This window comes from Coregonus lavaretus, assembly GCF_964263955.1.
Source record: "Coregonus lavaretus genome assembly, contig: HAP1_SCAFFOLD_1463, whole genome shotgun sequence".
Classification (NCBI taxonomy): Eukaryota; Metazoa; Chordata; class Actinopteri; order Salmoniformes; family Salmonidae; genus Coregonus; species Coregonus lavaretus.
Window position 1 is genome coordinate 1881 of NW_028165324.1, and position 60948 is coordinate 62828.

The 60948-nt window shown below is 43.3% G+C and overlaps 1 protein-coding gene across 1 annotated transcript; it reads right to left on the reverse strand.

Moving 5' to 3' along the window:
• Positions 1-24699: 24699 nt before the first annotated feature.
• On the reverse strand, positions 24700-56735 carry LOC311115983 (uncharacterized protein; the record flags this gene model as incomplete). The annotated part of the gene is made up of 6 exons (XM_084191099.1): positions 56521-56735; positions 56152-56319; positions 55587-55693; positions 55279-55453; positions 46866-47118; positions 24700-24847 (listed from the first exon to the last, which is right to left on the reverse strand). Exons 1-6 carry the CDS (start codon positions 56645-56647, stop codon positions 24700-24702), a joined length of 978 nt encoding a protein of 325 aa, XP_084047225.1. The 5' UTR covers positions 56648-56735.
• Positions 56736-60948: the final 4213 nt, after the last annotated feature.

The window sequence follows — 60948 nt, forward strand, 5'->3', positions numbered from 1 at the left end:
CACAAACAAAACAAACAATTAAAATCTCCACCTCCATCCCTATATTGTCACAAAAATCACAATATAAATCCAGCTCCACTGCTACCTCTGGATCCCACAGCACACACCTGCAGTGGAACCAGTGCTGGCAGAAGTCACAGCACACCCATGGCACCTCGGATCTACACTCCTGAGGGGAGCTTGCAGGCGGATCATGCTCCCCGCAGCGGGTGGTTTCTTCTTTTATAAAAAATAAAATAATAATAAAAATGGATTATATATGGTTTTACAAAATGTAGAAGTTCTTCAACAACAATAGTAATTGATATAACTGAGAGAGAGAGAAAAACTGATGAAGTACCTGAGAGTGGTGCCATGGGTGGCGTGACAGAGGTGACCGGTGGAGCTTTTCTCTTCCTTTTCTGTGCTGCAGTTTGAGAAAAAAAACCGCTGACGATGGCTTGGAGGAACTGGAGTTTGTAATGGTGGGGTTGAGGGGCCAACGATGGTGTGGCCGGGAGAGTAGGCACGTGGCCTTCTTCTGCAGCTGGGGACTCCGGCGGCTCCTACAGGTGTTGCACACTGGGAGGCACTGGCAGTGGTGATACAGCTGTCAGGAGCAGGGGGTCCAGCAGAGGCGATGGCGTCAATGGTCTCATCCATGGCAGCCCTCTCCTGTGCCCACTGTGATCTGAGGGCTGCCCGACGCTCTTTCTCCTCTGCCTCTGGTCGCTGGGGAGGAAGTTCTGATGGACGGCACAGTGCTGCTGATTCCAGGAGATGCGGTGGTGGGACCCGGTAGGGACCGAGACGGCATTAAACGGGACCCTTCAATGGCTGAAGGGTCAAAAGGGAAGAGGCCACACTTCTTAAACCCTTCCACCACATAGCGCATGTCCTTGCATCACTGGTACGGGTACATTTACATTTACGTCATTATCCAGAGCGACTTACAAATTGGTGCATTCACCTTATAGCCAGTGGGACAACCACTTTACAATTATTATTATTATTATTTAAAAAAATTTAGTGGGGTAAGGGGGGTGGGGGTAGAAGGATTACTTATCCTATCCCAGGTGTTCCTTAAAGAGGTGGGGGTAGCGGAATACTCTGGCAAATTCTGATTTGTTTACCATGTAGGAGTGGTCAAAATGGCTAAGGTCTCCAGCTACCTTGGAGAACTCAGCCTTTAAAAGGGCCAAAGTATGCCACGTCCAGCGGCTGCAGGACACGGGTGCAGTTTGGTGGAAGACAAAGAAGTATAACCCATGTGGCTCTTGTGCCCATCGAAGAGGAGAAGGAGAGGGCGCTCCTTCACTGCATGCTTAATGAAGTGCAGAAACCACTTCCTGAACAGGTCCCCGTCAATGTAGCCACTGCTAGCCAAGGCTTGGGAGGGGCCTCCCAGTGTGTAGTGGCCACCGGGGAAACACTTGGGGTAGATGATAAACGGGGGGGACGTCCTCCCCAGCTGCGTTGAAGCAGGCCAGCACTGTGATGTGCTCCTTGGTCCCCGGAGCCTGCTGGTACACGTGTTTTCGCAGCCCCGGGGAGCCAGCACTTTGTGCCTGCTCTGGTCGCTACGAAACCCAGACTCATCGCAGTTATAGATTTGTCTGGGTTTCTCCCTCAACCCACTCTCCTCCAAGTGCTTCTCATAAGAAGTGAAGAAGGTGTCCATCGTCGGACGTGTGGCACACTCAGCTCTCCCCCTGTCCAGGGTGTCCGGCCTCCTCATGCTCAGGTTCTTGTGCCTCCTCCAGAACATTTCCCACCACCTCTTCCCCAGTGGTGGGATTGTTTCCCCTGGGTGCCGAAACCTACAATAGAATAGAATATATAATTGTCCATCCAGGATGAAAATGTTTGTTTTGGCATCACCATACACATCCACATTTACATCACACACATTGAGAACAGTCAGTCCACCAATCTACAGTGGGGAGAACAAGTATTTGATACACTGCTGATTTTGCAGGTTTTCCTACTTACAAAGCATGTAGAGGTCTGTAATTTCTATCATAGGTACACTTCAACTGTGAGAGACGGAATCTAAAACAAAAATCCAGAAAATCACATTGTATGATTTTTAAGTAATTAATTTGCATTTTATTGCATGACATAAGTATTTGATACATCAGAAAAGCAGAACTTAATATTTGGTACAGAAACCTTTGTTTGCAATTACATTTACATTTTTAGTCATTTAGCAGACGCTCTTATCCAGCGCGACTTACATGAGCAATTAGGGTTAAGTGCCTTGCTTAAGGGCACATCGACAGATTTTTCACCTAGTCGGCTCGGGGATTAGAACCAGCGACCTTTCGGTTACTGGCACAACGCTCTTACCCACTAAGCTACCTGCCGCCCTACAGTGATCATACGGATTTTGGCCCACTCCTCCATACAGACCTTCTCCAGATCCTTCAGGTTTCGGGGCTGTCGCTGGGCAGTATGGACTTTCAGCTCCCTCCAAAGATTTTCTATTGGGTTCAGGTCTGGAGACTGGCTAGGCCACTCCAGGACCTTGAGATACTTCTTACGGAGCCACTCCTTAGTTGCCCTGGCTGTGTGTTTCGGGTCGTTGTCATGCTGGAAGGCCCAGCCACGACCCATCTTCAATGTTCTAAACTGAGGGAAGGAGGTTGTTGGCCAAGATCTCGCGATACATGGCCCCATCCATCCTCCCCTCAATGCGGTGCAGTCGTCCTGTCCCCTTTGCAGAAAAGCATCCCCAAAGAATGATGTTTTCACCTCCATGCTTCACGGTTGGGATGGTGTTCTTGGGGTTGTACTCATCCTTCTTCTTCCTCCAAACACGGCGAGTGGAGTTTAGACCAAAAAGCTCTATTTTTGTCTCATCAGACCACATGACCTTCTCCCATTCCTCCTCTGGATCATCCAGATGGTCATTGGCAAACTTCAGACGGGCCTGGACATGCGCTGGCTTGAGCAGGGGGATCTTGCGTGTGCTGCAGGATTTTAATCCATGACGGCGTAGTGTGTTACTAATGGTTGTCTTTGAGACTGTGGTCCCAGCTCTCTTCAGGTCATTGACCAGGTCCTGCCGTGTAGTTCTGGGCTGATCCCTCACCTTCCTCATGATCATTGATGCCCCACGAGGTGAGATCTTGCATGGAGCCCCAGACCGAGGGTGATTGACCGTCATCTTGAACTTCTTCCATTTTCTAATAATTGCGCCAACAGTTGATGCCTTCTCACCAAGCTGCTTGCCTATTGTCCTGTAGCCCATCCCAACCTTGTGCAGGTCTACAATTTTATCCCTGATGTCTTTACACAGCTCTCTGGTCTTGGCCATTGTGAAGAGGTTGGAGTCTGTTTGATTGAGTGTGTGGACAGGTGTCTTTTATACAGGTAACGAGTTCAAACAGGTGCAGTTAATACAGGTAATGAGTGGAGAACAGGAGGGCTTCTTAAAGAAAAACTAACAGGTCTGTGAGAGCCGGAATTCTTACTGGTTGGTAGGTGATCAAATACTTATGTCATGCAATAAAATCCAAATTAATTACTTAAAAATCATACAATGTGATTTTCTGGATTTTTGTTTTAGATTCCGTCTCTCACAGTTGAAGTGTACCTATCATACAAATTACAGACCTCTACATGCTTTGTAAGTAGGAAAACCTGCAAAATCGGCAGTGTATCAAATACTTGTTCTCATCACTGTACATAAACACATAGAACACCAAATACCTGCTTATTTTGTCAACGTATTTCATCAGCCTCTGTCTGGTGAAGGTGAACCCATGGCTGGAACAGTAGATGCAGTACTGCACCAGAGAATTTTCAACCATTGGTCACGCGGCCGCTCAGCCTGTCCGCCAGGGTCTGCCGAGGTACACCATGCACCTTGGTAGATAAGAAAATAAAACTGTTACTAGCAGATAAAATTCACATACACGTGGTAATCTCCTAAAAACAAAAGATGCCTAACCTTGGCAGCCTGGCGGATAGCCATCCCTGCCCCGCAGTCCTCCATGGCATGGAACATGTCCACCTCACTCCACTGCTTCCTCTTGACTTTCTCCATGCTGTGGTGTTAATACATGTAGCTAAATAACTTGGCATACTATACACATTTTAGACAGATAACTCAATCTGAATATGTATAAACATTTACATTTCAGAGCTAAGGCATTGAAAGGTGATGAAAGTTTTCACATTAACTGAAAGTGTACCCACGTTTTTTGTTTGATGTTATCTGTAATGAAAATGAGTGTCCCAATTAGTTTAATATTGATGCATACATTGTAAAATTTGACTAAATACTGCCTCTATGTAGCTGTTGTAAGATGAAACATAGCCAACAGTGATAGGTGTCAAAAGGTTCATGGTTCAAAGTTCCAAATACATTTTTGCAGATTGTGCAAAACGCCTCCGTCAGAGGACTCCAATTTTGATACGATAAAGCTTGACAACATTCAGCTGTTTTCGTGATATGTATTATCTAACGCACACAATTTCTTTCCTTTTTGCTGTCTTAGCAGTTCTATCAACATTTAGCAACTAAGCTAGTAACATTAGAAAATCCGTTAGCTATATTTCAGAGGTAAAAAGCTCTCAATGAAAATCGGTGGTCAGCTAGCTAGAAGGGTGTCGTTAGTCGCAAAACTTACCGTTCTTTTCCAGTCCGTTTAAATGTCGAGCTCGAGGTGATTTAGTCCTCCAACCGCTAGAGTGTGCGAAGTTAGGGGGTGTCCGATGTTGGGGGACAATTAGCTAATGTTTTTAGGAAATGTTTTTGTAAAACATGCACCTTATATTGGATCATCTTGAGAGCAAACAAAGGGACATATTTGTTTCTGACCATCTGTTAAATACACACCACTTATTGTGGTATAGTGAGTGTCTGGCTCTAGCACTCTGACTAGTAGCACAACTTTCAGCATTAGATCACATTAATATTCATCCTCTCACTGGCCACAACACATCTCATTTTAGATATTAGATAGTCATGTTGGCAATAGAATAAGATTTTCCAAATGATGCCCACTTGATCCAGATCTAGGTTTGTAATAAACAACAACAGTAATTGTGTGATGGTGGGGACACAGGAAAGGTCAACCTGAACATGTGTAACGGTGAAAAGAACGTGCCGTAAGCTCGCTCCACAGCTAGCTTGAAACGTCACAGATGGAGCTATCCAACTGGTACCTTTAGCTTGAAACGTCACACATGGAGCTATCCAACTGGTACCTTTAGCTTGAAACGTCACACATGGAGCTATCCAACTGGTACCTTTAGCTTGAAACGTCACACATGGAGCTATCCAACTGGTACCTTTAGCTTGAAATGCCACAGATGGAGCTATCCAACTGGTACCTTTAGCTTGAAACGTCACAGATGGAGCTATCCAACTGGTACCTTTAGCTTGAAACGTCACAGATGGAGCTATCCAACTGGTACCTTTAGCTTGAAACGTCACAGATGGAGCTATCCAACTGGTACCTTTAGCTTGAAACGTCACACATGGAGCTATCCAACTGGTACCTTTAGCTTGAAACGTCACACATGGAGCTATCCAACTGGTACCTTTAGCTTGAAACGTCACACATGGAGCTATCCAACTGGTACCTTTAGCTTGAAACGTCACACATGGAGCTATCCAACTGGTACCTTTAGCTTGAAACGTCACAGATGGAGCTATCCAACTGGTACCTTTAGCTTGAAACGTCACAGATGGAGCTATCCAACTGGTACCTTTAGCTTGAAACGTCACACATGGAGCTATCCAACTGGTACCTTTAGCTTGAAACGTCACACATGGAGCTATCCAACTGGTACCTTTTGTATAGCTCAATCGGTTCATTGTCAAGGAGAGCGGTCACGTGTGTTGAGAAGCAGAGGATCACTGGTTTGAGCCCGGTATGGGGACAGGAACAGAGGAGGAAACTAAACTGTTAGGACCACACTGACATCAGTCACACATGAACAAATAAAGTTAGGCATTTCCAAATTAAACCACGTTTAAGGTCCATATGTTGGAGTTCAGGTTTTATTTGACCTGTTAAAGTAGGAAATTGCATGAATTTTGTCCATTACAGAGAAGGAGGCCAAGTGTCACAAAAAATGCTTTTCATTCAATCATATTTCATTACTTTTAGAAAAGGCTTACGGACCTTGTTTTGAAAATATACAGTGGGGAAACAAAGTATTTAGTCAGCCACCAATTGTGCAAGTTCTCCCACTTAAAAAGATGAGAGGACTGTCATTTTCATCATAGGTACACGTCAACTATGACAGACAAATTGAGGGGAAAAAAATCCAGAAAATCACATTGTAGGATTTTTTATGAATTTATTTGCAAAATATGGTGGAAAATAAGTATTTGGTCACCTACAAACAAGCAAGATTTCTGGCTCTCACAGACCTGTAACTTCTTCTTTAAGAGGCTCCTCTGTCCTCCACTCGTTACCTGTATTAATGGCACCTGTTTGAACATGTTATCAGTATAAAAGACACCTGTCCACAACCTCAAACAGTCACACTCCAAACTCCACCATGGCCAAGACCAAAGAGCTGTCAAAGGACACCAGAAACAAAATTGTAGACCTGCACCAGGCTGGGAAGACTGAATCTGCAATAGGTAAGCAGCTTGGTTTGAAGAAATCAACTGTGGGAGCAATTATTAGGAAATGGAAGACATACAAGACCACTGATAATCTCCCTCGATCTGGGGCTCCACGCAAGATCTCACCCCGTGGGGTCAAAATGATCACAAGAACGGTGAGCAAAAATCCCAGAACCACACAGGGGGACCTAGTGAATGACCTGCAGAGAGCTGGGACCAAAGTAACAAAGCCTACCATCAGTAATACACTACGCCGCCAGGGACTCAAATCCTGCAGTGCCAGACGTATCCCCCTGCTTAAGCCAGTACATATCCAGGCCCGTCTGAAGTTTGCTAGAGTGCATTTGGATGATCCAGAAGAGGATTGGGAGAATGTCATATGGTCCGATGAAACCAAAATAGAACTTTTTGGTAAAAACTCAACTCGTCGTGTTTGGAGGACAAAGAATGCTGAGTTGCATCCAAAGAACACCATACCTACTGTGAAGCATGGGGGTGGAAACATCATGCTTTGGGGCTGTTTTTCTGCAAAGGGACCAGGACGACTGATCCGTGTAAAGGAAAGAATGAATGGGGCCATGTATCGTGAGATTTTGAGTGAAAACCTCCTTCCATCAGCAAGGGCATTGAAGATGAAACGTGGCTGGGTCTTTCAGCATGACAATGATCCCAAACACACTGCCCGGGCAACGAAGGAGTGGCTTCGTAAGAAGCATTTCAAGGTCCTGGAGTGGCCTAGCCAGTGTCCAGATCTCAACCCCATAGAAAATCTTCGGAGGGAGTTGAAAGTCCGTGTTGCCCAGCGACAGCCCCAAAACATCACTGCTCTAGAGGAGATCTGCATGGAGGAATGGGCCAAAATACCAGCAACAGTGTGTGAAAACCTTGTGAAGACTTACAGAAAACGTTTGACCTGTGTCATTGCCAACAAAGGGTATATAACAAAGTATTGAGAAACTTTTGTTATTGACCAAATACTTATTTTCCACCATAATTTGCAAATAAATTCATTAAAAATCCTACAATGTGGATTTTCTAGAATTTTTTTTCTCATTTTGTCTGTCATAGTTGACGTGTACCTATGATGAAAATTACAGGCCTCTCTCATCTTTTTAAGTGGGAGAACATGAACAGTTGGTGGCTGACTAAATACTTTTTTCCCCCACTGTATATATTTACAATTTTGAACCAATTCTGTAGATCAGATGTTAATGAAGCAATACAGACCATATTGAAGTGTCTTGAGTTTGGTTTTGCCTGTTCTACAGTATTGTAAAGTTAGTGGGGGGTGACTGGGACAGGCAATGTAACATCCATAATGTTTTTAGGAAATGTTTTTGTAAAACATGCACCTTATATTGGATCATCTTGAAACTTTCTCTCTAAATCTAACTTTCATCAAGGTTTTATATAGTCTATTAGTTTCTCTCTTTTCATTGGCAGAATCCTTTTTCAGTGTTAAGATACTCATAACATCCATATCCACCAGTCTATCTTCATGTCAACTAACAGAACTCTGCTGGTTGTCCTGGTAACAGATACCAGTCTATCTTCATGTCAACTAACAGAACTCTGCTGGTTGTCCTGGTAACAGATACCAGTCTATCTTCATGTCAACTAACAGAACTCTGCTGGTTGTCCTGGTAACAGATACCAGTGGGCAGATCTATTTTATTTGTTCAAACTAAACTACAGCACTTACTTTGATGAGTCAAATCTGCTCCTTTCTTCTCTTCTCCTCCTCTCACAGTTCCACTCAGCCCCGTTGTTTTCCTGCAGTCCACCAGCCGCACAGACAACCTCTTCAGACCCAGCAGTAAGGTGCTACTGGGAGAGGTACGACACGGGGACTCTGGGAGGGCGGAAGGGCTAGCGTTGTCCTGGTAACCATATAGAGGGGACACAGACACATATCATTATGGATGCTGATGTCACTGTTGTCATAAAGTGCTTTACAGAAACCCAGACCCCGACAGAGCAAGCTGTATGCTAGACCAGACCAAGCTGTACCATCTGGTGTTCTGATCTGGAGAGACTCTTCTCTGCCTCGTCAGCATCAGGATGTTGTTGAGGCTCTCCAGAGGATCCATGATAGTCATGTCTCTCTCCTGTGTGAACGAGAACATCAAACAGATGGTAAACTTATGATCTATTACAATCATAGAGTCTTACAAGAGACATGAATATGTCTAAAAAGGGCCTAAAATGGCCACTTTCATCATGATTTTATAAAATATTGTTTGATGCAAATGTAAAAGGGTTGTTCCACGAAAGGGGTGCCTTTTGCGTCCATTTGATATTTTAAGTAGAAATTATGCACAAACATTTTATTTTAAAAGCCTGTTATATTAGATGAAGTGCACTTTAATGTAGACCACATGGAGAATTCAATAAATCTAATTTAAAAGTCCAAAAAATATATGTACCAATGGCAGATTGCCCCTTAAACAATACCTACAGTACTGAACAACATATTCAAGTGTAGAACTTCAGTAGAAAGACCATTTAAAAACATACATTAGTTCAAGAACTGCATAGTTTGTGCCCATTTTTTAAAGACAGTACTCACTGGTGTTAATCGTCTCTTCAGTCTCCTCCTCCTTTTTCACTCCCAAAACGTCTTCCTCCTCTTTTATTTCCTCTTCTTCTACTACTACTACTACTACAAAAGGTTCTTCCTCTTCTTTCACTACATTCTCTTCTTCTTTCCATGTTATGGCATCTTCCTCCTTTTTGATTCTGAAAGCTTTTACCTCCTCCTCTTCCACTCTGACAACCTCTTCCCCATCTTCCTCTTTCACTGTAATATCATCCTCTTCTTCTTTCAAAGTGATAGCCTCCTCTTCCTCCTTTATCATTATTAAAGCTTCTTCCTCTCCTTTCACTGTAACATCCTCTTCTTTCAATGTGATAGCCTCCTCTTCCTCCTTTTTCATTCTGAAAGCTTCTTCCTCTCCTTTCACCAGAGCTTCTTTCTCCGTCTAGTTTAGTGAGCTCAAGCTCCGGGCGATTAACCTAGTGCAGTATCAATTTAACACATTTGATAATTTAACAAGCAAATTACGTTTAAATGAACTAGTAGACACGTAAACATAATTATGTGCTAAACACTAAGATTAAATACACAAGATTGGTCTAAAGAGCTTCAATGTTTCGGCTTTATGTTCGCTAGCAAGCTACCGAGGTTGTTCAAAACACTAAAATGAATATACACAAGACTGGTCTAAAGAGCGTCAATGTTTGTTATGTTTGCTAGCAAGCTACGGTTAGCTAGCAAGCTACGGTTAAATCAGTAGCCTTTTGTCGCTGTTGAAGAAGACTCTGGTCCCGTCCACTAGATTATACGCAAGAAGCATCACCAGAAAGACGCACATCGCCATCTGTTGACTGGAGTGGGTAACGCAGATTGGAAAAATATCCATTACATTAACATTACATTTTAGTCATTTAGCAGACGCTCTTATCCAGAGCGACTAGGTTTAAGTGCCTTGCTTAAGGGCACATCGACAGATTTTTCACCTAATCGGCTCGGGGATTAGAACCAGCGACCTTTCGGTTATTGGCACAACGCTCTTGCCCACTAAGCTACCAGCCGCCCATTACATTGTGTATTCTGGCCAACAATGTCATAAGAAATAATTTAAAAACAACCAGATGTTATGTTCTCTTACTTCTTACAGCCAATACTTTCTTCCAGGGCTGACCTGCCCATTAGACAGGATTAGGTGACAGATTGACTAGGCTGGCATATTCCGAGCTAAATTGACCAAGGCTCATCGTTAACAACACATAACACCTCACATGATTCTGCCCAAAAACGATGAAAACGTATCTCACCCAGTGGCATACGGGCTATTTAGGTGAGTGTTGATGTTGCCACATGAAGCAATGCCCACTTACCCAAAGGTAACGTGGACAGATCAATCAATCAATCAAATTTGATTTATAAAGCCCTTTTTACATCAGCAGATGTCACAAAGTGCTATACAGAAACCCAGCCTCAAACCCCAAACAGCAAGCAATGCAGATGTAGAAGCATGGTGGCTAGGAAAAACTCCCTAGAAAGGCAGAAACCTAGGAAGAAACCTAGAGAGGAACCAGGCTCTGAGGGGTGTAACAGTACATTTACATTTTAGTCATTTAGCAGACGCTCTTATCCAGAGCGACTTACAGTTAGTGAGTGCATACATTTTTCATACTGGCCCCCCGTGGGAATCGAACCCACAACCCTGGCATTGCAAGCGCCATGCTCTACCAACTGAGCTATAGGAGGGACCAGTACATGGCCATTAAGGCCAGATTTTTCTCCAAGATGTTCAAACATTCATAAATGACCAGCAGGGTCAAATAATAATCACAGTGGTTGTAGAGGTTGCAACAGGTCAGTACATCAGGAGTAAATGTCAATTGGCTTTTCATAGCCGGGCATTTAGAGGTTGAAATAGCAGGTGCGGTAGAGAGAGAGAGAGTTGAAAACAGCAGGTCTGGGACAAGGTAGCACGTCCGGTGAACAGGTCAGGGTTCCATAGCCGCAGGCAGAAGAGTGGAAACTGGAGCAGCAGCACGACCAGGTGGACTGGGGACAGCCAGGAGTCATCAGGCCAGGTAGTCCTGAGGCATGGTCCTAGGGCTCAGGTCCTCTGGGAGGGGAGGGAGAGAGGGACTCTCCCTGTGTAGAGCACATGCCCCTTAGCCCTTCCAGTCTCTATAGTGACCTTTTCAGTGGTGGTATCATTTGTATTTGTTTTTTGTCTTAGTTGTTCTGAACCCACTGCAAGTGTTTGTTAAATCTGCCTAAGTGATTTGTATTTTCCTTCAACTTCCTGAAGAGGAAACAGCGCTGAAATGCCCCTGTCTGAGTGTGAGCGTGTATCTACCACTATGTGTAGCCGTTAGCGATGATGCTAATGACAACCATTCTCTGATTGATGGAAAGGGTTTCCCAAAAACCTTGTTAACTACAGAGTAGTCTGTGCTTACCTGGCAGAATGATGTCATGATTATTTGCATCAATCCAGTTGTGATTTGTTCAGCAAACTCTGCAATCACATGTGTGCAACAGAGACACCACTAACCAAGCAAGGCTTTTGCTGGTGCCTCTTGAATTAAAGGGTATCTACACCCAAAAATGAAAATGTCAAAAGTGGTCTCCTGATGTGGTTTAAGTATTGTTGTGGACTCAGAATTTTGTTGTTTTTCTATTAACAGTGTGATTTTGAGTGCGAAAAACAGAAAAACAGGGACAAATCAGAAACCTGGAAAAACTACACAAAGAAAACGTCAAAAAAACCCAAATGTAATTAGTTAAAACATTTTACAGATTTGATAAGGGCCTAAATATTCTATACATTTTCTCTCATTCCTGGATTATCTAGGGATAGTGTAGAGTAACAGCTGTATCCCTGCAGTGACCTTTAACCTCCCTGCCCCTCAATACTTCTTCCACTGGATCAAAGCTTCAGCCAGGTAGGATACATGATAGTGGCAACACATGGAGTTGGGTTGGATATAGTCATGGTAGGATACATGATAGTGGCAACACATGGAGCTGGGTTGGATATAGTCATGGTAGGATACATGATAGTGGCAACACATGGAGTTGGGTTGGATATAGTCATGGTAGGATACATGATAGTGGCAACACATGGAGCTGGGTTGGATATAGTCATGGTAGGATACATGATAGTGTCAACACATGGAGTTGGGTTGGATATAGTCATGGTAGGATACATGATAGTGGCAACACATGGAGCTGGGTTGGATATAGTCATGGTAGGATACATGATAGTGGCAACACATGGAGCTGGGTTGGATATAGTCATGGTAGGATACATGATAGTGGCAACACATGGAGTTGGGTTGGATATAGTCATGGTAGGATACATGATAGTGGCAACACATGGAGCTGGGTTGGATATAGTCATGGTAGGATACATGATAGTGGCAACACATGGAGCTGGGTTGGATATAGTCATGGTAGGATACATGATAGTGGCAACACATGGTGCTGGGTTGGATATAGTCATGGTAGGATACATGATAGTGGCAACACATGGAGCTGGGTTGGATATAGTCATGGTAGGATACATGATGGTGGCAACACATGGAGTAGGGTTGGATATAGTCTATATAGTCATGGTAGGATACATGATAGTGGCAACACATGGAGCTGGGTTGGATATAGTCATGGTAGGATACATGATAGTGGCAACACATGGAGTAGGGTTGGATATAGTCATGGTAGGATACATGATAATGGCAACACATGGAGTTGGGTTGGATATAGTCATGGTAGGATACATGATAGTGGCAACACATGGAGCTGGGTTGGATATAGTCATGGTAGGATACATGATAGTGGCAACACATGGAGCTGGGTTGGATATAGTCATGGTAGGATACATGATAGTGGCAACACATGGAGTAGGGTTGGATATAGTCATGGTAGGATACATGATAGTGGCAACACATGGAGTTGGGTTGGATATAGTCATGGTAGGATACATGATAGTGGCAACACATGGAGTTGGGTTGGATATAGTCATGGTAGGATACATGATAGTGTCAACACATGGAGCTGGGTTGGATATAGTCATGGTAGGATACATGATAGTGGCAACACATGGAGCTGGGTTGTATATAGTCATGGTAGGATACATGATAGTGGCAACACATGGAGTTGGGTTGGATATAGTCATGGTAGGATACATGATAGTGGAAACACATGGAGCTGGGTTGGATATAGTCATGGTAGGATACATGATAGTGTCAACACATGGAGTTGGGATGGATATAGTCATGGTAGGATACATGATAGTGGCAACACATGGAGTTGGGTTGGATATAGTCATGGTAGGATACATGATAGTGGCAACACATGGAGTTGGGATGGATATAGACATGGTAGGATACATGATAGTGGCAACACATGGAGCTGGGTTGGATATAGTCATGAGTCATGGTAGGATACATGATAGTGTCAACACATGGAGTTGGGTTGGATATAGTCATGGTAGGATACATGATAGTGGCAACACATGGAGTTGGGTTGGAGATAGTCATGGTAGGATACATGATAGTGGCAACACATGGAGTTGGGTTGGATATAGTCATGGTAGGATACATGATAGTGGCAACACATGGAGCTGGGTTGGATATAGTCATGGTAGGATACATGATAGTGGCAACACATGGAGTTGGGTTGGATATAGTCATGGTAGGATACATGATAGTGGCAACACATGGAGTTGGGTTGGATATAGTCATGGTAGGATACATGATAGTGGCAACACATGGAGTTGGGTTGGATATAGTCATGGTAGGATACATGATAGTGGCAACACATGGAGTAGGGTTGGATATAGTCATGGTAGGATACATGATAGTGTCAACACATGGAGCTGGGTTGGATATAGTCATGGTAGAATACATGATAGTGTCAACACATGGAGCTGGGTTGGATATAGTCATGGTAGGATACATGATAGTGTCAACACATGGAGCTGGGTTGGATATAGTCATGGTAGGATACATGATAGTGGAAACACATGGAGCTGGGTTGGATATAGTCATGGTAGGATACATGATAGTGTCAACACATGGAGTTGGGATGGATATAGTCATGGTAGGATACATGATAGTGGCAACACATGGAGTTGGGTTGGATATAGTCATGGTAGGATACATGATAGTGGCAACACATGGAGTTGGGATGGATATAGACATGGTAGGATACATGATAGTGGCAACACATGGAGCTGGGTTGGATATAGTCATGAGTCATGGTAGGATACATGATAGTGTCAACACATGGAGTTGGGTTGGATATAGTCATGGTAGGATACATGATAGTGGCAACACATGGAGCTGGGTTGGATATAGTCATGAGTCATGGTAGGATACATGATAGTGTCAACACATGGAGTTGGGTTGGATATAGTCATGGTAGGATACATGATAGTGGCAACACATGGAGTTGGGTTGGAGATAGTCATGGTAGGATACATGATAGTGGCAACACATGGAGTTGGGTTGGATATAGTCATGGTAGGATACATGATAGTGGCAACACATGGAGCTGGGTTGGATATAGTCATGGTAGGATACATGATAGTGGCAACACATGGAGTTGGGTTGGATATAGTCATGGTAGGATACATGATAGTGGCAACACATGGAGTTGGGTTGGATATAGTCATGGTAGGATACATGATAGTGGCAACACATGGAGTTGGGTTGGATATAGTCATGGTAGGATACATGATAGTGGCAACACATGGAGTAGGGTTGGATATAGTCATGGTAGGATACATGATAGTGTCAACACATGGAGCTGGGTTGGATATAGTCATGGTAGAATACATGATAGTGTCAACACATGGAGCTGGGTTGGATATAGTCATGGTAGGATACATGATAGTGTCAACACATGGAGCTGGGTTGGATATAGTCATGGTAGGATACATGATAGTGGCAACACATGGAGTAGGGTTGGATATAGTCATGGTAGGATACATGATAGTGTCAACACATGGAGCTGGGTTGGATATAATAATAAATAATAATAATAATAATAATGTGTTGACACTATCATGTATCCTACCATGACTATATCCAACCCAGCTCCATGTGTTTCCACTATCATGTATCCTACCATGACTATATCCAACCCAACTCCATGTGTTGCCACTATCATGTATCCTACCATGACTATATCCAACCCAGCTCCATGTGTTGCCACTATCATGTATCCTACCATGACTATATATAGTCATGAGTCATGGTAGGATACATGATAGTGGCAACACATGGAGCTGGGATGGATATAGTCATGAGTCATGGTAGGATACATGATAGTGGCAACACATGGAGCTGGGATGGATATAGTCATGAGTCATGGTAGGATACATGATAGTGGCAACACATGGAGTTGGGTTGGATATAGTCATGAGTCATGGTAGGATACATGATAGTGGCAACACATGGAGTTGGGTTGGATATAGTCATGGTAGGATACATGATAGTGGCAACACATGGAGTTGGGTTGGATATAGTCATGGTAGGATACATGATAGTGGCAACACATGGAGCTGGGTTGGATATAGTCATGGTAGGATACATGATAGTGGCAACACATGGAGTTGGGTTGGATATAGTCATGGTAGGATACATGATAGTGTCAACACATGGAGCTGGGTTGGATATAGTCATGGTAGGATACATGATAGTGGCAACACATGGAGCTGGGTTGGATATAGTCATGGTAGGATACATGATAGTGGCAACACATGGAGTTGGGTTGGATATAGTCATGGTAGGATACATGATAGTGGAAACACATGGAGCTGGGTTGGATATAGTCATGGTAGGATACATGATAGTGTCAACACATGAAGCTGGGTTGGATATAGTCATGGTAGGATACATGATAGTGGCAACACATGGAGTTGGGTTGGATATAGTCATGGTAGGATACATGATAGTGTCAACACATGGAGTTGGGTTGGATATAGTCATGGTAGGATACATGATAGTGTCAACACATGGAGTTGGGTTGGATATAGTCATGGTAGGATACATGATAGTGGCAACACATGGAGCTGGGTTGGATATAGTCATGGTAGGATACATGATAGTGGCAACACATGGAGCTGGGTTGGATATAGTCATGGTAGGATACATGATAGTGGCAACACATGGAGCTGGGTTGGATATAGTCATGGTAGGATACATGATAGTGGCAACACATGGAGTTGGGTTGGATATAGTCATGGTAGGATACATGATAGTGGCAACACATGGAGCTGGGTTGGATATAGTCATGGTAGGATACATGATAGTGGCAACACATGGAGCTGGGTTGGATATAGTCATGGTAAGCTATAGTATTTCATATTCTATTTTGACTGTTTGTGCTGTTCTGTGAAGGGAGTAGTACACAGCGTTGTACGAGATCTTCAGTTTCTTGGCATTTACTCGCATGGAATAGCCTTCATTTCTCAGAACAAGAATAAACTGACGAGTTTCAGAAGAAAGTTATTTGTTTCTGGCCATTTTGAGCCTGTAATCGAACCCACATTTGCTGATGCTCCAGATACTCAACTGGTCTCAAGAAGGCCAGTTTTATTGCTTCTTTAATCAGCACAACAGTTTTCAGCTGTGCTAACATAATTGCAAAAGGGTTTTCTCTTTAAATGATGAACTTGTATTAGCAAACATAAAAAATCAGCCGTTTCCAGCTACAATAGCCATTTACAATATGAACAATGTCTACACTGTATTTCTGATCAATTTGACGTTATTTTAATGGACAAACATTTTGCTTTTCTTTAAAAAACAAGGACATTTGTAAGTGACCCCAAACTTTTGAACGGTAGTGTAAGTACTAGAGATTGAGCTCAGGTGCATCCTGCTTCCATTGATCATCCTTGAGATGTTTCTACAACTTGATTGGAGTCCACCTGTGGTAAGTTCAATTGATTTGACATGATTTGGAAAGGCACACACCTGTCTATATAAGGTCCCACAGTTAACAGTGCATGTCAGAGCAAAACCCAAGCCATGAGGTTGAAGGAATTGTCCATAGAGCTCCGAGACAGGATTGTGTCGAGTTACAGATCTGGGAAAGGGTACCAAAACATTTCTGCAGCATTGAAGGTCCCCAAGAACATCATCCTTAAATGGAAGAAGTTTGGAACAACCAAGGTTCTTCCTAGAGCTGGCTGCGTGGCCAAACTGAGCAATCGGGGGAGAAGGGCCTTGGTCAGGGAGGTGACCATGAACCCGATGGTCATTCTGAAAGAGATATAGAGTTCCTCTAGGGGAGAAACTTCCAGAAGGACAACCATCTCTGCAGCACTCCACCAATCAGGCCTTTATGGTGGAGTGGCCAGACTGAAGCCACTCCTCAGTAAAAGGCACATGACAGCCAACTTGGAGTTTGCCAAAAGGCACCTAAAGACTCTCAGACCATGAGAAACAAGATTCTCTGGTCTGATGAAACCAAGATTGAACTCTTTGGCCTGAATGCCAAGCGTCACGTCAGGAGGAAACCTGGCACCATCCCTACGGTGAAGCATGGTGGTGGCAGCATCATGCTGTGGGGATGTTTTTCAGCGGCAGGGACTCGGAGACTAGTCAGGATCGAGGCAAAGATGAACGGAGCAAAGTACAGAGTGATCCTTGATGAAAACCTGCTCAACAGCACTCAGGACTTCAGACTGGGGCGAAGGTTCCCCTTCCAACAGGACAACGACCCTAAGCACACAGCAAAGAAAACGCAGGAGTGGCTTCAGGACAAGTCTCTGAATGTCCTTGAGTGGCCCAGCCAGAGCCCGGACTTGAACCCGATCTAACATCTCTGGAGAGACCTGAAAATAGCTCTGCAGCAAAGCTTCCCATCCAACCTGAGAGGATCTGCAGAGAAGAATGGGAGAAACTCCCCAAATACAGGTGTGACAAGCTTGTAGTATCATACCCAAGAAGACTCGAGGCTGTAATCGCTGCCAATGGTGCTTCAACAAAGTACTGAGTAAAGGGCCTGAATACTTATGTAAATATGTTTTTTATTTTTAATAAATTAGCTACAATTTCTAAAAAAACAGTTTTTTCTTTGTCATTATGGGGATTGATGAGGATGAAAAAAAACAAAAAACTTTTTAGAATAAGGATGTAACCTAACAAAATGTGGAAATAGTCAAGGGTTCTGAATACTTTCTGAAGGCCACTGTGTTCTTGGGGACCTTCAATGCTGCAGAAATGTTTTGGTACCCTTCCCCAGATCTGTGCCTCGACACAATCCTGTCTTGGAGCTTTAAGGACAATTCCTTTGACCTCATGGCTTGGTTTCTGCTCTGACATGAACTGTCAACTGTGGGACCTTATATAGACAGGTGTGTGCCTTTCCAAATCATGTCCAATCAATTGCATTTACCACAGGTGGACTCTAATCAAGTTGTAGAAACATCTCAAGGATGATCAATGGAAGCAGGATGCACCTGAGCTCAATTTCGAGTCTCATAGCAAAGGGTCTGAATACTTATGTAAATAAGGTATTTCTGTTTTTTATTTTTAATGAATTTGCAAAAATTTCTAAAAGCCTGTTTTAGCTTTGTCATTATGGGGTATTGTGTGTAGATTGTGTGTAGATTGCTGAGGAAATTGTTTTATTTAATCTATTTTAGAATAAGGCTGTAAGGTAACAAAATGTGGAAAAAGTCAAGGGGTCTGAATACTTTCCGAAGGCACTGTTAGTGATTGAGGAGAGAGCATAATTGCTATATTCTAATTAAAATAATTGACCCTTAAGAGAACACATGACCAAAGCAAGGCGTGACCCATATAGAATTAAAACAACATTATTCTTAATGAGAAATATAAGCTAATAAACAAATGTTTTTATAACCAAAGACATGAAAACTGGCGCACACATTGTATTTAGCTTTCATATGGCCAGGAAGGTCATTGAGAATAACAATAGACAATAGTTATTGTTGCTAGTTTAGGGATGAAGAAGGTGAAGGTTCATGAATGTTAAAGATGTGTTCACAATGGGGATTTGGAAAGAGGGATTAGAACCCCAAAGTAATAGTGGTAAGAAAGATCATAAAGGTCCTTTCAGATTCAGGTTTAGGGGGGTAATAACTTTTTGGAAACCACTATTCACACACTATGTACAGACCATCCCATTAAGGAGGTGTAACAGGGATGAATGGCTATTCAATGTACAACACTAGTCTTCTGTAACAAGCAATATGTGGTCAATATGTTTACATACTTCCATGACTGAATGGTTTCATGAACTCCTTTAAAGGTTTTATAAGTAAGTTGTAACAGATCCTCATTAAGGCAGTCTGAATTAACCTAGAGGCGCCAAAAATCAACGTTTAGAGAAGTTTGGAGATTATTCCACAATAAGGTGCAAAGAGCTTATTTACTTTACTCTGTGCAGACCAAAGGAATTCCCAGAGCTAGCCATCCCTGAGACTGTGTATGATAACGGAGATTTATGTCAAAGAGCTTTATAAATGCAAAGAGAGCAATGTGACCACGACGAGGGTCAGCCTACTTCCTGATAGAGAATGCAGGGTTTGGTACGGAACCTGTACCCATAATAAAACAAAGTGCTCTATGGTCAAATGCATCTAATTGCTTTAATGAAGTGGCAGCTGCATTCATATAGATGATTTCACCATAGTCTAGGACAGGGTTCTTCAATTCCGGTCCTGGAGGGCCGAAACACCTCTGTTTTTCATCCTCTCCTTCTAATCAGGGGCGAATTCAGACCTGGGACACCAGGTGAGTGCAATTACCTACCAGGTAGAAATAAAAAACCAGAAGTGTTTATGCCCTCCAGGACCGGAATTGAAGAACCCTGGTCTAGGACCAGTAAGAACATCGATTGAATGATCTGCTTTGTACCATTAAGCAAGAGGCCTGACCTATTTCTATAGAAGAAGCCCCTTTTTATACTCAGCATCTTAATTAACTAACTCATCAATATGTTTTTTGAAAGACAGCTTAACGTCTATACAGAAACCCAGCCTAAAACTCCAACTCAGCATCTTAATTAACTAACTCATCAATATGTTTTTTGAAAGACAGCTTAACGTCTATACAGAAACCCAGCCTAAAACTCCAACTCAGCATCTTAATTAACTAACTCATCAATATGTTTTTTAAAAGACAGCTTAACGTCTATACAGAAACCCAGCCTAAAACCCCAACTCAGCATCTTAATTAACTAACTCATCAATATGTTTTTTAAAGACAGCTTAACATCTATACAGAAACTCAGCCTAAAACCCCAACTCAGCATCTTAATTAACTAACTCATCAATATGTTTTTTAAAAGACAGCTTAACGTCTATACAGAAACCCAGCCTAAAACCCCAACTCATCATCTTAATTAACTAACTCATCAATATGTTTTTTAAAGACAGCTTAACATCTATACAGAAACTCAGCCTAAAACCCCAACTCAGCATCTTAATTAACTAACTCATCAATATGTTTTTTAAAAGACAGCTTAACGTCTATACAGAAACCCAGCCTAAAACCCCAACTCAGCATTTTAATTAACTAACTCATCAATATGTTTTTTAAAGACAGCTTAACATCTATACAGAAACCCAGCCTAAAACCCCAACTCAGCATCTTAATTAACTAACTCATCAATATGTTTTTTAAAGACAGCTTAACATCTATACAGAAATACAGCTTAAAACCCCAACTCAGCATCTTAATTAACTAACTCATCAATATGTTTTTTAAAAGACAGCTTAACGTCTATAAAGAAACCCATTTCCTATGGGTTTCCATCCAAAGATGTTCTATTGGGTTCAGGTCGGTCTGGAGACTGGCTAGGCCACTCCAGGACCTTGAGATGCTTCTTACGGAGCCACTCCTTAGTTGCCCTGGCTGTGTGTTTCGGGTCGTTGTCATGCTGGAAGGCCCAGCCACGACCCATCTTCAATGCTCTTACTGAGGGAAGGAGGTTGTTGGCCAAGATCTCGCGATAAATGGCCCCATCCATCCTCCCTTCAATACGGTGCAGTCGTCCTGTCCCCTTTGCAGAAAAGCATCCCCAAAGAATGATGTTTCCACCTCCATGCTTCACGGTTGGGATGGTGTTCTTGGGGTTGTACTCATCCTTCTTCTTCCTCCAAACACAGCGAGTGGAGTTTAGACCAAAAAGCTATATTTCTGTCTCATCAGACCACATGACCTTCTCCCATTCCTCCTCTGGATCATCCAGATAGTCATTGGCAAACTTCAGACGGGCCTGGACATGCGCTGGCTTGAGCAGGGGGACCTTGTGTGCGCTGCAGGATTTTAATCCATGACGGCGTAGTGTGTTACTAATGGTTTTCTTTGAGACTGTGGTCCCAGCTCTCTTCAGGTCATTGACCAGGTCCTGCCGTGTAGTTCTGGGCTGATCCCTCACCTTCCTCATGATCATTGATGCCCCACGAGGTGAGATCTTGCATGGAGCCCCAGACCAAGGGTGATTGACCGTCATCTTGAACTTCTTCCATTTTCTAATAATTGCGCCAACAGTTGTTGCCTTCTCACCAAGCTGCTTGCCTATTGTCCTGTAGCCCATCCCAGCCTTGTGCAGGTCTACAATTTTATCCCTGATGTCTTTACACAGCTCTCTGGTCTTGGCCATTGTGGAGAGGTTGGAGTCTGTTTGATTGAGTGTGTGGACAGGTGTCTTTTATACAGGTAACGAGTTCAAACAGGTGCAGTTAATACAGGTAATGAGTGGAGAACAGGAGGGCTTCTTAAAGAAAAACTAACAGGTCTGTGAGAGCCGGAATTCTTACTGGTTGGTAGGTGATCAAATACTTATGTCATGCAATAAAATGCAAATTATTACTTAACAATCATACAATGTGATTTTCTGGATTTGTCACGATCGTCGGGAAGAGAGGACCAAGGCGCAGCGTGGAATGCGAACATATTTTATTTAAATAATGATCATACGAACAAAACAACAAAACGATAACGTGACGTCCCTGGTTACATACACAAACCAACACGGAACAAGAAACCACACCAAATGAATGCCTAACGGCTACCTAAGTATGGCTCCCAATCAGAGATAACGAGCTACAGCCGTCTCTGATTGGGAGCCACCCTGGCCAACATAGAAATACAAAGAAACAACACACCCTGGCTCAACATAACAGAGTCCCAGAGCCAGGGCGTGACAGGATTTTTGTTTTAGATTCTGTCTCTCACAGTTGAAGTGTACCTATGATAAAAATTACAGACCTCTACATGCTTTGTAAGTAGGAAAACCTGCAAAATCGGCAGTGTATCAAATAATTGTTCTCCCCACTGTATATGCAGTAACAGTCAAAAGTTTGGACACACCAACTCATTCAAGGCTTTTTCTTTATTTTTACTATTTTCTACATTGTATAATAATAGTGAAGACATCAAAACTATGAAATAACACATATGGAATCATGTAATAACCAAAAAAGTGTTAAACAAATCAAAATATATTTTAGCCACCCTTTGCCTTGATAACAGCTTTGCACACTCATGGCATTCTCTCAACCAGCTTCACCTGGAATGCTTTTCCAACAGTCTTGAAGGAGTTCCCACATATGCTGAACACTTGTTGGCTGCTTTTCCTTCACTCTGTGGTCAAATAATCCCAAACCATCTCAATTGGGTTGAGGTGGAGTGATTGTGGAAAGTGATGGAGTGACTGATGCAGCACTCCATCACTTTCCTTCTTGGTCAAATAGCCCACACAGACTGGAGGTGTGTTGGGTCATTGTCCTGTTGAAAAACAAATTATAGTCCCACTAAACCCAAACCAAATGGGATGGCGTATCGCTGCAGAATGCGATGGTAGCCATGCTGGTTAAGTGTGCCTTGAATTCTAAATAAATCACAGACATTTTCACCAGCAAAGCACATTCACACCACCTCCTCCATGCGTCAAGGTGGGAACCACCCATGCAGAGATCATCCATTCTCCTACTCTGTTTCACAAATACACAGCGGTTGGAACTAAAAATCTCACATTTGGACTCATCAGACCAAAGGACAGATTTCCACCGGTCTAATGTCCATTGCTCGTGTTTCTTGGCCCCAAGCAAGTCTCTTCTTATTGGTGTCCTTTAGTAGTGGTTTCTTTGCAGCAATTCGACCATGAAGGCCTGATTCACACAGCCTCCTCTGAACAGTTGATGTTGAGATGTGTGTGTTACTTGAACTCTGTAAAGTATTTATTTGGGCTGCAATTTCTGAGGCTGGTACCTCTAATGAAATGATCCTCTGCAGCAGAGGTAACTATTTATTTCCTGTGGTGGGCCTCATTAGAGCCAGCTTCATCATAGCTCTTGATGTTTTTTGTGATTGACTGACCTTCATGTTTTTAAAGTAATGATGAACTGTCGTTTCTCTTTGCTTATTTGAGCTGTTCTTGCCATAATATGGACTTGGTCTTTTACCAAATAGGGCTATCTTCTGTATACCCCCCCTACCTTGTCACAACACAACTGATTGGCGCAAAAGCATTAAGAAGGAAAGAAATTCCACAAATTAACTTTTAACAAGGCACACCTGTTAATTGAACTGCATTCCAGGTGACTACCTTACGAAGCTGGTTGAGGGAATGCCAAGAGTGTGCAAAGCTGTCATCAATGCAAAGGGTGGCTATTTGAAGAATCTCAAATATAAAAATATAGCCTCTTTGAACTCGTTACCTGTATAAAAGACACCTGTCCACACACTCAATCAAACAGACTCCAACCTCCATCCACAATGGCCAAGACCAGAGAGCTGTGTAAGGACATCAGGGATACAATTGTAGACCTGCACAAGGCTGGGATGGGCTACAGGACAATAGGCAATCAGCTTTGTGAGAAGGCATATGTGGTTTCCAGTTTGCATAAAGTCCAGTGAAGTTATTTGTGGTATCGGCGTGAGGGGGGATATAAATGGCCGTGGCTATAACCAAGGGAAATTCTCTTGGGAGATAATACGGTCTGCATTTGATTTTGAGGTATTCTAGGTCGGGTGAACATAAGGAATTGAGTTCCTGTATGTTACTAAACTTACACCATGAATCATGAAACACACACCTCCGCCCTTCTGCTTCCCGGAGAGATATGTATTCCTGTCTGCGCGATGAACTGAGAACCCATTTGGCTGGACAGATTTCAACAGAATATCCAGAGAGAGCCATGTTTCCGTGAAACAAAGTATGTTACAGAACCTGATGTCTCTCTGGATAGAAACCCTTGCCGCCGCTCTGATATCCAATAGTTTTTCCCGGCTGTATGTAATGATTTTCTGAGCTAATAATGTAAAAAATAACACATAAAACAACTAAATACCGCAAAAGTTTCCTAAGAGCTAGTCGCGAGGCCGCCATCTCCATCGGCACGATCACTTACTTACAGACACCAGATTGGCAGTAGAAAGGAGGCTGTTTCCCGCATGCTTCATCCCAACCATTGGCTGACTCAACCACTCCCCCACATGACCACAGGACCAGCACCGCTGTCAGATCTTCATTCCCACAGCCTTCATCACCGTCCCTGGAGTCTCTTCACTGTCTGATCTTAATTCCTACAGCTTTCATCACCGTCCCTGGTGTCTCTTCACTGTCTGATCTTCATTCCTACAGCCTTCATCACCGTCCCTGGAGTCTCTTCGCTGCACATCAGACAAGTTCTGAAGAGTTCCAGAAGCTGCGATTGAAACACGATGTACTTTATCTCCTTGTTAGGAGCAGAGTTTTCAGACTCTCTAAAATAATATTATTATTAAAATGTCAATACATCAACAGCGATGTAGCGTCTATGTCCAATAATGTGTAGCCAATAAGAAACCTGTCCCATTTTACTTGTCTATAATCTTAACAATGTTTAGAAATAGTCATTTGTGATGACTTACTGATGCTTCTAGTGTGCTGTCTCAATGAAGAGAGCTGTGTGCCCATGTGACACCATCCTTGATGTGGGGAAGAGTGTAGGGCAGGCACATCCTGTTCCTATTAAGACCTGACCAGCTGAGAGCAGGTGGACTCTCCTGTCAACATGAGGCTCCTGCTGCTGCCCTCAAAGACACATTGACAGATTTTTCACCTAGTTGTCTCGGGGATTCAAACCAGGGACCTTTCAGTTACTGGCCCAACACTCTTAACCGCTAGGCTACCTGCAGCAGGAGCCTCATGTTGAAAGGCGAGCCCACCTTTATTTTTCCCTCATTATTAAACATTCATATTGGCCTGTACAGCTAGCTAACTGGCTACAGATCAACCTATTGTGTGTATTGAACATTCCTATTGGACTGGACAGCTAGCTAACTGGCTACCGATCAACCTATTGTGTGTATTGAACATTCATATTGGACTGGACAGCCTTACCTATAGAGTAGCACCACCACCCATCAGCCAGTTCTCTTCTTGACGTCAAAGCCGCAGTGTATTGTTGCTATAGGAGTTTTTGATTAATAATCCTATTTATTTCAAGCCACACTAAGACGTCACCATACTATTCCTTTAAACCCCTACTCTGTAAGATAAATCATCAGAGTGGGTCACCAACTTAAATGTAAACAATGGAGCAAATGCATCACATGTAAACATCACTTGATTATCAGAGGGGTATACTACGAAGCCAGATAGAACTACTGAGACATTCCAAATCAGGCTTCATCCATATCATGAAGGTGGATGTTGATCCAACCATTTCAAAAGTAATGACCAGGCTGATGGAAACAGGATATGCGGGTACAATTGTATAAATGCCGACAGACAATTTGTTCGGTCGTTTTACATGGTGAGATCTTTGTGTCTGTAAAAATGTATAGGCGAGAAATGGCGGTGGAAACTCCTTTATGTGCAAATATTGATATAATAACCATCATATCGAAGTTAACTTGGAGTCATGCGATGATATGTTGTGTGGTCCTCCCACTACGACTTGGGAACCCATGCAGTTTATTAGCCTACAGATGAAGTAAGTTATGAACTTCTGTGGTAGAAATATTTGACTAATAGATAATCAACTCAAAAATATCTCTCAAGACACCGGAGCTTGTGAATTCAAGAATTACACTTTATTGCAAAACTAAGCCGAGCTTGCTCCATGGAACAACAACTGTCTCTCTTTGGCTTAGAGCTCCCTTTTATACACGCAAATGCATAATCATGTTACATAGCATATACAGTCCCTCCCCTTAGGGCAAATGATTAACTTATTTTAGTGCCACTCTACCCTTATCTTTCAACGTCCAGATGTCACCTGTAATTTACTCCAAAAGGTCATGGGCGCTTTTCCACAGGAAGCCTCTTCCCTAATCTCATTATATTGGTAGCAGACCCTTTCCCTAATCTCATTATATGGTTGCAGACCCTTTCTTTACAAATAATACACGTACATACATTAAGGCATTTATCATTTACCATCCTCCCTGGCCCTTGAGATTATGTGCATGTGGCCATGTGTCAGGTCATAGGGTCATAAGCAAAACAAATGATAACACTAGGTCCATTGTTACTCCAATCTCCACACAGCCATCACGAGGAGTTGTATCTCCATCACATGTCATTGACATACCCAGACCAGCTGCAGGGAGTTTATGAAAAACACATAAATGTCTCTGCTCTGTATTAACCCTTCAACTGGTTCTCAATCCATAAACATTTTAAGGCATATAGGTGTTCAATTCTACAACATATGTACTTGAAAATCATCCATATAATTCCCCCCTTTGGGACATTCCAATAATGTCCCAATAATACAAAGATTAATAACCCATATCACAAGTATTATAACAATCAAAATAATCAATATCCATATCTAATCAAGTAATTGCCATGTCAACATCACTAAGCATTAATATTAATAAGTTAGTCAGATCAGTCAGTCCACTTATAATTTATAATCATAATCAAATTAATTACCCAAAACAACTTTAGAATGACAATTCTTAATTAGTCACCTTTGTTCCATCATTCAAAGTTAAAACTCTCACCTTGGCACATATTGACACTGGCCGAATGTATATTTATATTATACTAATTCTAGCATTAACTTCCTCATAACGAGATTTACCACAGATCAGTACCCCAATGCATTGTCCAAATTACTATAAATTTAGTAGTGTATAATACCTCCTTAATCAACATACTACCTCAACTAACACTCCCTTCCTCTACCGGCACTCAATCTTCTGGCGTCTTCATTATGTTCTTCAGATAGCTTCATAGTTCATCTTGGATTGCCCATAGCAATGTCCCAATTCCAATGTCACACCTGAACCGCCACACCTCCACCATCATTCTGTTTTGTCCATGTGCAACCCAGTATACCCAAACTAGGAAGAACGTTGCATTTGCATAGACCTCTTTCCTCACATTTTTGAAAGAAAAGGCACAAAAGAGAAGGCAATTGATTGCTTTGATTTGATGCTGGATTCAGGTCTCCTGGCAGCGGTGGTGTCAGACAGGAACGTCTTTGTTGTTCCTCTTCAGCCGAGTAGAGGATTTTTGGTTTTTATTGAGGTTTACACCGTTCTGGGCCAAATGATCTCTGCAATGCATTACGACACCATCCGTAGCAACCTCAGGAAAGGACAGATCATAACAGTTCAGTTGAGTTAATTTCCAATCCAAAACATCCCTATTAACATTGTCTACATGACAAGTCATTATGTTTCACATTCTCCCTTGAATTCTCCCAAATTATATAACCCAATTGTTTTATTGTAACATTCCTATATTTTTGCTCATACTCTATTTGACATTCCTCTGGTGTTTCCCTTTCCTTGTTCCTATTCTAACAATTGCTTACACTTCTCTCCTCATCCTGGTTGATCATAAAATTGTTTATATCTAGGATTTCCTAAATATTACAAACATTCTGCTGGCCAATATGGTCTTTCCGAGTTCCTTATATGACAAAAGTTGTAGTTGAATCATAACACAGTCCTAGTAACTGCGAAGATTTTGAACTACTGTTCATTCTTTAAACGGAGATGTGGTGCATATTAGACTATTTTCTTTATTTAATTGTAATATAATATATTGTACTCATCTATATCAATCATTGTTTAACGGCTCCTTCAATTCCCTTTCTTCTGTATTTGGTATAGCTCTAACATATACAGGGTTTAATGCACTTTCCCAAGGAATAACTACTCCAATAACACTTCCCCCTGGAAATCTAACACCAAATACTACATCAAATTGTTTATCTAAGTCTTGGACTGTTCTCCTTATGTCTATGATTCACCTGTCTCTTTCTTTCATTATCTTAAGGTCACACTACCCCATGTGACTTCCCCATACTCTTTGTGCTGGTTTCTCACACACCAATAATATTTTAACCCTTGTATTCTAATAGTGATCCCTTCTGTGTCTTTTCCTTCTGCTCTTTATTATTATCAGTACTCCATTCCCCTTATTCTCAGGTAACAAGTCAAGTGTAGAGAAATCAATGATAAGGATATCTGGTGCGTCTTGGAGGTCTGGAATCTCTCGGTGGTCTGGAATCTCTCGGTGGTCTGGAATCTCTCGGCGGTCTGGAAGGTCTTGGAAGTCTCCTAGTCATCAGTTCCCTCACTCTGGTACAATGGTTTAGATGATACCCGATCACACTCCCCTCTATCCGTACCGCTGTTGGTGTATCTGGGACGATGATGTATGGTCACTTCAGTTGTTAACCTTCCCCCGTCACTAGGGTCTCCGGATCAGCCAGAGTCCCTCTCAATCTATCGACATCGGTCTGTGAAAAGTGTCCTTCAATCAGCCTACCCATAGGGAAGCTCAGAGTTACTGCTGCAAAGACACAAGCACAGACACACACAAAAGACAACAATGCTACCCAATGGCTGAGGTTGGAACACTCCTATAGTGGGAAACATGGATCTAAGTATCTGTCTCCACCACTTTTACCATCATTAAGGTAGCCAACAACACCTGGTACAGGCCCCTCCACATAGGGTCTTTCCAGCTCTTTCTTCTGTAGTATTTTGCCATCACATAGTCTCCAGGGCACAGAAAATACTCAGATTCTCCTACTCAGTTGGGCAGAGTTATCTTCACCCATGAAAAGAAAATCTTAAGAACATTGTTAGGTTAGGTGAGACACAGTATGCTACTTATGTCCTCTCATCCGTCAAGAGAAGCCTTGAAATTATGAAGCATACCTGCTTCCAGCTTGTTGTAGTCCACTTATTTCATGCCTCCTATCACAAAAACAAAAAAGATTTAACCTAACCCATAACACATTATTACTACTGCTCATATCCTTAATACACCTTGCATATTTAATAAAACATTAAAACCTCTGTAATCCCATGTCACGCTCGTCGTTAAGAGAGGAGGACCAAGGCGCAGCGTGATGAACGAACATGTTTATTTATCATTAGCGATAAACACGGACAGTAAACAAAAACAACAAACGACTCATAACGTCCTAGGTAACATAGACCAACACGGAACAAGAACCCACAAACACAAAGGGAAAAACAGACAGTTTAAATATGGCTCCCAATCAGAGACAACCAGCCACAGCTGACACTCGTTGCCTCTGATTGGGAGTCACTCAGGCCAACATAGAAATAAACAAACTAGAACTCCCAACATAGAATTACACCACATAGAACGAACACACCCTGGCTCAACATATAGAGTCCCAGCGCCAGGGTGTGACAGTACCCCCCCCTAAAGGCGCGGACTGCGACCGCGCCTCAACTAGAGCAAAACAGGGGAGGGCTGGGTGGGCATTCCTCCTCGGCGGCGGTTCTGGCTCCGGGCTTGCCCACCACCCTCCAATAATCCCCCCATAGCGCCCCTGGTCCAGTCTGGCCCCGCTGGCTGGAGCTGAACTGGACGTAGCAGGAGCGGTTAGCTTCAGCTCCGTAGTGGAACAGTTGACAGGTACCTCATTAGGCACCGGTGACCCAGGCACGGGTTGTGCCGGACTGACGATGCGCACCCCTGGCTTAGTGCGTGGAGCAGCAACAGGCCGGACCGGGCTGACGATACGCACCCCTGGCTTGGTGCGTGGAGCAGGAACAGACCGGACCGGGCTGACGATACGCACCCCTGGCTTGGTGCGTAGAACAGGAACGGGCCTTACCAGGCTGACGACTCGCACCCCTGGCTTGGTGCGTGGAGCAGCAACGGGCCGGACCGGGCTGACGATGCGCACCCCTGGCTTGGTGCGTGGAGCCGGAACGGGCCTCACCGGACTGACGACTCGCACCCCTGGCTTGGTGCGTGGAGCAGCAACGGGCCGGACCGGGCTGACGATTCGCACCCCTGGCTTGGTGCGTGGAGCAACAACGGGCTTTACCAGGCTGACGACTCGCACCCCTGGCTTGGTGCGAGTAGCAGGAACGGGCTGGACCAGGCTGACGACTCGCACCCCTGGCTTGGTGTGAGTAGCAGGAACGTTCTGGACCAGGCTGACGACTCGCACCCCTGGCTTGGTGCGAGTGGCGGGAACAGGCCGGACCGGGCTGGCGACGCGCACCGTAGGCTTGGTGCGAGTGGCAGGAACAGGCCGGGCCGGGCTGGCGACGCACACCGTAGGCTTGGTGCGAGTGGCAGGAACAGGCCGGGCCGGGCTGGCGACGCACACCGTAGGCTTGGTGCGAAGGGCAGGAACAGGCCGGGCCGGACTGGCGACGCACACCGTAGGCTTGGTGCGAAGGGCAGGAACAGGCCAGGCCGGGCTGGCGACGCACACCGTAGGCTTGGTGCGAGGGGCAGGAACAGGCCGGGCCGGGCTGGCGACGCGCACCGTACACTTGGTGCGAGGGGCCGTAACAGGCCGGACCGTACTGGGGACACACACCACTGGCTCTACCCCGGGATCTGGAACGGGCCGGACCGGACTGGTAACACACCCCAGTACCTCTCGCCGTGCCTCTAAACCTTCTTTCCCTACTTTGACCAGTGGCCCCCGTAACCTGGTGGCCTTCTGAAATGCCCCTTTTCTGCCTCCGTCAGCCCCGTCGTCCATGCCGTGTGCCCCCCCTAAATTTTTTTGGGGGTTGCCTCTCGTCCGTCCGACGACGATACAGATTACGCCGTTGCTCCTCTCTCCGTCGCGCCTCTACCGTCTCACACCATGGCCGGCGATCCATCCCGGCCAGGATTTCCTCCCAGGTCCAGGACCCCTGCCCGTCCAAAATCTGCTCCCACGTCCAGGCTGCATGCTCCTGGACACGCTGCTTGGTCCTTGTATGGTGGGTTCTTCTGTCACGCTCGTCGTTAAGAGAGGAGGACCAAGGCGCAGCGTGATGAACGAACATGTTTATTTATCATTAGCGATAAACACAGACAGTAAACAAAAACAACAAACGACTCGTAACGTCCTAGGTAACATAGACCAACACGGAACAAGAACCCACAAACACAAAGGGAAAAACAGACAGTTTAAATATGGCTCCCAATCAGAGACAACCAGCCACAGCTGACACTCATTGCCTCTGATTGGGAGTCACTCAGGCCAACATAGAAATAAACAAACTAGAACTCCCAACATAGAATTACACCACATAGAACGAACACACCCTGGCTCAACATATAGAGTCCCAGCGCCAGGGTGTGACATCCCAACTTCCCCCCTAGGACACATGCATCACATCGTGATTCATGTGTTCAAAAAACAAAACAACAACAATATTGCCTATTAAACCAAAAATAATAACTAAACTGAAAATGACAACCCTTGAGCATATATTTACTTAACTGTATCCCATAACACTATTCAAGGAATACCTCTCTTTCAGGACTAACTCTCTCACTTCTACCTTGTCCTGTTTGGACTAATATATATAAATATATAGAATTTTTTCCAAATTATAAACTTCTTCACAATTATCCTTATTTTATCTAACCCTCTAATACAGCATGCCTCTAGAATTTATAGTGCGGGTGATCAGGTCGCACTATAAAGCCAGGACAGATTTCAGAGGTCATTGAAATCATTCAATTAATTGTTTCATCCAATAGTATACTACTCATTAATAACCATCAAAACATTTCATAAATGTTGTATCCCGAGTGTACAGTAAGTACAGCTCTTTTCAAAATAAATCACACATATTTACTTATCACTCAGTAAATAAAACCCAAATTACATGCGTATGCCCCTTTAAGATATTTCACTTCCATCCTGTCAAAAAACCCAAAATAGAAATAAAAATCCTATACAGCTAACATTTCATACTAAGTAGTTTGTTTGTGGTTATTCGAACACCATATAGTAAAACAATAAACAAACAAAAATGGCCAGGCCTTATTTATTTTGGTAGCTCCCTATGACAACCTAAAAATAAAACTACTTAATTTTACTAACTAGTTCCACCCTAGCCTACAGACTTTTTTAACCCCCCAATAAAGAAATCCCCATGTTCCTGGAAGAGAAAGTATACATGTCGTTAACATATAATCAACAATCCAAAGATAGTAATTACACACAAAACATCATACATATATCCCCAGTCCTATCTCATCAACAATCATTAACCCCAGCATCGATTTAAAATTGTTTGATACGTCGTGTCCTACTTTACCCCTAACATAATATTATAGGAGACTCCCATCAATCCTTAAAAGAAAACTCCCACTTAGAAGACACTAGATAATAACACGTTTTATTAAGTTAACTACACCTTCCACTATAAACCTATAACCCCTTTTTAGTAATTTAAACGTCGCAAACTGTTGCATTTATGTTTTTTTTAAAAATATAAACTTATTTCATAATCCAAAACCCATAAAAAGATGTCTACTTAATCCATCAAGCCAACAGCAACAACTACCTCCCAAGGTTCAACGTACTATAAACAAATGATCGTTATCTGAAGTAATAAACAATCGTCATAACTCACTGCTGTTTAAACAAACTATATAATGTCATAATAAAATGATCAATTATCAAATATCGTTCCTTATTCAACTATCGAGACATGTTCTTCATTAGTAAATCGTCTCCACAAAGCAATACTACCTAATAACATATTCTCATTCTCCTAAATAGAAATAATTACTTCTATTAAACAATCCCATTCAACATCAAGTCAACCTGTCTCATCACCCAATTAACTTATTTTTTAAACCCTCTACAATATCTATCATACTCTACCGCTTATTTCCCTCATAACGGTACCTCAAAAGATGACAAATTATTTTATATTTATAGTAAAAACCAATAAAACATCCAATTCACCAATATGCAATTTTAATTACTATGTTATCCTATCCAACATGGATTGGTAGGACAACATCTTTCCTATAATGTTATCAATGAAACCAGTAATTCACATCAATAACATCAATGTAAAAGATTTGCTTTCTGTCCCCTACTGGATTCGAACCAGGGACCCTCTGCACACATCGACAACATTCACCATCGAAGCACCTTTACCCGTCGCTCCACCAATGCCACACAAAGCATCTACTTCCAGTTCATAGAGCAAGTGACGTCACCCAACGAAAACCGCACTAGCTCTCACCGCTAACTAGCTAGCAATTTCCTGCCGATAATAATAATAATAATAATAATATGCCATTTAGCAGACGCTTTTATCCAAAGCGACTTACAGTCATACAAAATACGCGATCCTTGTACACCTAACTTAACCCATAATGTTCCTTATAGCGTTCTCACGTTTCAGCAAGCCCCAATGTTTAACACCCACAGACAAAAATGGAAATTCTTCCATTTTTACTAGCAGACCTAATAAAACACTTTCAAACAGCGTTCTGCATTTACCTCTATCATAGGGTTTAAAAACGAACTTAACAACATTAACCATCCTAAATTGCCATAGTAACGTCATGTTTGGTTCAGTTGATCTATTACCATATAAGACATTCACTTCTCCATGCGTCGTAAACAAAGTAAGCCCTTTCTCCATCAGGCAGAAGCTTCAAACAACCTCAAATATATTTCCTTTCCTTACAGAAAGGCTATTTACTTGCAGGATTTCTTATTATTCTCATTCACACAGACGAGCAGCCACTTGTGCCCAAATGAATCAGACAGTTGAATGACTCACAGCTGCCAAAGCAACCCATTCACCATACGAGATGAGCAGACCTACTCTTATTTAACACTTTATCATAATTTTGAAGCCCTTGTGACTATTTAACCCGTTCACCTACTCAGGATGACCGGTGTTACTCCAATTTATGGTGTCACCTACGCCGGATGACCTAACTTTTTTTACCTGATCGACCCTACCTAATTTTTGGCATCACCACAACACAGGATGATGCCCTACCTACCCGAGCAGACCTCTTAACAATGAATTCCTCATTAGAGCGGTAACCGTAGGTAGCCACCTGCCCGTTCAGACCTCTGGAGTGCTAATTTTAGCTCTCCAAAGCGGTATCCACAGGATTTCTATTTATTTACATTTACATTTACATTTACGTCATTTAGCAGACGCTCTTATCCAGAGCGACTTACAAATTGGTGCATTCACCCTATAGCCAGTGGGTTAACCACTTTACAATATTTTTATATTTATTATTATTTTGTATTTTTACTGTTTTTATTTTAATAATTTTTTCATTTTTTATCTTTTTATTTATTTATAAAAAAAAATTTGGGGGGGGTAGAAGGATTACTTTATCCTATCCCAGGTATTCCTTAAAGAGGTGGGGTTTCAAATGTCTCCGGAAGGTGGTGAGTGACTCCGCTGTCCTGGCGTCGTGAGGGAACTTGTTCCACCATTGGGGTGCCAGAGCAGCGAACAGTTTTGACTGGGCTGAGCGGGAACTATGCTTCCACAGAGGAAGGGGAGCCAGCAGGCCAGAGGTGGATGAACGCAATGCCCTCGTTTGGGTGTAGGGACTGATCAGAGCCTGAAGGTACGGAGGTGCCGTTCCCCTCACTGCTCCATAGGCAAGCACCATGGTCTTGTAACGGATGCGAGCTTCAACTGGAAGCCAGTGGAGTGTGCGGAGGAGGGGGGTGACGTGAGAGAACTTGGGAAGGTTGAACACCAGACGGGCTGCGGCATTCTGGATGAGTTGTAGGGGTTTAATGGCACAGGCAGGGAGCCCGGCCAACAGCGAGTTGCAGTAATCCAGACGGGAGATGACAAGTGCCTGGATCAGGACCTGTGCCGCTTCCTGTGTAAGGCAGGGTCGTACTCTCCGAATGTTGTAGAGCATGAACCTGCAGGATCGGGTCACCGCCTTGATGTTAGCGGAGAACGACAGGGTGTTGTCCAGGGTCACGCCAAGGCTCTTCGCACTCTGGGAGGAGGACACAACAGAGTTGTCAACCGTGATGGCGAGATCATGGAACGGGCAGTCCTTCCCCGGGAGGAAGAGCAGCTCCGTCTTGCCAGGGTTCAGCTTGAGGTGGTGATCCGTCATCCATACTGATATGTCGGCCAGACATGCAGAGATGCGATTCGCCACCTGGTTATCAGAAGGGGGAAAGGAGAAGATTAGTTGTGTATCGTCAGCGTAGCAATGATAGGAGAGGCCATGTGAGGATATGACAGAGCCAAGTGACTTGGTGTATAGGGAGAAAAGGAGAGGGCCTAGAACTGAGCCCTGGGGGACACCAGTGGTGAGAGCACGTGGTGCGGAGACAGCTTCTCGCCACGCCACTTGGTAGGAGCGACCGGTCAGGTAGGACGCAATCCAGGAGTGAGCCACGCCGTAGATGCCCAGCTCGGAGAGGGTGGAGAGGAGGATCTGATGGTTCACAGTATCAAAGGCAGCAGACAGGTCTAGAAGGACAAGAGCAGAGGAGAGAGAGTTAGCTTTAGCAGTGCGGAGAGCCTCCGTGACACAGAGAAGAGCAGTCTCAGTTGAATGACCAGTCCTGAAACATGACTGGTTTGGATCAAGAAGGTCATTCTGAGAGAGATAGCAAGAGAGTTGACTAAAGACGGCACGCTCAATAGTTTTGGAAAGAAAAGAAAGAAGGGATACTGGTCTGTAGTTGTTGACATCAGTGGGATCGAGTGTTGGTTTTTTGAGAAGGGGTGCAACTCTCGCTCTCTTGAAGACGGAAGGGACATAGCCAGCGGTCAAGGATGAGTTGATCAGCGAGGTGAGGTAGGGGAGAAGGTCACTGGAGATGGTCTGGAGAAGAGAGGAGGGGATGGGGTCAAGCCCCCTAGGTGTTACCCTTCCTCAACACACCTGGACTTCTACTACGCTTTCTTAAGCGACCTGTAAATTCTGCCCTATTTTTTCTGTTACACTTCCTCAACACAGAAAAAGGAGCGGTATTACACAGGATTTCTGCCTACCTAAGCAGTCCTCAAGACGATTCACTTCCACGACACGTCTAAAGCGGTATCTGTAGGTCCCAAATTTAGCTAGCCACCTGCCCGTTCAGACCTCTGGAGTGCTAATTTTAGCTCTCCAAAGCGGTATCCACAGGATTTAACATGTTATTGTCTGATCGCTCAACCAGCTGGACAGCCACCCGTGCCGAAATGACTCAGACAAAGCGATCAGCAGGACGAATCTAATGAATCAAATGAATCTAATGAATCAAATGAATCGAATCAATTGAACAGAACGGTTCAGACAAACAACAGAGTGACATCGACATGTATTCTTAAATTCAAAAGCCCCTAGTCTCTAATTTTCTGGTTCTTAAATTTGGAGAGACCTACTTTGGTATTTCTGCTGCTGATGCCGTGCCCCGGATCGGACCACACAAACGTTATACTATATAAGTAAGAACTTGGCTTACCTTTTAAAAGCGGCCGCTTTTGTTTGTATGGTCCGTCCAAGCCGTTTCATAACTGCAGATGTACACCGACTCTGGCCCCTATTGTCAACTCCTGGCAAAGGCTCGCCAATTATGTCATATAAATATTTCACTCAAAAAGTAGTCAACTTAAAAATATTTCTCAAGAGACTGGAACTTGTGAATTTAGACTTTTATTATTTGCATAACAAAGCCGAGCTTGCTCCATGGAACAACAACTGTCTCTCTTTGGCTTAGAGCTCCATTTTATACACACAAATGCATAATCATGTTACATAGCATATACAGTCCCTCCCCTTAGGGCAAATGATTAACTTATTTTAGTGCCACTCTACCCTTATCTTTCAACGTCCAGATGTCACCTGTAATTTACTCCAAAAGGTCATGGGCGCTTTTCCACAGGAAGCCTCTTCCCTAATCTCATTATATTGGTAGCAGACCCTTTCCCTAATCTCATTATATGGTTGCAGACCCTTTCCCTAATCTCATTATATGGTTGCAGACCCTTTCTTTACAAATAATACACGTACATACATTAAGGCATTTATCATTTACCATCCTCCCTGGCCCTTGAGATTATGTGCATGTGGCCATGTGTCAGGTCATAGGGTCATAAGCAAAACAAATGATAACACTAGGTCCATTGTTACTCCAATCTCCACACAGCCTCCACGAGGCGTTGTATCTCCATCACATGTCATTGACATACCCAGACCAGCTGCAGGGAGTTTTTATGAAAAACACATAAATGTCTCTGCTCTGTATTAACCCTTCAACTGGTTCTCAATCCATAAACATTTTAAGGCATATAGGTGTTCAATTCTACAACATATGTACTTGAAAATCATCCATACTTCACAGGGTGGTGAAAGTGCACGTGATGAGCTTGATGCTCCGTTCCAATACATTTTGAGGGTCTTATTCTGGAGACATGATGCCTAGAGCTGTGGTCGGGAGAGGTTGTGTTTTCTCTAGCAGGAGGTAAGCAGGAGGTAAGCTTGGCTTCTTATATGGTGTTGAGTAAAGCTTAAACCATGCATTTGATCGTAGGTAGGTAGTTGTAGTTAGGTATTGTAGGTAGTTTATTTAGGTAGTTATTGTAGGTTTCCGTAGGTAATTATTGTAGGTAAGTATTGTTTACGGCGGAGCCCGGAGAAAGCACGAGGCTAGCTACATTTACATTTACATTTTAGTCATTTAGCAGATGCTCTTATCCAGAGCGACTTACAGTTAGTGAATGCATATTTTTTTATACTGGCCCCCCGTGGGAATCAAACCCACAACCCTGGCGTTGCAAACGCCATGCTCTATCAACTGAGCTACATCCCTACCGGCCATTCCCTCCCCTACCCTGGACGACGCTGGGCCAATTGTGCGCCACCCATGAGTCTCCCGGTCGCGGCCGGCTGCGACAGAGCCTGGATTCGAACCAGGATCTCTAGTGGCACAGTTAGCACTGCGATGCAGTGCCTTAGACCACTGCGCCACTCAGGAGTGGCGCTAGCTAGCGGGTAGCTACTGGTAACGTTTAGCAACGGTGGAGAGTTGTTTCCAATGTTAATGTGCTAGCTAGCCAACGTTTAATTATTGCTGCGTTATGAAAGGAACTAGACACGGACGCGAATTATCTGTTTAGTGTGTTAACACACTATTGGTAGTCTGTTGTAACCAAGTATTGGTGCTAAACGGTGTGTTATTGGATGCTAGCATGCTAGTTAGCTATGGTGTCATAGTTAGGCATCGTGGGCTGTTGTGGGTAGTTACTGTAGGTTGGCATTGTCTTCGGTGTAGCACGAAGCTAGCTAGCTAGCCGTTTTTCGAACAGAGTCAACACAGTAGCCATTGTGTGCTGTACTGTGGCAGCTAAATACAATATATTTGTGCTAAGCTAGCCAACGTTCAATTATTGCTGCGTTATGAAAGGAACTAGACACGGACACAAATTATCTGCTTAGTGTGTTAACACACTATTGGTGGTTTGTTGTGACCAAGTGTTGGTGCTAAACTGTGTGTTATTGGATGCTAGCATGCTAGTTAGCTATGGTGTCATAGTTAGCTAGCTGAATAAAGTGGGTTGAGTCTATTCCTTTAAACATTGAACCGCTGTGGTTCACAACAATTCTGATTTCTAAAGGTGGAAGTTGGGAGAGTTTTTGTTCGGGTGGTTCAGTGAAACAATTATAGTTTCTGAGGTGGAAGTTTTGGTGAGGGAGGCCCTGCTCTCTCCTTTCCCAGATGTTTAGTCCATTTCATTCCGATCTCCTCTGCATTATTGTAGCCATTTGCTACAGCCTGTCAACTATGCCTCTGCCTATCCCTGTTCTCTCCTCTCTGCACAGGCTACACAAACGCCTCACACCGCGTGGCTGCTGCCTCTCTAACCTGGTGGTCCCTGCACGCACCCCACACCTGGAGTTCCAGGTCTCAGGCAGCCTCTGGAACTGCCGTTCTGCTGCCAACAAAGCTGACTTCATCCCAGCCTATGCTAACCTCCAGTCCCTCGACTTCCTGGCGCTGACGGAAACATGGATTACCACTGAAAACACTGCTACTCCTACTGCTCTCTCCTCGTCTGACCATGTGTTCTCGCATACCCCGAGAGCATCTGGTCAGAGGGGTGGTGGCACAGGAATCCTCATCTCTCCCAAGTGGACATTCTCAATTTTTCCCCTAACCCACCTGTCTATCTCCTCATTTGAATTCCATGCTGTCACAGTCACTAGCCCATTTAAGCTTAATATCCTTGTCATCTATCGCCCTCCAGGTTCCCTTGGAGAGTTCATCAATGAGCTTGACGCCTTGATAAGTTCCTTTCCTGAGGATGGCTCACCCCTCACAGTTTTGGGGGATTTCAACCTCCCTATGTCCACATTTGACTCATTTCTCTCTGCCTCCTTCTTTCCACTCCTCTCCTCTTTTGACCTCACCCTCTCACCGTCCCCCCCTACTCACAAGGCAGGCAATACGCTTGACCTCATCTTTACTAGATGCTGCTCTTCTACTAATCTCACTGCAACTCCCCTCCATGTCTCCGACCACTACTTTGTTTCCTTTTCTCTCTCGCTCTCCTCCAACACTACTCACTCTGCCCCTACACAGATGGTAATGCGCCGCCGCAACCTTCGCTCTCTCTCTCCCACTACTCTCTCCTCTTCCATCCTATCATCTCTTCCCTCTGCTCAATCCTTCTCCCTCCAATCTCCTGATTCTGCCTCCTCAACCCTCCTCTCCTCCCTTTCTGCATCCTTTGACTCTCTGTGTCCCCTATCCTCCCGGCCGGCTCGGTCCTCCCCTCCAGCTCCGTGGCTTGATGACTCATTGCGAGCTCACAGAACAGAGCTCCGGGCAGCGGAGCGGAAATGGAAGAAAACTAAACTCCCTGCCGACCTGGCATCTTTTCACTCCCTCCTCTCTACATTTTCTTCATCTGTTTCTGCTGCTAAGGCCACTTTCTACCACTCTAAATTCCAAGCATCTGCCTCTAACCCTAGGAAGCTCTTTGCCACATTTCCTTCCTCCTGAATCCCCCCCTCCCCTCCTCCTCTCTCTCTGTGGATGACTTCGTCAACCACTTTGAAAAGAAGGTTGACGACATCCGATCCTCGTTTGTTAAGTCTAATGACACTGCTGGTCCTACTCACACTGCCCTACCCTATGCTTTGACTTCTTTCTCCCCTCTCTCTCCAGATAAAATCCTGCGACTTGTGACTGCAGGCCGCCCAACAACCTGCCCGCTTGACCCCATCCCCTCCTCTCTTCTCCAGACCATCTCCGGTGACCTTCTCCCCTACCTCACCTCGCTGATCAACTCATCCTTGACCGCTGGCCATGTCCCTTCCGTCTTCAAGAGAGCGAGAGTTGCTCCCCTTCTCAAAAAACCAACACTCGATCCCACTGATGTCAACAACTACAGACCAGTATCCCTTCTTTCTTTTCTTTCCAAAACTATTGAGCGTGCCGTCTTTAGCCAACTCTCCTGCTATCTCTCTCAGAATGACCTTCTTGATCCAAACCAGTCAGGTTTCAGGACTGGTCATTCAACTGAGACTGCTCTTCTCTGTGTCACGGAGGCTCTCCGCACTGCTAAAGCTAACTCTCTCTCCTCTGCTCTTGTCCTTCTAGACCTGTCTGCTGCCTTTGATACTGTGAACCATCAGATCCTCCTCTCCACCCTCTCCGAGCTGGGCATCTCCGGCGTGGCCCACTCCTGGATTGCGTCCTACCTGACCGGTCGCTCCTACCAAGTGGCGTGGCGAGAAGCTGTCTCCGCACCACGTGCTCTCACCACTGGTGTCCCCCAGGGCTCAGTTCTAGGCCCTCTCCTTTTCTCCCTATACACCAAGTCACTTGGCTCTGTCATATCCTCACATGGCCTCTCCTATCATTGCTACGCTGACGATACACAACTAATCTTCTCCTTTCCCCCTTCTGATAACCAGGTGGCGAATCGCATCTCTGCATGTCTGGCAGACATATCAGTATGGATGACGGATCACCACCTCAAGCTGAACCCTGGCAAGACGGAGCTGCTCTTCCTCCCGGGGAAGGACTGCCCGTTCCATGATCTCGCCATCACGGTTGACAACTCCGTTGTGTCCTCCTCCCAGAGTGCGAAGAGCCTTGGCGTGACCCTGGACAACACCCTGTCGTTCTCCGCTAACATCAAGGCGGTGACCCGCTCCTGCAGGTTCATGCTCTACAACATTCGGAGAGTACGACCCTGCCTTACACAGGAAGCGGCACAGGTCCTAATCCAGGCACTTGTCATCTCCCGTCTGGATTACTGCAACTCGCTGTTGGCTGGCCTCCCTGCCTGTGCCATTAAACCCCTACAACTCATCCAGAACGCCGCAGCCCGTCTGGTGTTCAACCTTCCCAAGTTCTCTCACGTCACCCCCCTCCTCCGCACACTCCACTGGCTTCCAGTTGAAGCTTGCATCCGTTACAAGACCATGGTGCTTGCCTATGGAGCAGTGAGGGGAACGGCACCTCTGTACCTTCGGGCTCTGATCAGTCCCTACACCCAAACGAGGGCATTGCGTTCATCCACCTCTGGCCTGCTGGCTCCCCTTCCTCTGCGGAAGCATAGTTCCCGCTCAGCCCAGTCAAAACTGTTCGCTGCTCTGGCACCCCAATGGTGGAACAAGCTCCCTCACGACGCCAGGACAGCGGAGTCACTCACCACCTTCCGGAGACATTTGAAACCCCACCTCTTTAAGGAATACCTGGGATAGGATAAAGTAATCCTTCTACCCCCCCCCCCCCCCCCCCCCAAAAAAAAAATTTGTAAAGTGGTTATCCCACTGGCTATAGGGTGAATGCACCAATTTGTGAGTCGCTCTGGATAAGAGCGTCTGCTAAATGACGTAAATGTGCCCTTGAGCAAGGCACTTAACCCTAATTGCTCCTGTAAGTCGCTCTGGATAAGAGCGTCTGCTAAATGACTAAAATGTTTTAAAAAATGTAATGTAATGATGCTTGGTTGCCATTTGACATACAGTGAGGGAAAAAAGTATTTGATCCCCTGCTAATTTTGTACGTTTGCCCATTGACAAAGAAATGATCAGTCTATAATTTTAATGGTAGGTTTATTTGAACAGTGAGAGACAGAATAACAACAACAAAAACCAGAAAAACGCAGGTCAAAAATGTTATAAATTGATTTGCATTTTAATGAGGGAAATAAGTATTTGACCCCTTCTCAATCAGAGAGATTTCTGGCTCCCAGGTATCTTTTATACAGGTAACGAGCTGAGATTAGGAGCACACTCTTAAAGGGAGTGCTCCTAATCTCAGTTTGTTACCTGTATAAAAGACACCTGTCCACAGAAGCAATCAATCAATCAGATTCCAAACTCTCCACCATGGCCAAGACCAAAGAGCTCTCCAAGGATGTCAGGGACAAGATTGTAGACCTACACAAGGCTGGAATGGGCTACAAGACCATCGCCAAGCAGCTTGGTGAGAAGGTGACAACAGTTGGTGCGATTATTCGCAAATGGAAGAAACACAAAATAACTCTGCCTGGGGCTCCATGCAAGATCTCACCTCGTGGAGTTGCAATGATCATGAGAACGGTGAGGAATCAGCCCATAACTTCATGGGAGGATCTTGTCAATGATCTCAAGGCAGCTGGGACCATAGTCACCAAGAAAACAATTGGTAACACACTACGCCGTGAAGGACTGAAATCCTGCAGCGCCCGCAAGGTCCCTCTGCTCAAGAAAGCACATATACAGGGCCGTCTGAAGTTTGCCAATGAACATCTGAATGATTCAGAGGAGAACTGGGTGAAAGTGTTGTGGTCAAATGAGACCAAAATCGAGCTCTTTGGAATCAACTCAACTTGCCGTGTTTGGAGGGGGAGGAATGCTGCCTATGACCCCAAGAACACCATCCCCACCGTCAAACATGGAGGTGGAAACATTATGCTTAGGGGGTGTTTTTCTGCTAAGGGGACAGGACAACTTCACCGCATCAAAGGGACGATGGACAGGGCCATGTACCATCAAATCTTGGATGAGAACCTCCTTCCCTCAGCCAGGGCATTGAAAATGGGTCTTGGATGGGTATTCCAGCATGACAATGACCCAAAACACACGGCCAAGGCAACAAAGGAGTGGCTCAAGAAGAAGCACATTAAGGTCCTGGAGTGGCCTAGCCAGTCTCCAGACCTTAATCCCATAGAAAATCTGTGGAGGGAGCTGAAGGTTCGAGTTGCCAAACGTCAGCCTCGAAACCTTAATGACTTGGAGAAGATCTGCAAAGAGGAGTGGAACAAAATCCCTACTGAGATGTGTGCAAACCTGGTGGCCAACTACAAGAAACGTCTGACCTCTGTGATTGCCAACAAGGGTTTTGCCACCAAGTACTAAGTCATGTTTTGCGGAGGGGTCAAATACTTATTTCCCTCATTAAAATGCAAATGTCACCCGTCATTGGATTTAGATTGCCAGGTCAGTAAAAAAATAAATATGTTGATGGCTTTTTGCAAATCCAATCAGTTTTCCACATTGATCTAAAATCATCACATGGATTATTTTTGTTGAAATGATGTGGAAACAACGTTTATTCAACCAGTGGGAGGCTTGTAAATGCCCCCAGGAAAGTCGAACGAGGAACTCTTCATTGAGACAATGATGAAACAGCAATCTGTGGGCGAGTTGTGGTGGATATTATAAAATAAGGATCTGCTGGAGTCTAAGTCAAACCAAGATTCTTTATTTCTGAGCTCAGAGAGAATAACAGAGTTCCACAGTGCAGTGTAGACAGTATGAATTCCAAAGCATTGGGTGATGAGCACATATCTTTATAGTTTCCTGTTCCTGGGCGGGACTTTATTTATACAAGAACGCAGGTGCAAGCTGGTTTGCAACACAGAATGATACTCCCAAGAACAGGAGATTATAATAGGACAGTTTCACAAGGTTAGTCACATACTCAGTTATGTGGACACATACAATAAAAATGTTACATTACAGAGTCAGAGAACATTTACAGTGGGGAAAAAAGTATTTAGTCAGCCACCAAATTGTGCAAGTTCTGATGAGAGAGGCCTGTAATTTTCATCATAGGTACACGTCAACTATGACAGACAAAATGAGATTTTTTTTCTCCAGAAAATCACATTGTATGATTTTTAATGAATTTATTTGCAAATTATGGTGGAAAATAAGTATTTGGTCAATAACAAAAGTTTCTCAATACTTTGTTATATACCCTTTGTTGGCAATGACACAGGTCAAACGTTTTCTGTAAGTCTTCACAAGGTTTTCACACACTGTTGCTGGTATTTTGGCCCATTCCTCCATGCAGATCTCCTCTAAAGCAGTGATGTTTTGGGGCTGTCGCTGGGCAACACAGACTTTCAACTCCCTCCAAAGATTTTCTATGGGGTTGAGATCTGGAGACTGGCTAGGCCACTCCAGGACCTTGAAATGCTTCTTACGAAGCCACTCCTTCGTTGCCCGGGCGGTGTGTTTGGGATCATTGTCATGCTGAAAGACCCAGCCACGTTTCATCTTCAATGCCCTTGCTGAAGGAAGGAGGTTTTCACTCAAAATCTCATGATACATGGCCCCATTCATTCTTTCCTTTACACGGATCAGTCGTCCTGGTCCCTTTGCAGAAAAACAGCCCCAAAGCATGATGTTTCCACCCCCATGCTTCACAGTAGGTATGGTGTTCTTTGGATGCAACTCAGCATTCTTTGTCCTCCAAACACGACGAGTTGAGTTTTTACCAAAAAGTTCTATTTTGGTTTCATCTGACCATATGACATTCTACCAATCCTCTTCTGGATTATCCAAATGCACTCTAGCAAACTTCAGATGGGCCTGGACATGTACTGGCTTAAGCAAGGGGACACGTCTGGCACTGCAGGATTTGAGTCCCTGGCGGCGTAGTGTGTTACTGATGGTAGGCTTTGTTACTTTGGTCCCAGCTCTCTGCAGGTCAGTCTTCCATTTCCTAATAATTGCTCCCACAGTTGATTTGTTCAAACCAAGCTGCTTACCTATTGCAGATTCAGTCTTCCCAGCCTGGTGCAGGTCTACAATTTTGTTTCTGGTGTTCTTTGACAGCTCTTTGGTCTTGGCCATACTGGAGTTTGGAGTGTGACTGTTTGAGGTTGTGGACAGGTGTCTTTTATACTGATAACAAGTTCAAACAGGTGCCATTAATACAGGTAACGAGTGGAGGACAGAGGAGCCTCTTAAAGAAGAAGTTACAGGTCTGTGAGGGCCAGAAATCTTGCTTGTTTGTAGGTGACCAAATACTTATTTTCCACCATAATTTGCAAATAAATTCATTAAAAATCCTACAATGTGATTTTCTGGATTTTTTCCTTCTCAATTTGTCTGTCATAGTTGACGTGTACCTATGATGAAAATTACAGGCCTCTCTCATCTTTTTAAGTGGGAGAACTTTCACAATTGGTGGCTGACTAAATACTCTTTTCCCCCACTGTATTTCATGAAATCATCAGTGGGCCAACAATGTAAACAATGGAGCAAATGCATCACATCCAAATATAATTTGATTATCTGTGGAGCTGGAGGAATGACACACCCAGATAAACACACACATAGTCAGTTTAAAAAAGGACCATTTAAACACATGGAATCTGATCTACTCTATATTCAAACTGACAAACTCTATGTTCAATTCATGTTTTCTAATAAAAACATACAAATAAATGTTTAAGTATACTTTGTATAAACACATTTCATATGGTATAAACAAGTAAAGACACAATCTCAGTCAGTCAACAATATAAGACAATGGGAGCAATGTGTATGTCCTCTGATGAACTTTAAGTCAATGTGATGTGAAATATCAATTTACACACTAGGAGAAGTAAGGCTTCTTCTCTCCTGTGTGGATTCTCACATGACTTTTAAGTGACTGTGATGAGTAATATGTCTTCTGTGTGTGTCCGCTCATGAGCTTCCATGTTTTCTAACCGGTTAAAACTCTTTCCACAATGGGAGCAGTGGTAAGGCTTCTCCACTGTGTGTACTTTCTGATGAGATTTCAGGTAGTCTAACAGTTTAAAACTCTTTCCACAATGGGAGCAGTGGTAAGGCTTCTCCACTGTGTGTACTTTCTGATGAGATTTCAGGTAGTCTAACAGTTTAAAACTCTTTCCACACTGGGAGCAATGGAAAGGCTTCTCCTCTTTGTGTATTTGCTCATGAGCTTTCATGTTTCCTAAGTGGTTAAAACTCTTTCCACACTGGGTGCAATGGTGTAGCTTCGCTCCTGTGTGTGCCTTCTCATGTATTTTCAGGGTCTGTAAACGGACAAAACTCTTTCCACAATGGGAGCAGTGGTAAGGATTCTCCACTGTGTGTATTTGCTGATGAGATTTCAGGTAGTCTAACCGTTTAAAACTCTTTCCACACTGGGCGCAATGGTGTGGCTTCGCTCCTGTGTGTGCCTTCTCATGTATTTTCAGGGTCTGTAAACGGATAAAACTCTTTCCACAATGGGAGCAGTGGTAAGGCTTCTCCACTGTGTGTATTTGCTGATGAGATTTCAGGTAGTCTAACCGTTTAAAACTCTTTCCACATTGGGAGCAATGGAAAGGCTTCTCCTCTTTGTGTATTTTCTCATGAGCTTTCAGGTAGTCTAACCGGTTAAAACTCTTTCCACACTGGGAGCAATGGAAAGGCTTCTCCCCTTTGTGTGTCTTCTCATGTCTTTTCAGGTTTCCTAAATTGACAAACCTAGTTCCACACTGGGAGCAGAGGTGTCGTCTTGCTGGTTTGGACGTCTCTGGTTCCTCCGACTTTGGTTTTTCTCCTGCCAAAGACAGTGTTTATTTAAAGAGAGACCTGAATGAAACCTCCACTTGATAAAACCAAATTGCTATGACATTTAATCCAAATCAGATCCCTCAATAACCTGAGGACAGTTTTGAAACATTTCACCAATTAAAACAATCTTGGCGTGATTTCAAAACAAATGATGTTGTAGAGCTTCCTGGTAATTACTGATACATTTTTATTCATTCTGTTTTATAAGTCAGAACACAAAAAACTAGACAGTTCTAGGACACTCAAGACACAGACATCTCTGGATTCCTATCGTGCAGGTGGTTGTAAATGTATAACCTTAATAGCTGTATGATACAGAATGAGACCTACACATTTCCTTAAACCTAAAATAAGTAATGAAGTAATGTTGTGTGGAAGTCCCAAACTTTATTTTTTTACATTGGAGACAGACACAAAGCACATCAGTAACATCTCCCCGTTGTCGAAAGAGTCCGACACTGCTGTTTAAATGGCAATTCTTCTGATTTAGACTATCACTAATGTCATGATATTTTGGATAAAGTCAAAAAGAATGTGAAATATTTTGTTCCTAAAAATATAAACGCAACATGTAAAGTGTTGGTCCCATGTTTCATGAGCTGAAATAAAAGATCCCAGAAATCCAAGAGCACTAAAGCTTATTTCTCTCAAATCTTGTGCACAAATTTGTTTACATACTTGTTAGTGAACATTTCTCCTTTGCCAAGATAATCCATCCACCTGACAAGTGTGGCATATCAAGAAGCTGATTAAACAGCATGATCATTACAAGGGTGCATCTTGTGCTGGGGACAATAAAAAGCCATTAAAATATGCAGTTGTGTCACACAATGCCACAGATGTCTCAAGTTTTGAGGGAGTGTGCAATTGGCATGCTGACTGCAGGAATATCCACAGGAGATGTAACTCCGTCTTTTTAGAGAATTTGGCAGTGCATCCAACCGGCCTCACAACCGCAGACCACGTATAACAACGCCAGCCCAGGACCTCCATATCGTCTGAGACCAGCCATCCCGACAGCTGATGAAACTGAGGAGTATTTCTCTCTGTAATACAGCCCTTTTTGTGGGGGAAAAAATGTATTCTGATTGGCTGGGCCTGCCTCCCAAGTGGGTGGGCTTATGCCCTCCCAGGCCCACCAATGGCTGCGCCCCCTGCCCAGTCATGTTAAGTCCATAGATTAGTGCCTAATGAATTTATTTACATTGACTGATTTGCTTATATCAAGGCTGCCCAACCCCCCTCTTCCTGGAGATGTATCGTCCTGTGGGTTATCAGTCCAGCTCTAATTTAACACACCTGATTCTACTTATTAGCTGCTCAACAAAACCTTAACAAGCTGAATCAGATATGCTAAATTAGAGTTGGACTGAAAACCTACAGGAAGAGGGTTGGGCAGCCCTGGCTTATATGAACTGTAAATCGTTGAAATTGTTGCGTTTATATTTTTGTTTAGGTTTTAGAACACCTACTTATTCAAGGGTCTTTCTTTATTTTGACTATTTCCTACATTGTAGAATATAAGTGAAGACATCAAAACTATGAAATAATACATATGGAATCATGTAGTAACCAAAAAAGTGTTAAACAAATATATTATATAGAAATAGGGAGAACAAGTATTTGATACATTGCCGGTTTTGCAGGTTTTCCTACTTACAAAGCATGTAGAGGTCTGTAATTTCTATCATAGGTACACTTCAACTGTGAGAGACGGAATCTAAAACAAATCCAGAAAATCACATTGTATGACTTTTAAGTAATTCATTTGCATTTTATTGCATGACATAAGTATTTAATACATCAGAAAAGCAGAACTTAATATTTGGTACAGAAACCTTTGTTTGCAATTACAGAGATCATGCGTTTCCTTTAGGTCTTGACCAGGTTTGCACACACTGCAGCAGGGATTTTGGCCCACTCCTCCATACAGACCTTCTCCAGATCCTTCAGGTTTCGGGGCTGTCGCTGGGCAATACAGACTTTCAGCTCCCTCCAAAAGATGTTCTATTGGGTTCAGGTCTGGAGACTGGCTAGGCCACTCCAGGACCTTGAGATGCTTCTTAGTTGCCCTGGCTGTGTGTTTCGGGTCGTTGTCATGCTGGAAGACCCAGCCACGACCCATCTTCAATGCTCTTACTGAGGGAAGGAGATTGTTGGCCAAGATCTCGCGATACATGTTCCCATCCATCCTCCCCGCAATACGGTGCAGTCGTCCTGCAAGCATCCCCAAAGAATGATGTTTCCACCTCCATGCTTCACGGTTGGGATGGTGTTCTTGGGGTTGTACTCATCCTTCTTCTTCCTCCAAACACGGCGAGTGGAGTTTAGACCAAAAAGCTATATTTTTGTCTCATCAGACCACATGACCTTCTCCCATTCCTCCTCTGGATCATCCAGATGGTCATTGGCAGACGGCCTGGACATACGCTGGCTTGAGCAGGGGGACCTTGCGTGCGCTGCAGGATTTTAATCCATGACGGCGTAGTGTGTTACTAATGGTTTTCTTTGAGACTGTGGTCCCAGCTCTCTTCAGATCATTGACCAGGTCCTGCCGTGTAGTTCTAGGCTGATCCCTCACCTTCCTCATGATCATTGATGCCCCACGAGGTGAGATCTTGCATGGAACCCCAGACCGAGGGTGATTGACCGTCATCTTGAACTTCTTCCATTTTCTAATAATTGCGCCAACAGTTGTTGCCTTCTCACCAAGCTGCTTGCCTATTGTCCTGTAGCCCATCACAGCCTTGTGCAGGTCTACAATTTTATCCCTGATGTCCTTACACAGCTCTCTGGGCTTGGCCATTGTGGAGAGGTTGGAGTCTGTTTGATTGAGTGTGTGGACAGGTGTCTTTTATACAGGTAATGAGTTCAAACAGGTGCAGTTAATACAGGTAATGAGTGGAGAACAGGAGGGCTTCTTAAAGAAAAACTAACTGGTCTGTGAGAGCCGGAATTCTTACTGGTTGGTAGGTGATCAAATACTTATGTCATGCAATAAAATGCAAATTAATTACTTAAAAATCATACAATGTGGTTTTCTGGATTTTTGTTTTAGATTCCGTCTCTCACAGTTGAAGTGTACCTATGATAGAAATTACAGACCTCTACATGCTTTGTAAGTAAGAAAACCTGCAAAATCGGCAGTGTATCAAATACTTGTTCTCCCCACTGTATTTGAGATTCTTCAAATAGCCACCCTTTGCCTTGATGACAGCTTTGCACACTATTGGCATTCTCTCAACCAGCTTCATGAGGTAGTCACCTGAAATGCATTTAAATTAACAGGTGTGCCTTCTTAAAAGTTGATTTGTGCAATTTATTTCCTTCTTAATACGTTTGAGCAAATCAGTTGTGTTGTGACAAGGTAGGGGGGGTATACAGAAGACAGCCCAAGTCCATATTACGGCAAGAACAGCTCAAATAAGCAAAGAGAAACGACAGTCCATCATTACTTTAAGACATGAAGGTCAGTCAATACGGAAATTTCAATAACTTTGAAAGTTTCTTCAAGTGCAGTCACAAAAACCATCAAGTGCTATGATGAAACTGTCTCTCATGAGGCCCGCCAAAGGAATGGAAGACCCAGTGTTACCTCTGCTGCAGAGGAAAGGTTAATTAGAGTTACCAGCCTCAGAAATTGCAGCCCAAATAAAATGCTTCACAGAGTTCAAGTAACAGACACATCTCAACAGCAACTGTTCAGAGGAGACTGTTTGAATCACACCGTCATTGTCGAATTGCTGCAAAGAAACCACTACTAAAGGACACCAATAAGAAGAAGAGACTTGCTTGGGCCAAGAAACACGAGCAATGGACATTAGACCTGTGGAAATGTGTCCTTTGGTCTGGAGTCCAAATTGGAGATTTCTGGTTCCAACCGCCGTGTCTTTGTGAGACGCGGTGTGGGTGAACGGATGATCGCATGTGTATTTCCCACCGTAAAGCATGGAGGAGGAGGTGTTATGGTGCGGGGGTGCTTTGCTGGTGACACTGTCTGATTTATTTAGAATTCAAGGCACACTTAACCAGCATGGCTACTACTGCATTCTGCAGCAATACGCCATCTCATCTGGTTTGCACTTTGTGCGACTATCATTTGTTTTCAACAGGACAATGACCCAACACACCTCCAGGCTGTGTAAGGGCTATTTAACGAAGAAGGAGAGGGATGGAGTGCTGCATCAGATGACCTGGCCTCCACAATACCCCGACCTCAACCAAATTGAGATGGTTTGGGATGAGTTGGACTGCAGAGTGAAAGAAAAGCAGTCAACAAGTGCTCAGCATTTGTGGGAACTCCTTCAAGACTGTTGGAAAAGCATTCCAGGTGACTACCTCATGAAGCTGGTTGAGAGAATGCCAAGAGTGTGCAAAGCTGTCGTCAAGGCAAAGGGTGACTACTTTGAAGAAACCCATATAAAATATATTTGACTTGTTTAACACTTTGTAGGATACTACATGATTCCATGTGTTATTTCATAGTTTTGATGTCTTCACTATTATTCTACAATGTAGAAAACAGTAAAAAATAAAGAAAAAACCTTGAATGAGTAGGTGTGTCCAAACGTTTGAGGTATACTGTACATACAGTGCATTCGGAAAGTATTCAGACCCCTTTACTTTTTACACATTTTGTTACGTTACGGCCTTATTCTAAAATTGATATATTTTTAATTTCCTCAATCTATACACAACACCCCATAATGTCAAAGCAAAAACAGGTTTGTATGAATTTTTGCTAATTTTTTCAAAAAGAAAACCTTAAATGTCACATTCGTGTAAATATTGAGACCTTTACTCAGTACTTTGTTGAAGCACCTTTAGCAGCGATTACACCCTAGAGTTTTCTTGGGTATGACGCTACAAGCTTGGCACACTTGTCCTCTCAAGCTCTGTCAGGTTGGATGAGGAGCGTTGTTTCACAGCTATTTTCAGGTCTCTCCAGAGATGATCGATCGGGTTCAAGTCCGGGCTCTGAATGGGCCACTCAAGGAAGTAATGTCCCGAAGCCACTCCTGCATTATCTTGGCTATGTGCTTTTGTTCGTTGTCCTGTTGGAAGGGGAACCTTTGCCCCAGTGAGGTGTTGAGTTCTCTGGATCAAGGATCTCTCTGTACTTTTCTCTGTTCATCTTTCCCTCGATTCTGACTAGTCTCCAAGTCCCTGCCGCTGAAATACATCCCCACAGCTTGATGCTGCCACCCCCATGCTTCACCGTAGAGATGATGACAGGTTTCCTCCAGACGTGACGCTTGGCATTCAGGCAAGAGTTCAATCTTGGTTTCATCAGACCAGAGAATCTTGTTTCTCATGGTTTGAGAATCCTTTAGGTGCCTTTTGGCAAACTCCAAGTGGGCTGTCATGTGCTTTACTGAGGAGTGGATTCCGTCTGGCCACTCTACCATAAAGGCCTGATTGACGGAGTGCTACAGAGATGGTTGTCCTTCTGGAAGGTTCTCTCATCTCCACAGAGGAACTCTGGAGTTCTGTCAGAGTGACCATCGGGTTCTTGTTCACCTCCCTGACCAAGGCCCTTCTCCCCCGATTGCTCAGTTTGGCCGGGCGGCCAGCACTAGGAAGAGTCTTGGTGGTTCCAAAGGTCTTCCTTTTAAGAAGGATGTTGGCCACTGTGTTCTTGGAGACCTTCACTGCTGCAGAAATGTTTTGCCGTGACACAATCCTGTCTTGGAGCTGTAAGGATCATTCCTTCAAACTCATGGTTTGGTTTTTGCTCTGACATGCGTCTGTCAACTGTGGGACCTTTTATAGACAGGTGTGTGCCTTTCCAAATCATGTCAAATCAATTGAATTTACCACAGGTAAGTTCTAGAAACATCTCAAGGATCAATGGAAACATGATGCATCTCAGCTCAATTTGAGTCTCATAGAAAAGCGCCTGAATACTTATTTAAATAATCTGTTTTTTATTTTTAATACATTTGCAAAAATTTACAAAAACCTGTTTTGTTTTTGTCATTAAGGAGTATTGTGTGTAGACTGATGAGGGGAATTTATTTTTTAATTCATTTTAGAATCAGGCTGTAACATAACAAAATATGGAAAAGATCAAGGGGTCTGAAGTATGAAAAGGTTTGTTCATTCAGATGTCATGAATTAACTATGATATCATCATATTTGTATATGTTTTATTGATTGAAAAAAGTTTATTTCTCAGACATAAATAAACAATTCCAGGTGAAAGCCAAAGGCCATAGCTTTAATAAAATAACAAATTAACTGGCAAAGCAGCAGAGCGAGGCCCGCATTCAGCAACGTCACGTGATACGTTTTTGCAGCTGTTTCAGTACAGCACTACAGGGAGAGAGGGCAAACTCCACTGGACTGGTTTCATAGTATGGAATCACTTCAGAGTTTCTGGATTTTGGGTAAACGTCTCCTTTAAAGCATCATTGAGAAATAATTAATTGAAATTGGAACATTTGTAGACTAACGGTTAAGAGTGTTGGGCCAGTAACCGAAAGGTCACTGGTTCGAATCCCCACGCCCGCAAGGTGGAAAGGTCTGCCGTTCTGCAATTGAGCAAAGCAGTTATCCCCCAACAACAACTGCTCCTCGGACGTGGATGACGTGGAACGTCGATTAAGGCAGCCCCCGCACCTCTCTGATTCAGATGGGTTGGGTTAAATGAGGAAGACACATTTAGAGTGAATGCATTCAGCTGTGACTGACTAGATATCCCCTTTCCTTTCCCTTTTCATCCCAGTCCTCCTTTAAGACTCCATAATGTTTCATCATTAGATGCTACAGTCCTCCTTTAAGACTCCATAATGTTTCATCATTAGATGCTACAGTCCTCCTTTAAGACTCCATCATGTTTCATCATTAGATGCTACAGTCCTCCTTTAAGACTCCATAATGTTACATCATTAGATGCTACAGTCCTCCGTTAAGACTCCATAATGTTTCATCATTAGATGCTACAGTCCTCCTTTAAGACTCCATAATGTTACATCATTAGATGCTACAGTCCTCCTTTAAGACTCCATAATGTTTCATCATTAGATGCTACAGTCCTCCTTTAAGACTCCATAATGTTTCATCATTAGATGCTACAGTCCTCCTTTAAGACTCCATAATGTTTCATCATTAGATGCTACGGGCCTTCTTTAAGACTCCATAATGTTTCATCATTTGATGCTACAGTCCTCCTTTAAGACTCCATAATGTTTCATCATTAGATGCTACAGTCCTCCTTTAAGACTCCATAATGTTTCATCATTAGATGCTACAGTCCTCCTTTAAGACTCCATAATGTTTCATCATTAGATGCTACAGTCCTCCTTTAAGACTCCATAATGTTTCATCATTAGATGCTACAGTCCTCCTTTAAGACTCCATAATGTTTCATCATCAGATGCTACAGTCCTCCTTTAAGACTCCATAATGTTTCATCATTAGATGCTACAGTCCTCCTTTAAGACTCCATAATGTTTCATCATTAGATGCTACAGTCCTCCTTTAAGACTCAAAATGGAACTATCTTGAGTTTTGTTTGCCTTTAGACCACAATGTATAATAATACATACGTAACGTTATCCATGCATAGTCACTTTAACTCTACCTACATGTACATTATGTTTTTAGGAAAAGTATTTGTAAAACATGCACCATACATCAGATCATCTTGAAACTTTCTCTCTAAATCTAACTTTCATCAAGGTTTTATATAGTCTATTGGTTTCTCTCTTTTCATTGGCAGAATCCTTTTTCAGTGTTATGATATTCATAACATCCATATCCACCAGTCTATCTTCGTGTCAACTAACAGAACTGTCTACTGTGGTGGAAATATACCAGTCTATCTTCATGTAACCAAACAGAACTCTGCTGGTTGTCCTGGTAACAGATACCAGTCTATCTTCATGTAACCAAACAGAACTCTGCTGGTTGTCCTGGTAACAGATACCAGTCTATCTTCATGTCAACTAACAGAACTCTGCTGGTTGTCCTGGTAACAGATACCAGTGTATCTTCATGTCAACTAACAGAACTCTGCTGGTTGTCCTGGTAACAGATACCAGTCTATCTTCATGTCAACTAACAGAACTCTGCTGGTTGTCCTGGTAACCGATACCAGTGGGCAGATCTATTTTATTTGTTCAAACTAAACTACAGCACTTACTTTGAGTCAAATCTGCTCCTTTCTTCTCTTCTCCTCCTCTCACAGTTCCACTCAGCCCCGTTGTTTTCCTGCAGTCCACCAGCCGCACAGACAACCTCTTCAGACCCAGCAGTAAGGTGCTACTGGGAGAGGTACGACACGGGGACTCTGGGAGGGAGGAAGGGCTAGCGTTGTCCTGGTAACCATAGAGGGGACACAGACACATATCATTATGGATACAGATGTCACTGTTGTCATAAAGTGCTTTACAGAAACCCAGCCCAGACCCCGATAGAGCAAGCTGTATGCTAGACCAGACCAAGATGTACCATCTGGTGTTCTGATCTGGAGAGACTCTTCTCTGCCTCGTCAGCATCAGGATGTTGTTGAGGCTCCCCAGAGGATCCACGATAGTCATGTCTCTCTCCTGTGTGAACGAGAACATCAAACAGATGGTAAACGTATTATCTTCTATTGCAATCATAGGGTCTTACAAGAGGCATTAATATATCTAAACAGGGCCTAAAACGGTCACTTTCATCATGATTTTATAAAATATTGTTTATGATGCAGATGTGAAAAGATAGTTTCACAAATTGGGTGCCTTTTGCGTCCATTTGATATTTTAAGTAGAAATTAAGCACCAATATTGAATTTTAAAAGCCTGTTATATTAGATGAGGTGCACTTTAATGTAGACCACATGGAGAATTCATTAAAGCTAATTTAAAAGTCAAAAAAATATATGTACCAATTGCAGATTGAACCTTTAACAATTTATACACTACTGAACAACATATTGAAGTATATAACTTCAGTAGAATGCCCCTTAAAAACCACACATTAGTTCAAGAACTGCATAGTTTGTGCCCCTGTTTTTAAGACAGTACTCAACTGGTGTTAATCTGATATTCTGTCTCCTCCTCCTGCTCTTTCACTCCAAAAACGTCTTCCTTCTTCACCTTTATTGAGATACGATCCTCTTCCTCTCTAAAAGGTTCTTCCTCTTCTTCTTCTTTCAATACACCAGCGTCCTCTTCCTCCTTTTTCATTCTGAAAGCTTCTACCTCCTCCTCTTCCACTGTGACAGCCTCTATCCCCTCTTCCTCTTTCACTCCAAACGGACCTTTCTCTTCTTTCACTGTAACATCCTCTTCTTCTTTCAGTGTAACAGCCTCCTCTTCCTCCTTTATCATTCTGAAAGCTTCTACCTCATCCTCTTCCACTGTGACAGCCTCTATCCCCTCTTCCTCTCCAAACGGATCTTTCTCTCCTTTCACTGTAACATCCTCCTCTTCTTCTTTCACAACAATGTTCAGCCCCAGAGCTTCTTTCTCCATACACCAGACCTCCTCTTCTTTAGCAGGGGAGGAGTAGTTTAGTGAGCTCATGGTCAGGGATGTAAGCTAGTTAGCTAGCTAGTTAGCATTAGCGACTAGCCTAGTGGTAGGCTCAGTATCAATCTTTAACAAGTTTGCAAATTAGGTTAAAGTTACCCAGCAGATAATGTTACGTCAACAGAAATGTGTTTAAAACACTGAGATTAGCTAATGTACATAAACATGATCTAAAGCCTCAATCTTTCGGTTTTATGTTGGCTAGCAAGCTACCGAGGTGGTTGAAAGAGTAGCCGTGTGGTTGTTGCTGAAGAAGAGTCCCGTCCAGGCCATTATACGTCACGCAAGAATCATCACCTGAAAGACGCACATCGCCATCTGCTGACTGGAGTGGGTAACGCAGTTTGGAAACAATATTGACTACATCGTTCGTATTGGCAAAGAATGTCGTAATAATTTAACAATAAGTTGATATATTTTCGCCTACGTCTTACAAATAAGACTTTCCTGTACACAGACGTAGAAGCTTAATATTAATATTTAGATTTAGGTTCCTGTCTCTCCATTGGGATTCTCTGCCTCTGACCCTATTACGGGGCTGTTTCCCTGGCTTACTGGTGCTTTCCATGCCTTCCCTAGGAGGGGTGCATCACTTGAGTGGGTTGAGTCTCTGACATTATCTTCCTGTCCGGTTTGTCGCTCCCTCGGGCTCGTGCAGTGGAGGAGATCTTCGTGGGCTATACTCAGCCTTGTCTCAGGGTAGTAGGTTGGTGGTCTGTTGATATCCCTCTGGTGGTGTGGGGGCTGTGCTTTGGCAAAGTGGGTGGGGTTATATCCTGCCTGGTTGGCCCTGTCTGTGGGTATCGTCGGACGGGGTCACAGTGTCTCGCGAACCCCCCTGTCAAACCAAGATTCTTTATTTCTGAGCTCAGAGAGAATAACAGCGTTACACAGTGCAGTGTAGACAGTATGAATTCCAAAGCATTGGGTGATGAGCACATATCTTTATAGTTTCCTGTTCCTGGGCCGGACTTTATTTATACAAGGACGCAGGTGCAAGCTGGTTTTTAACACAGGATGATACTCACAAGAACAGAAGATTATAATAGGACAGTTTCACAAGGTTAGTCACATACTCAGTTATGTGGACTCAGTTATGTGGACACATGCAATTAAAATGTTCCATTACAGAGTCCGTGAACAATTTCATTTCATTAAATCCTCAGTGGGCCAACAATGCAAATGTAAACAATGGAGCCAATGCATCACATCCAAATATCACTTGATTACCTGTAGTGCTGGAGGAATGACACACCCAGATAAACACACAGTCAGAGTTTAAAAAAGGACCATTTAAACACATGGAATCTGATCTACTCTGTATTCAAACTGACAAACTCCATATTCAATTCATGTTTTCTAATAAAAACATACAAATATATTTTTGAGTATACTTTGTACAATTACATTTAATATGGTATAAACAAGTAAACACATTCTCATGTCAACAATATAAGACAATGGGAGCACTGTGTATGTTCTCTGATTAACTTTAAGTCGATGTTAGATATCAATTTACACACTAGGAGAAGTAATTAAGTCAATGTTACACACTAGGAGAAGTAATTAAGTCAATGTGATGTGAAATATCAATTTACACACTAGGAGAAGTAAGGCTTCTTCTCTCCTGTGTGGATTCTCACATACTTTTTATGTGACTGTGATGAGTAATATCTCTTCCCACAGTCTGAACATTTGTAAGGCTTCTCCCCTGTGTGAATTCTCTTGTGTTCTTTCAGCTTTCTTAACTGGTTAAAAGTCTTTCCACACTGGGAGCAGTGGTGTGGCTTCGCTTCTATGTGTATTTGCTCGTCTTTTCAGGTTGTCTAACCGATTAAAACTCTTTCCACAACGGGAGCAGTGGTAAGACTTCTCCCCTGTGTTTCCTCTCATGTCTTTCCAGGCTTTCTAAATGGCTAAAACTCTTTCCACAATGGGAGCAGTGGTAAGGCTTTTCCCCTGTGTGTATTCGTTCATGACCTTTCAGGCTTCCTAAACAGCTAAAACTCTTTCCACACTGCTCGCAGTTGGTTATTAGGATATTCAATTATTGCATCTGAGCTCCTAGAGTGTGCGGCTTTTCTTTTTCGGTTGTACCTGGTATGATACCAGGTGGTTTTACATTTATAACCTTAATAGTTGTATGATACCAGGTGGTTTTACATTTATAACCTTAATAGCGGTATGATACCAGGTGGTTTTACATTTATAACCTTAATAGTTGTATGATACCAGGTGGTTTTACATTTATAACCTTAATAGCGGTATGATACCAGGTGGTTTTACATTTATAACCTTAATAGCGGTATGATACCAGGTGGTTTTACATTTATAACCTTAATAGCGGTATGATACCAGCTGGTTGTACATTTATAACCTTAATAGCGGTATGATACAGAATGCGACCTACACATTTCCTTAAACCTAAAATAAGTTAAAAAGTAATTGTGTTTTTTTTTACATTGGAGACAGACACATCAGTAACATCTCCCTGTTGTCGAAAGGGTCCGACACGTGCTGTTTTAAATGGCAATTTTTCTGATTTAGACATTCACACATTTTTGACATTTTGACGATCACTAATGTCATTATATTTTGGGTAAAGTCAAAAAGAATGTGAAATATTTTGTTCCTAAAAATATAAAACGCAAGTGTTGGTCCAATCTTTCATGAGCTGAAAAAAAAGATCCCTGAATTTTTACAAGCGCACGAAAGCTTATTTCTCAAATGTTGTGCACTAATTTGTGCCCCTGCCCAGTCATATTAAAAGGCCCACCAATGGCTGTGCCCCTGCCCAGTCATATTAAAAGGCCCACCAATGGCTGTGCCCCTGCCCAGTCATGTTAAGTCCATAGATTAGTGCCTAATGAATTTATTTACACTGACTGATTTGCTTATATCAAGGCTGCCCAACCCCCCTCTTCCTGGAGATGTACCGTCCTGTGGGTTATCAGGCCAGCTCTAATTTAACACACCTGATTCTACTTATTAGCTGCTCAACAAGACCTTAACTAGTTGAATCAGATATGCTAAATTAGAGTTGGACTGAAAACCTACAGGACAATAGATCTCCAGGAAGAGGGTTGGCATATATGAACTGTAAATCGTTGAAATTGTTGCATTTTGCATTTATATTTTTGTTCAATAAATATACACTACCGGTCAAAAGATTTAGAACACCTACTCATTCAAGGGTTTTTATTTATTTTTACTATTTTCTACATTGTAGAATAATAGTGAAGACATCAAAACTATGAAATAACACATATGGAATCATGTAGTAACCCAAAAAGTTTTAAAGAAATCAAAGTATATTTTTATATTTGAGATTCTTCAAAGTAGCCACCCTTTGCCTTGATGACAGCTTTGCACACTCTTGGCATTCTCTCAACCAGCTTCATGAGGTAGTCACCTGGAATGCATTTAAATTAACAGCTGTACCTTCTTAAACGTTTATTTGTGCAATTTATTTCCTTCTTAATGCGTTTGAGCCAATCAGTTGTGTTGTGACAAGGTAGGGGTGGGGTATACAGAAGACAACCCTATTACGGCAAGAACAGCTCAAATAAGCAATGAGAAACAACAGTCCATCATTACTTTACGACATGAAGGTCAGTCAATACGGAACATTTCAAGAACTTTGAAAGTTTCTTCAAGTGCAGTCACAAAAACCATCAAGCGCTATGATGAAACTGGCTCTCATGCGGACCGCCACAGGAATGGAAGACCCAGAGTTACCTCTGCTGCAGAGGATAAGTTCATTAGAGTTACCAGCCTCAGAAATAGCAGCCCAAATAAATGCTTCACAGAGTTCAAGTAACAGACACATCTCAACAGCAACTGTTCAGAGGAGACTGTTTGAATCAGGCCGTCATGGTCGAATTGCTGCAAAGAAACCACTACTGAAGGACACCAATAATAAGAAGAGACTTGCTTGGGCCAAGAAACACGAGCAATGGACATTAGACAGGTGGAAATGTGTCCTTTGGTCTGGAGTCCAAATTGGAGATTTTTGGTTCAAACCGTCATGTCTTCGTGAGACACGGTGTGGGTGAACGGACGATCTCCGCATGTGTATTTCCCACCATAAAGCATGGAGGTGGTGTGATGGTGTGGGGGTGCTTTGCTGGTGAAACTGTCTGTGATATATTTAGAATTCAAGGCACACTTAACCAGCATGGCTACCACAGCACTCTGCAGCAATACGCCATCCCATCTGGTTTGGGCTAGTGGGACTATCATTTGTTTTTCAACAAGACAATGACCCAACACACCTTCAAGCTGTGTAAGGGCTA